The sequence below is a fragment of the Heteronotia binoei genome, chromosome 19, assembly GCF_032191835.1.
Source record: "Heteronotia binoei isolate CCM8104 ecotype False Entrance Well chromosome 19, APGP_CSIRO_Hbin_v1, whole genome shotgun sequence".
Classification (NCBI taxonomy): domain Eukaryota; kingdom Metazoa; phylum Chordata; class Lepidosauria; order Squamata; family Gekkonidae; genus Heteronotia; species Heteronotia binoei.
The window spans coordinates 43,181,945-43,253,090 of record NC_083241.1 but is presented as its reverse complement, the minus strand read 5'-3'; the positions used below and the strand labels follow the sequence as shown (position 1 = coordinate 43,253,090).

The following is a 71,146-nucleotide window of genomic DNA, read 5'->3' as shown; positions in this document are numbered from 1 at the left end:
ACAAATGGAAACATGGGAGCACCTCTGGAAGAACTCAATGAAGATATCAACTTGTCAAAGCATTAAGGAGAACTGTTTTAAAATGATGTATAGGTGGTATATGACTCCGAAAAAATTGGCTAAGATAAGTAAGAAAATGTCGGATAGATGTTGGAAATGTAAAAAACATGAAGGTTCTTTCTTCCATATGTGGTGGACATGTGAAAGAGCGAAAGAATTCTGGAAGATGATACAACAAGAAATCACCAAAATTTTGGGCTATGATTTTAAGAAAATTGCAGAGACGTTTTTACTTGGATTACAATTAGAAAAATACCCAAAAGAAGACAGGACTTTAATTTGGTACCTGTTATCAGCTGCTAGGACTTTGTACGCGCAGCTTTGGAAGCAAGAAAAAATACCAGAGAAATGGGAATGGACCATGAAAGTTTTATCGTGGTGTGAAATGGACAAATTAACCAGAACACTAAGAGACTATGATTTAGAGATATTCAAAAGGGAGTGGAGAAAATTTAAAGGATATATGGAGAAAACTTGGAAAGTAAAGAAATATTGGACATTTTTTTAGTTGTAAGAATATATATACGGAACTTTGAGCAATCAGAAGTGCCTTTAGTATGGATTTGAACTTATAACCTCGGGGAAGTCAACATTGGAGGGAGGGGGGATGGAAATGTCATATGGGTTAATGTGAAAAAAAAAGAAAAAATTAAGAAATAGATAAGCTTTGTAACCATATGCTACCAATAAATTGTTTAAAACACTGCCCCAGACAGAGGAACATAAGAGAAGCCATGCTGGATCAAGCCAATGGTCCACTCAGTCCAACACTCTGTGTCACACAATGGCCAAAAAACCCAGGTGCCATCAGGAGGTCCATCAGGGGGTCCAGGACACTAGAAGCCCTCCCACTGTTGGCTCCCCCCAAGCACCAAGAATACAGAGCATCACTGCCCCAGACAGAGGAACATGAGAGAAGCCATGTTGGGTCAGGCGAATGGCCCATCCAGTCCAACACTCTGTGTCACACAGTGGCCAAAAAACCCAGGTGCCATCAGGAGGTCCATCAGGGGGTCCAGGACACTAAAAGCCCTCCCACTGTTGCCCCTCCCAAGCACCAAGAATACAGAGCATCACTGCCCCAGACAGAGAGTCCCAACAATACGCTGTGGCTAATAGACACTGATGGACCCCTGCTCCATATGCTCATCCAATCCCTTCTTGAAGCTGGCTATGCCTGTATGTGTGATATCATCGCGTTAGTCATGTTGCCACACAAGGAGGCTGTTTGGAATTCTGACACAGTGCAGTGGGCTACCAAAGGAAGTGAAGCTAGCCACAAAATGGCTGCCGCAGCTTACTTTCAGTTACACAATGCAGATCCTTGTGCTGGGGTGGCAGCTGCCGCTGAAGCAACTTTTAAAAAAAAATCTGTAAAGCCAATCAAATCTCCAGTAGCCAATCAGAAGTCTTGCTGAGCAAAAGACTCACTTGGCCCAGCCCACTTTTGAAAAATACTTAGTGGGTGGCAGAAAAAATGGTGGTGCCATGGCACCCACGGACACCAAGTTGGAGACCCCTGGGTTTAGACAGAGATGTTCTATTGATGGGGCCAACTTCAGGCATTCTTGGCAAAGAGGAGGAGGAGGAAGAGATTGGATTTATACCCCACCCTTCTCTTGGAGCCTCACTAGAGCATCTTACAATCTCCTTCCCCTTCCCCACAAAAGACATTCTGTGAGGCAGGTGGGGCTGAGAGAGCTCTGACAGAAACTGCTCTTGAGAGGAACAGCTCTGTGAGAACTTGTGACTGACCCAAGGTCACATCAGCAGGTGCATGTGGAGGAGTGGGGAATCAAACCCGGTTCTCCCAGATAAGAGAGCTCTAGCTGACCCAAGGCCATTCCAGCAGGTGCAGGTGGAGGAGTGGGGAATCAAACCCGGTTCTCCCAGATAAGAGTCTGCACACTTAGAGCACTGGCTGACCCAAGGCCATTCCAGCAGCTGCAAGTGGAGGAGTGGGGAATCAAACCCGGTTCTCCCAGATAAGAGAGCTCTGGCAGACCCAAGGCCATTCCAGCAGCTGTAAGTGGAGGAGTGGGGAATCAAACCCGGTTCTCCCAGATAAGAGTCTGCACACTTAGAGCACTGGCTGACCCAAGGCCATCCCAGCAGCTGCAAGTGGAGGAGAGGGGAATCAAACCCGGTTCTCCCAGATAAGAGAGCTCTGGCTGACCCAAGGCCATTCCAGCAGCTGCAAGTGGAGGAGTGGGGAATCCAACCCGGTTCTCCCAGCTAAGAGAGCTATGGCTGACCCAAGGCCACTCCAGCAGCTGCAAGTGGAGGAGTGGGGAATCCAACCCGGTTCTCCCAGATAAGAGAGCTCTGGCTGACCCAAGGCCATTCCAGCAGCTGCAAGTGGAGGAGTGGGGAATCCAACCCGGTTCTCCCAGATAAGAGACCACACACTTAACCACTACACCAAACTGGCTCTCGGAGGGGAAGGGGCACTCTTCGGAGGGTGCAAGGGCCCTTCTGGTTGCTTTGCAAGGGATTCTGCAGACTTCGGGGATCGGAGGAAGTGCGCTGTGATGGGGGCCACACAAAGGCTTTGAAAACAAAGATGGCTCATTATGCCGGAACATGCTTGGGACAAAGTTCCTGGCCAGCGGGCTCTTTGGAAAGAAGGACTATCAGGGGATAAGAAGGAGTGCCTTTCATGGATCAGCAAGTAGCCAAATGGGAAAAGAGGTGGGGATAATTGCCTGACACAATGGAGGCTGGAGGGGAATGGGGCAGGTTGCCGAAGGCCAGCCATGGGGCAGGTTTACTTAACCTCTTAATTAATTGCTTTAGGGAAGAGGGAATGTAGGAGGGAAGCCAAGAGGGAAGAACAGCAGCAGCAAATTATGCCGTAAGACTCCCCCTCCAAATGCGTTATGAGAACTCGGCTAACTAAAGAAAAGAGGCACATGGAGGCAAGATTTTGCCCTGTGCTCCTGCCAGCGCCTCCGTGAGCGGCTGCAACAAGCAGGCAGGGGAAGGCAGCTGGACAGAGCCTGGCCTTGGGGTGAGCTATAGTTGCCAACCTCTCCTGGAAGAACAACGGAGCTCCAGATGACAGAGTTAAGAACACAAAAGAAGCCATGTTGGATCAGGCCAGTGGCCCATCCAGTCCAACACTCTGTGTCGCACAGTGGCCAAAAAAACCCCCAAGTGCCATCAGTGGGACCAGGACAGTAGAAAACCTCACACTGTTGCCCCCCCTACCCCAAGAGCTAAGAATACAGAGCATCACTTGCCCCAGAGAGAGTTCCATCAATTTTTGTTGTTCAGTCGCACAGTCGAGTCTGACTCTTTGCGACCCCATGGACCAAGTCACGCCAGGCCCTCCTGTCTTCCACCATCCTCCGAAGTCTGCTCAAATTGTTACATCCACTGATGGACCTCTGCTCCATGTTTATCTAATCTTGAAGCTGTCTATAAATTGTACGGAAGGTATAAGCTACCTACCTATCATCCATCTATCCGTCTACCTACCTACCTACTGTGTGTCCATCTATCCACCCAACATCCTCATTCCACCCCCCTCTCTCCCCAGAGCAACATCTATGACCACCCCCTCCTCTGTTTTCACAGCAACCATATGGGGCGGGTTAGCGTCCCGAGCTTCATGACTCATTCTCTTCTATGCTGCACCAGCTCTCAGATTAATGATGAGACCTCTGCACATTTTTAAACTTCACAAAGAGAACAGAGAATTGAACCCTTTTGTGCCGAGGAATACCTCTGGCCGCACGCTTCCGCTCCACGACTCTGCTCTTCCCCACACCCTTCTTACAGTGTAAAACCATTCAGCCCCTCAGAACATCCACCCGCACCCAGAGGCACACAAAACACCGTTCTTGATGTTTCAGTGGGATTCCTGACATACCCACTTCTCTTGCGGTGTTGAAGCTTACCCCAGAAAAAGAAATGTTGAGCATCCCTGCTGGGAAATGAAACATTGCTTAAGAGTAACCACAAGAACAGAAAAAAACCCAAAAAACAATGTCTTTCCCCTTTTCTGCAGCTGGTAAGCTTTTCCCATAACGCTGGCCTCTCCGAATTACAATAATATGACTTTTTAAAAAATGAGAGAGCAAGAGAACCCCAAAGCCTACCTCACGGGTTAGCACACATCCAACCAGGCCTTTTGTTTTCGTAGCAGGGGCTCCTTTGCATGTGAGGCCACACACCCCTGATGTAGCCAGTCCTCCAGAAGCTTACTGGGCTCTTCGTAAAGGGCTTACTGTAAGATCCAGGGGGATTGGCTACATCAGAGGGGTGTGGCCTAATATGCAAAGAAGTTCCTGCTACAAAAAAAGCCCTGCCTCCAGCCAAAGGCACCCTGACCACTGAGGCTTCACTGAAGCCTCACCAAAACACCATGCTGGTAGCAGCAGTTGCCCTCCTCTGCAGGTCTCTGTGCTTGCCTGCTTCCTCACAGAAATGGGGCTGTTCCCCGTACAAAGTGGCTTCATGTCCTGCGTGGGGGCTAGGCAGCCCGGCTGCAACAAGGTGCTGAGCGAATGCAAAAGCCCTCAGGAAACTGAGAAAGAAGCGAGGCTGGAGACAAACCCCACTACATCTGCTCGCTTTCGGGCAAGAGCCAAGAGAGAGGCACACGGGAAGAAGAAGATATTGGATTTATATCCCGCCCTCCACTCCGAAGAGTCTCAGAGGGGCTCCCAATCTCCGTTCCCTTCCTCCCCCACAACAGACACCCTGTGAGGTAGATGAAGATATTGGATTTATATCCCGCCCTCCACTCCGAAGAGTCTCAGAGCAGCTCCCAATCTCCTTTCCCTTCCTCCCCCACAACAGACACCCTGTGAGGTAGATGAAGATATTGGATTTATATCCCGCCCTCCACTCCGAAGAGTCTCAGAGGGGCTCCCAATCTCCGTTCCCTTCCTCCCCCACAACAGACACCCTGTGAGGTAGATGAAGATATTGGATTTATATCCCACCCTCCACTCCGAAGAGTCTCAGAGCAGCTCCCAATCTCCTTTCCCTTCCTCCCCCACAACAGACACCCTGTGAGGTAGATGAAGATATTGGATTTATATCCCGCCCTCCACTCCGAAGAGTCTCAGAGCGGCTCCCAATCTCCTTTCCCTTCCTCCCCCACAACAGATACCCTGTGAGGTAGATGAAGATATTGGATTTATATCCCGCCCTCCACTCCGAAAAGTCTCAGAGGGGCTCCCAATCTCCTTTCCCTTCCTCCCCCACAACAGACACCCTGTGAGGTAGATGAAGATATTGGATTTATATCCCGCCCTCCACTCCGGAGAGTCTCAGAGCGGCTCAAAATCTCCTTTCCCTTCCTCCCCCACAACAGATACCCTGTGAGGTAGATGAAGATATTGGATTTATATCCCGCCCTCCACTCCGAAGAGTCTCAGAGCGGCTCCCAATCTCCTTTCCCTTCCTCCCCCACAACAGACACCCTGTGAGGTAGATGAAGATATTGGATTTATATCCCGCCCTCCACTCCGGAGAGTCTCAGAGCGGCTCAAAATCTCCTTTCCCTTCCTCCCCCACAACAGTCACCCTGTGAGATAGATGAAGATATTGGATTTATATCCCGCCCTCCACTCCGAAGAGTCTCAGAGCGGCTCCCAATCTCCTTTCCCTTCCTCCCCCACAACAGACACCCTGTGAGGTAGATGAAGATATTGGATTTATATCCCGCCCTCCACTCCGAAGAGTCTCAGAGGGGCTCCCAATCTTTCCCTTCCTCCCCCACAACAGACACCCTGTGAGGTAGATGGAGATATTGGATTTATATCCTGCCCTCCACTCCGAAGAGTCTCAGAGCGGCTTCCAATCTCCTTTCCCTTCCTCCCCCACAAAAGACACTTTGTGAGGTAGATGAAGATATTGGATTTATATCCCGCCCTCCACTCCGAAGAGTCTCAGAATGGCTCATAATCTCCTTTCCCTTCCTCCCCCACAACAGACACCCTGTGAGGTAGATGAAGATATTGGATTTACATCTCGCCCTCCACTCCAAAGAGTTTCAGAGCGGCTCCCAATCTGCTTTCCCTTCCTCCCCCACAACAGACACCCTGTGAGGTAGATGAAGATATTGGATTTATATCCCGCCGTCCACTCCGAGGAGTCTCAGAGAGGCTCAGAATCTCCTTTCCCTTCCTCCCCCACAACTGACACCCTGTGAGGTGGGTGGGGCTGGAGAGGGCTCTCACAGCAGCTGCCCTTTCAAAGGCAACCCCTATGAGAGCTATGGCTGACCCAAGGCCATTCCAGCAGCTGCAAGTGGAGGAGTGAGGAATCAAACCTGGTTCTCCCAGATAAGAGTCCATGCACTTAACCACTACACCAAACTGGCCCTTTCAAGGACAACTCCTGCGAGAGCTATGGCTGACCCAAGGCCATTCCAGCAGGTGCAAGTGGAGGAGTGGGGAATCAAACCCGGTTCTCCCAGATAAGAGTCCGCACACTTAACCATCACACCAAAGTGGTGGACTGCGTCTAAAAATATTGGTTGCCAGGAGACAAAGGGGGCCCACCCACAACTATAAAGGCTATCGTTTAAATTTGATAAGAAATAAATAAAATTTTCAAAAAATACGTAAGTGGGAAAAAAAAGGTACAATTAAAACTTTTGCAAAATAAATTACAATGTACATGTACATTTTACTGGCAGTATGCAGCAGATATTAAATGTCAATACAGATTGCATTTTCTCCAGGGCAGCTGATCTCTGATAGCTGGAAATCAGTTGGAAAAACAGGAGATCCCCAGACCCCACCTGGAGGCTGGCAACCCTAAATATGATGTTAATTTTAGTTGCACTACTACTGGAACTTCTGTTATATTTTCAAGCTACTAAAAGGACATTAACATTTTAACATATTGTCTAATGTTTAAGGGGGCCCCACTTCGTCAGGGCCCCACTTGCTATCGGGCAAGATGACAGGCTGGCCAGTCCGCCACTGCAGGAGAGTGGGCAGCCAAAGAATCACAGACTCATAGAGTTGGAAGGGACCTCCAGGGTCATCTAGTCCAACCACCTACACCATGCAGGAAACCCACATATACCTCCCCCTAAATTCACAGGATCTTCATCACCGTCAGATGGCCATCTAGCCTCTGTTTAAATACCTCCAAGGAAGGAGAGCCCACCACCTCCCGAGGAAGCCTGTTCCACTGAGGAACCGCTCTTAACAGTCATAGAATCATAGAATTGGAAGAGACCTCCAGGGTCATCTAGTCCACCCCCTGCACAATGCAGGAAACTCACAAACACCTCCCCCTAAATTCACAAGATCTTCATTGCTGTCAGGTGGCCATCTAGCCTCTGTTCAAGAACCTCCAAGGAAGGAGAGCCCACCACCTCCAAAGGAGGAAGCCTGTTCCACTGAGGAACCGCTCTAACGGCCAGGAAGTTCTTCCTAATGTCGAGCCGGAAACTCTTTTGATTTAATTTCAACCCGTTGGTTCTGGTCTTACCTTCTGGGGCCACAGAAAACAATTCCACACTTTCCGGGGCCACAGAAAACAATTCAACACAAGAAATGCAAACGGTCTGGCCGAAGCCACTTCTGTTGTCTGCACAGAGGGCAAAAAGGGTGAAAGAGCCCCTAGCCTCTGCCCCCCAAAGCCTCTGTCAGCAGGCGTCACCAAGCTGCGGCCCTTCCGCCCCCTTCTTATTGCAAAACTCTATCCCCTCTTAACAGGCCACGGGCTTACTCAAGGAAGCACAAGGCAGCTTTTATGCTTTAAGACTTTAACAAGGGTGGAGACACCAAGAGACCCGGAAAGGAAAAGAGGGGCTTTCAGCATTCTTCAGAAACCCGCTATCTGTTCTGTGGCGAGACTAAAAACGCCGGCTTCCAGTCTGTGGCGAGCGAGTCTTGTCTTATCACAACTGTGCAACTTCCTTCTCGGGGCGGTAGCTGAGGGATAGAGTGCAGGCCTTCCATGCGAAAGCCCCCAGGTTTGAATCTGCCCATCAGGGTGCATGGACACTACTCCCCGCCCCCCCCCCCCCAAAATTAAAAGTTTTATTTAATTTCAGATACAGGAAAAGGGGAAAGCAAAGAATATACAGGGAGATATGGGGAAATCAGGGCTGGACACTACTGATTAGGGTGTCAGGTATGTTAGTCTGCAACGGCAGAATAACACTCAAGTCCAGCAGTGCCTTAACTACTTGAACATGTCGTTGCTTTAAGGCGCTTCTGGGCTCTAATTCTGGTCTACTCAGAACCAGTTTGGTGTAGTGGTTAAGTGTGCGGACTCTAATCTGGGAGAACCGGGTTTGATTCCACACTCCTCCACTTGCACCTGCTGGAATGGCCTTGGGTCAGCCATAGCTCTCTTAGCTGGGAGAACCAGATTTGATTCCCCACTCCTCCACTTGCAGCTGCTGGAATGGCCTTGAGTCAGCCATAGCTCTCTTAGCTGGGAGAACTGGGTTTGCCTTAAATACTTGAACATGTCGTTGCTTTAAGGCGCTTCTGGGCTCTAATTTGCCAGAGTCAAAACCACTGGTGTTTGCATAGGGGACCTTTCCTTTCCTTCTCTCTGGATCAGAGACTCAGAGCGGCTTACAATCTCCTATATCTCCTCCCCCCACAACAGACACCCTGTGAGGTGGGTGGGGCTGAGAGAGCTCTCCCAGAAGCTGCCCTTTCAAGGACAACTCCTGCCATAGCTATGGCTAACTAAAGGCCATTCCAGCAGGTGCAAATGGAGGAGTGGGGAATCAAACCCGGTTCTCCCAGATAAGAGTCCACACGCTTAACCACTACACCAAACTGGCTCTCAGGACAACTCCTGAGAGAGCTATGGCTGACCCAAGGCCATTCCAGCAGCTGCAAGTGGAGGAGTGGGGAATCAAATCTGGTTCTGCCAGACAGGAGTCCACACACTTAACCACTACACCAAACGGGCTCTCAAACAAAGAAAAGCAAGCAAGCTAACAAACTCTGAATGATTCTTCCAGATAAGCGCAAGACTCTTGAATTAGCTTCAAGTGGGTCTTTGGAGCCTGCCCCTCACGCCTGTGAAAAGCGAGTCAGGCGGCGGGCCGTGGGAGAGCGCTTGGTAAAAATAGATGTGCCACCTCGCTGCACACATGTGCTTCTCTCTGTGGCAGGAAACACCAGGAGGGGGCCAAAATAAGAGCCAAGCTGCCCTCACACATTCACAGTATCCCTGCTGAGGAAGACAAGGAGCTGTGGTTATTACCTTCCTTGGTGAGATCAGCTTCAAGAAGCCTGTTTGGTCTGAAACGATGAGAAGCCCTCATTAGGGGAGTGTCGGAGTCCAGTGGCACCTTTAAGACCAACAGAGTTTAATTCTAAGTATAAGTTTTCATGTGCATGTATGCTTTTTCAGATACACTGAAAGAGACTCTGCCAACCATGACATATAGGTAGAGTCGGGGGTGGGTTAGTTGCCAGGAAGAGGTAATTTAAGAGTCAAGATGCATAAATAACTGAGCGATAAGTACATTAACGTTCAAAATAAAGTAGCTGGCAAGAGCTGTAAATAGCAGCAAATTTGCACACGGATAATAGAGGAGTTAACAAACTGATGTGAGAACTGAGTGACTTAGGATGTGTATGAGATAAGAACCCAATATCTCTGTTAAGCCCTGGGGGTTCCATTGTCCTGAGTGCTGTAACAACCCATGAAGGTATGAGCTGAGTTGGATCCGCCTTGTTGCCCCTCCTCTCCTGCTCCTGGTGGAATCTGCTTGATGGAACTTGGCTTCTTCCCAGGTACAGAGTCAGTCTTAGCTATGGGACATCCAAGGGCAGCTATCCTGAGCCCCATGATGGGCAGGGCCCCAACACACATGGCTCTGTCCCCTGGGTGGAGGGGGAAAGAACAGAGCAAAGAGGATCACACCACTGCACACATCTGCCCCTCCACAGATCGGACAGCCAGCCTGGCCATAGCACTGCGCACATGCCCCTTTGCTTGAGGGCTGCCTCTTGCTTGAGTCTGGGGTGACCCCGGCATCGGATGCAATAACTCTGAGGCCCAATCCTAGACTTTTGCCAGGGCCCCAGAATCACCAGGTAGAGACCAACCACTGCATACAAAAGGGTGTAGTCAGCTCTAGGGTTGCCAAGCCCAACTCAGGAAATATCTGGGGACTTTGGGGGTGGAGCCTGGAGATTTTCCCATTCCCTAAAATAAATAAATATACAGCAGTGCAGTTCCTCTGAACATAGTCTTCATTTCCTTGTCCTCTATTTTGCCTTCAAAGGGTTTCCCAGTGGCTGCACTTCCACTAAATGAAACTGTAATCTGTCATATCCCTTGTAACATTTCCAAGCATGGCTTTATTAAGAGATACACATACAGTCACAAAGCAGCCCAAATAAACACAGTTTGTAAATCCACACTTTTGTGATCTCATTGGGGCAAATTACTTCCAGGAGTTGCTGAATGTTACAATCTGTTTTATTTCAATCACAAGCTTCTTCAGACTGACACAGGGAAATGAAAGTAAGGAAGAAAGCAGTCTACGAGTGGAGTTTTCCTGCATCCCATAATCAGGTTCTAGTTTACTCTGTACTATCCATTCTACTGTACTCACGACTTCTGAAACAAATGAAAAACAAACAGAGGGACTTTGCTCTCTTCCTTTCTCACATGCTCACTGGGAAGAGCCATGTAGCTTGTGCCTGCTCCCCCACCCACGCAGCTTTCATCCTGCTGAGATTTAAAGGCATGCACGCATTCCCAAACACAGTTTGCAAGCTTCTACTAAAGAGTCCTGCTGAGAATTAAAGGGACAAGATGGCTGTTAGGGTTGGGGCTTCCTCCCATTGGCCAACTGGCAAGCAGGGGGAAGGAGCCTGCAAAATTGAGGGATTCCCCCACCAAGACCTGGGGGCTGGCAAGCCTAGTCAGCTCTCAGGAGAGACAAGGCCTTCTCAGATCATGAAGGCACTATAGAGCCAGTTTAGTGTAGTGGTTAAGTGTGTGGACTCTTATCTGGGAGAACCGGGTTTGATTCCCCACTCCTCCACTTGCACCCTCTGGAATGGCCTTCGGTCAGCCAAAGCTATCACAGGAGTTGTCCTTGAAAGGGCCAGTTTGGTGTGGTGGTTAAGTGTGTGGACTCTTATTTGGGAGAACCGGGTTTGATTCCCCACTTGCAGCTGCTGGAATGGCCTTGGGTCAGCCATAGCTCTGACAGAGGTCCTTGAAAGGGCAGCTGCTGGGAGAGCCCTCTCAGCCCCACCCACCTCACAGGGTGTCCGTTATGGGGGGAGAAGACATAGGACATTGAAGGCCGCTCCGAGTCTCTGATTCAGGGAGAAAGGCAGGGTATAAATCTGCAATTCTTCTTCTTATACTGCTGCAGTGGCAGCTAGACCGCTGCCTTACTGGGATATCTATAAAACCAGCAGCAGCAGAAAGACCAGAGGACAAGGGGGTGCAATTTGGCCTTTAATTCAGGGGTGTCAAACATGTGGCCCGAGGGCCTAATTAGGTCCCCAAGTGACTAGCTGTCATCTGCTTCCTCCTCCCTCTCCCTTGCTTCCTTCTGCATCTCAGCTTGCGTTGCAAGGCTTGCTCATTGCACAGGAGCTGCGGAGCAAAGTCTCTATTTTCTCCATTGGCTGAGGCTCCTCCCTTGGGGAGGAAGGGGAGAGGGAGAGCTTACTTTGCCAGGCACTCTCAACTGCAAAGTAGATCTTCTGGGTCAAATCTCTCTTCCTTCTATTGGCTGAGGCTCCTCCCCCTCCTGGTCCCCTGGGGAAGGAAGGAAAATGTCAGAGCTTCCTTGGCCCAGTTCCCTGGGTCCTATCGGAGAGATATAAAGACCTTTAAGACCAATGAGTGCTAATGTTTTAAGCATGTTTTATGTTTTTTTTAATTAACATATGAACATATGAAGCTGCCTTCTACTGAATCAGACCCTCGGTCCATCAAAGTCAGTCTTGTCTTCTCAGACTGGCAGCGGCTCTCCAGGGTCTCAAGCTGAGGCTTTTCACACCTATTTGCCTGGACCCTTTTTTGGAGATGCCGGGGATTGAACCGGGGACCTTCTGCTTCCCAAGCAGATGCTCCACCACTGAGCCACCGTCCCTCCCCAAAATTGTGTTTGTGTCTTTTATAAAGTTTATATCTCTGCTGCCTAATCTTAAATTGGAAGACACACAGCCCGGCCCAGCCCAATAAGGACTCATTTATGTCAGTTTCGGCCCTCATAACAAAATGAGTTTGACACCCCTCCTTTGATGCCCGAGTATCGTCCTTGCTGACTTCTAGGGCTTAGCGCAGCCTTGAAAGACATTAACAGGTTCTTTGCGTCCTACACAGGAAGCTCTTCTCTGTTTCCTACAAAACTCTAGTGGGACGGAGCAGGTGTCAGCAGCGTTGCAACGGACTGCCAGGTCAGCCTGTCCGTTGGCTGGAGGTGCTTTCTGGCCAGCAGCACACAGCAGACACGTACTTCGACAAAAGGGACGGGTCATACGTGTGGATGTGCGTGCGTGTGTTTGTGTCTCTGGCAAACCTGCCTGTGAAATCCCACCTGCCAAAGAATTTGTTGATGTTGGGTCCGGGAAGAGCAAACAAGAGCATGTGCTAGAAAGCCAGCTCGTGGAAAAAATTCCAGCACGCGAGAAAGCCCGACTTGTCCTGCAGATTTGCATTTCAGCCAAGAGTAAATTTCAAAACGAAAGGGGAAGACTTATGAATTGCTAACTGGGTGGAATCAAGCCAAGGCCTACAATAATTGCCTCTATTCAGTCTCTCTCTCTCTCTCTCTGCTTCAGGAACAAGAGATCAGCTCAGACAATGGCCTGGGTGTGTTAATGCCTCCAAGTTGTAAAGGCGTAGGCTAAAAATGCTGTTTGCTAGCAGTGGCATTTGAGAATTCAGTTTCCTGCTCAAGCAGAACATCGTACCTTTCCTGCTAGAACCATAAGAACAGAATGGAAGCCATGTTGGATCAGGCCAATGGCCCATCCAGTCCAACAGTCTTGCGTCACACAGTGGCCAAAATCCAGGTGCCATCAGGAGGTCCACCAGTGGGGCCAGGACACTAGAAGCCTTCCCACTGTGCCCCTCCCAAGCACCAAGAATACAGAGCATCACTTCCCCAGACAGAAGAACATAAGAGAAGTCATGTTGGATCAGGCCAATGGCCCATCCAGTCCAACACTCTGTGTCACACAGTAGCCAAAATCCAGGTGCCATCAGGAGGTCCACCTGGTCCAGGAGACTAGAAGCCTTCCCACTGTGCCCCTCCCAAGCATCGAGAATACAGAGCATCACTTCCCCAGACAGAAGAACATAAGAGAAGTCATGTTGGATCAGGCCAATGGTCCATCCAGTCCAACAGTCTTGCGTCACACAGTGGCCAAAATCCAGGTGCCATCAGGAGGTCCACTAGCAGGGCCAGGACTCCAGAAGACCACCCACTCTTGCCCCCCAAACACCAAAAATTCAGAGCATCCCTCCCCTAGACAGAGAGTTCCATCCATACCTTGTGGCTAATAGCTACTCATGAACCTCTGCTCCATATGTTTATCCAATCCCCTCTTGAAGTTGTCTATGCTTGTATCTGCCACCAATTCCTGCAGCAGTGAATTCCACGTGTTCATGACTATGTGGGTGAAGGACGTCCTTTTAGCTGTTCTAACCTACTGTTCATTAGCTTTGTCTCTGCTTACCATGATATTTTATGTGAGTTTTGATATTGTTTTTAACACATCAAAGTACATAAATAGAACTGAACCAAACGAGGCGGACGGAGAAGCTTGGTTCTTTGTCCAAGCTGAAAAACGAAAACAAACACCTAAAAATCCCCGCCAGATGTGGCAGAAAACGGGGTGTCGTGAGCCCTGACGAAGAGGAGCTGGAAGGGTTAACAGACCTGGAAGAGTTGCCAGCCAGTTCCTCAGCTGAACAAACAGCAGCTGGCCAATCAATCACTCTCCAGGCACCAGTGTCACCTGTTGACGATCAATCTCCTCTAAGCTCTCCTCCTCCCATCTCAAGAGTTCAAAGCAGGCTCTGGAAAGAACTTTCAGAGCGAAGACATGAGGCACGCCATTGCTTCAGGTCTCTCAGCCCTGAGTTCTAGCAGAGTCACTGCCACCCAGGGAGCAGGCTGATTGAGACTCCCATATAGCTCCCACCCAGGACCTGGTAACGTTGTGGAAGCAACAAGTCTATTCTCTGGCTTGCATCCATGCTCCTTCCTGATTCCTGATCGCGACCTGCTTGATTTCCTTGACACCCTGACCTTTTGGCTTTTGGACATTGACTTCTGATCCCGGTTTGTGATTCTGCATTGGTGACTTGGCTTCTGCTTGACTTCCTGGACTTTGACCTTGGACTGGCTTTGGACTCCCACCTGCCTGCACCCTGAGAACGTGACATGGGGGAACGGACAGTGAGACTTCACAGTCTCCTGAAATACTTTAATAAGTGGACTCCCGCTCTTTTCAAGATGTGGGAGAGAGCCCCGCTTTGATGTGTGATGTGGGCGTAATTGTCCTATTGAATCGCCACAGTACATTAAGTCTGCTGAAATATCCATAGGTACTGCTTGCATGTGGAACACAATGGGGACTTTGTATGTCAGAGTGTATACTATGCAGATGGCTGCAGGGGAGTGTCTGGTAGAAGGAGGGGAGAGGCGGAGGGTGCATTGAACAGCCTGTGTCTTCTTTGCGTCCCAATCCACAGTAGCCATGAAGAAGTTCTGAAACTCCTTGTGGAAGCGGCTCTAAGGCCACACACTTCTGATGGCCTGCATTAGCTGAGTCTAGGGATTTAGCTGCAAATACCTATATGATTCACATGTTGCCTCCCATCAAAAAGGATGTGGACAGAATGGAGTGGGTGCAGAGAAGAGCAACAAGAATTATCAGAGGTCTGGAGACCAAGATCCTGTACTGAGCAGGGGGTTGGACAGTTTGGTGTAGTGGTGAAGTGTGTGGACTCTTTTCTGTGAGAACCAGGTTTGATTCCCCACTCCTCCATTTGCAGCTGCTGGAATGGCCTTGGGTCAGGCATAGCTCTGGCAGAGTTGTCCTTGAAAGGGCAGCTCCTGCAAGAGTTCTCTCAGCCCCACCTACCTCACAGGGGGTGTGAGATAAAGGGGCTGTTGTGGGGGAAGGAGATAAAGGACTCTGAGACTCTGATTCAGAGAGAAGGGCGGGGTATAAATCTGCAGACTTCTTCTTCTTCTTCAATAACCCTGCAAGAAGTTTCCAAACCTTATTGTGTGAGCTCCGGAACAGGGCAACACCTGGGGCACATTCGCTGCGCTCTTAACTCTTATTTCCTCCCATGTCCTCAATAAAACATTTCCATGTAGCATTAAACATTATAGGGTTCTAATCTAAGCCGTCACTTTAAGAGAGCTACTGAGAGCGGTATCCCACCCATAACCGCCACGGAGCCAGACGACCCGAGCTGCGAGCTATTAGGGCCTACAAAATTCGGTCAAATTATACAATGTGATTTTATGAAATCCCGGCCGATGGCTTCCCGCTGCGACAGAAGCATACTAACTAGAACCGTAAGAAGTGATTAAAACCTCCCTCTGCGGACCCCGACACAATATCCTTATTATGAACTCCAAGCCCTCATGCCTGATCAGGCCAGAACATAAAGCGAAACACGCTTCCTAGGGGGAGACAAATAAGAAGGAGGGGAATAACGTGTATTAATGAGAGTCGGGTACATATGGCGCTTCACTATAGATGCCAACTTGGCTTGCTGTAACAGTAACGCAGTCGTGAGATCAGCACTTCGGCCGCACCGAGAAGGGAAAAGATCCTGTTTTCTCTTGATCCCCCTGAAACAATATTTACATTTTGGTATTTTTTTTTTAAGTAACTAATAATCCACGGCACGGTGTTATGACTCGTTTAAGAGGCTTTGCTCTACATGGGTACAGCACAGAATAATTAAAAAGTGTTCCTCTTGGAGCGTTGCCCTTGGGCGTTCCCCATTCCCGTTGCGGGAACAATGGCCCCATTGTTTCTCGAGGACTGTTGGCCGACGCTGGGGGTTCAGATGAACTTTCGGGGGTCTGTCTCAGCCGGACTTTCGGGCCACGCGGCAGCTGCCAAATGAACACATGCAATTAGCCGGCACCTGCTGAACTCTGCGCCACCAGCTCAGCTCGTTCCCGGTCAATTATTCTTTTTGCGGAGCAAAAAGGGGAGGAAATGGGTGGAGGCGGGTCAACATAGTGCAGCCAGAGCGTGAAACAATATTTTCACAAAGCCAACCGATATGGAAGTCCAAGCTGCCTTCGACGGGAGGCGGGATCAAAATTATTTCCGCAGAACTTTGAGTCTCAGAGTCCAGTAGCTGGACGTAAGTTTAGAAAGGAGTTCCCTTCCATTCTTGCAATAATTGATCGCTATGATTCTTCATATGCTTATTTATGAGATTTTTTTTAGTCACCGCTTACCCAAAGGGCCTCACGGCGACTGACAACATTAACACCAATAAGGTAAAACCAAATGACAGATATAAAAATTAACATTAAAATGGTAAACTATTAAAATATGTGGCTATCACTGTGCCACAAATAAAAACAGCCCAAATATGTGGTTACACTTCAAAGGCCAACCTAAACAATTCAGCCTTTCATGCCCTGTGAAAACTAAGCAAGTCCAGCAGGGCACGGATATAATAGAATCATAGTTGGAAGGGACCCCCAGGGTCATCTAGTCCAACCCCCTGCACAGTGCAGGAACTTCACAAATATCTCCCCCCACACACACACACATCCCCAGTGACCCCTGCTCCGTGCTCAGAAGATGGCAAAAAACCTCCAGGATCCCTTGCCAGAGTGTGTTCCATTGGGACAGGGGCCACAACTGAGAAGGCCCTGGTGCTGGCTAACTGAGCCATCCTGGAGGCATCTATAAGAGGCTCCTAGAGAATGCCCTAAGGAAGCACGGGAGAAAATAACAGGATAGGCATTATGATCCCAGACTGTTAAAAGGTTTTTAAAGGGCTTTAATATCTGGAGCTTCACAGAGCTGTATACGCAAAGGAAGGTTCCTGCCCCGGAGTGCCTACAAACCAAACAGCAGGCCACAGGACCAGGAATCCCTGCATCCCTTTTTCGTCTTCAGGAATCCCAGGGAGCAGGTTCAGTATATCAGAGGAGAAGAGCTTGAAGGAGAAAGGCTGGGGTCTTCTTGGTGTCCAACAGGGTCCCTGCAGCAGGCAAGATCATGTATGAGAGAGCTCTCACAGCAGCTGCCGTTTCAAGGACAGCTCTGCCAGAGCTCTGGCTGACCCAAGGCCATTCCAGCAGCTGCAAGTGGAGGAGTGGGGAATCAAACCCGGTTCTCCCAGATAAGAGTCCGCACACTTAACCGCTACACCAAACTGGCTCTCCAATGACGACATCTGCGCTTTCGCACACACTAAATAACACACTTTCAACCCAGTTTCATATTTTAATGTGTGTGTGCTCCTGGAAGTCATAGTGACCTCTGGCGACTGACCCCTATTGGTGGCTGAATAAAGCCTGCCCCGGCCTCTGGTATTCCAAGGAGGTCTCCCACCCAAGCTCTTGCCAGAGTCAACCCAGCTTAGCTTCCGAGAGCTGACAAAATCAGGCTTGCCTGGGCTATCCAGCCCAGGACTACTTTCAATCCACTTTCGACGCACTTTGGAACTGGATTTTACCAGTGTGAAATGGCAGGATCCAGTTGCCACTGGTTGCTGAAGTAGATTGAAACGGCATGATTGAGCGTGTGTGAAAGCGCCTAGAACTGCAGCCCCTGAATCTGCTCAAATGCCTCTCGAGAGCGATTCATTGCAGCCTGTGGCTCGGCGGCAGAGCATCTGCTGTTCTTGCAGAAGGACGCAGGTCCAATCCCCGGCTTCTCCGTTTTTAAAGATGATCAAGTAATAAGCAGCATGAGAAAATCTCCACCTGGAAAGCAGCTGCCTGTCAGAGAAGCCGAGAATCACAGAATCCTAGAGTTGGAAGGGACCTCCAGGGTCATCCAGTCCAACCCCCTGCACCATGCAGGAAACTCACAAACACCTCCCCCTAAATTCACAGGATCTGCATTGCTGTCAGATGGCCATCTAGCCTCTGTTGAAAAACCTCCAAGGAAGGAGAGCCCAAAGCCTCCATAGGAAGCCTGTTCCACTGAAAAATCGCTCTGACGGTCAGGAAGTTCTTCTTAATGTTGAGCCGGAAACTCTTTGGTTTTAATTTCAACTCATTGGTTTTGCTCCTACCTTCTGGGGCCACAGAAAACAATTCCACACCATCCTCTATATGACAGCTCTTCAAGTACTTGAAGATGGTGATCATATCACTTCTCTGCCGCCTCCTCTCCAGGCTGAACATGCCCAGCTCCCTCAACCTTTCTTCATAGGACTTGGTCTCCAGACCCCTCACCATCTTCGTCACCCTCCTCTGGACCCGCTCCAGCTTGTCTATATCCTTCTTAAAATGTGGTGCCCAAAACTGAACACAATACTCTAGGTGAGGTCTTGCCAGAGCAGAGTAAAGCGATACCATCACATCATGTGATCTGGACACTATACTTCTGTTGATACAGCCCAAATTTGCTTTTTTTAGCCACCACATCACACTGTTGACTCATGTTCAGCATATGATCCACTAAGAGTCCCAGATCCTTTCTGCACATACTACTGCTAAGACAAGTCTCCCGAGAATGACCTTGACCGACCAGAGTCTGTTTCAGTGTAAGGCAGCTTCAAGTTTAGGATTTTATAATATGCCACTGCCATTTAGAAAGCACCAGCTACCTGCTACAGAGTGGTACAAAGATGATACGGCAACCAGTAACCCTCTAAGCCACCTCCTCTCCGCTTTGTTTAACGTGCTCCTTTGTTTCCAAGAAAGCTGCATGTATTTGCTAGAGCGGGGGGGCTAATCTTGATATCCCAAGGGTATTATGCACACGGGAGACTAGTTACCAAACAAGCCCTTCCAAGGAAGTCAGTGGCCCAAGCATTTAGCATCCAAGTCATCTTTTGGAAGCCATACTGAAGACCACTGCTGGAGTTCTCGCCCATGTGTTGGAGTGACTCCTGATACCATCTGACCAGCTTATGGGGGGAGGGGGGGATTCTGAATTCTTGTATCTATTTTGCCAGCTTTTAATCAATTGTTTTATCTGTTTTAATGATTATGTATCAAGTGGTGTTTTAAATGTCTAAGCAACCTGATGCTACCCACTCTGAGCCCACTTTGGGAAGGGTGGGATATAAATTTGATAGACAGCTCGACAGATGATAGACAGGTGATATTTAGAGAGATAGACAGACAGATAGATGATAGACAGACAGACAGACAGACAGATGATAGATAGATGATGGATAGACAGGTAGACAGATAGACAGAGAGAGAGAGAGAGGTAGATAGAGAGACGATGATGGATGGATGAAGGGATGGATAGAGATAAATAGATGATAGATAGATGACACACAGACATACAGACAGACAATAGATGAGATAGACAGACAGATGATAGATAGATAGATAGATAGATAGATAGATAGATAGATAGATAGATGATAGATAGATAGATGATAGATAGATAGATAGATGATAGATAGATAGATAGATAGATAGATAGATAGATAGATAGATAGATAGATAGATAGATAGATAGATAGATAGATAGATAGATAGATAGATAGATAGCTGATCAATAGATGATAGATAGGTGATAGATATTTAGACAGACAGACAGACAGATAGATAGAGAAGTGTGGCCTAGTGGTTAGAATGTCAGGCTAGGTAGGATCTGAGTCCAGGAGCAGCTTAAAGGTTAACACAATTTGTGGCAGGGTCCGAGGTTTCATGACAGGCCGATGAGGGGAGGGAGGGCGGGAGGGAGGGCTGGGGCTGAGAACGCAGGAGGAAGTGGTTTGTCTGAGGCTGAGGTGAGATTTGAATGAGCCACTTCCCAGCTCATCCTCTCAACTGCCGCAGCTGTTTGCTCTCACAAGTTCCCCCCTTCTGGAGGACAGGAGGGTTTTTTCCCCCCAGCTCAGGTCCTTTCAGTAGGCCCTCCAGTTCCCAGAATGCTCATCTCCAGGGAGGGCCATCAGTTCAAGGTGGGCTATGAGTTCAAGTCCTAACAAGGCTAGACAAAGTTGTTTCAGGGGACAGATGCCAATTCCAAACAAGGCACAGGCTCATTCTTTGTATAATACTTTGTATAATACTGAAGGTTCTTCGTTTGAGAGAAATCTTGGGACTGAAAAAAAAACAACCTGAAGACTGTAGTCAATGCTCCCTCTAAGCTGCAGAGTCTTATGAGCGAAAATTCTACTTTGTGAGCTGCCGGCATTAAAGTTGTGAGCTGCTGCATCAATTAGTGCGCTCCGGGGTCATCCTTCCTTAGCTAAGATGAAAATGTGTGAGCTGACGGCTAAAAACCTGTGAGCGAGCTCACACTAACTCAGCTTAGAGGGAACTCTGACTGTAGTCTTAGGTCTTCCACTATGGTGTGAAATCTAGAATGGTATGCATGCATGTATGTATGTGTGTGTGTGTGTGTATGTATGTATGTACCTCCTTCCTTGGAGGTTTTGAAACAGAGGCTAGATGGCCACCTGACAGCAATGAAGATCCTGTGACTTTAGAGGGAGGTGTTTGTGAATTTCCTGCATTGTGCAGGGGGTTGGACTAGATGACCCTGGAGGTCCCTTCCAACTCAGGAGGTGGTGGGCTCTCCTTCCTTGGAGGTTTTTAAACAGAGGCTAGATGGCCATCTGACAGCAATGAAGATCCTGTGAATTTAGGGGGAGGGGTTTGTGAGTTTCCTGCATTGTGCAGGGGGTTGGACTAGATGACCCTGGAGGTCTCTTCCAATTCTATGATTCTATGACTGTTAAGAGCGGTTCCTCAGTGGAACAGGCTTCCTTGGGAGGTGGTGGGCTCTCCTTCCTTGGAGGTTTTGAAACAGAGGCTAGATGGCCACCTGACAGCAATGAGGATCCTGTGACTTTAGGGGGAGGTGTTTGTGAATTTCCTGCATTGTGCAGGGGGTTGGACTAGATGACCCTGGAGGTCCCTTCCAACTCAGGAGGTGGTGGGCTCTCCTTCCTTGGAGGTTTTTAAACAGAGGCTAGATGGCCATCTGACAGCAATGAAGATCCTGTGAATTTAGGGGGAGGGGTTTGTGAGTTTCCTGCATTGTGCAGGGGGTTGGACTAGATGACCCTGGAGGTCTCTTCCAATTCTATGATTCTATGACTGTTAAGAGCGGTTCCTCAGTGGAACAGGCTTCCTTGGGAGGTGGTGGGCTCTCCTTCCTTGGAGGTTTTGAAACAGAGGCTAGATGGCCACCTGACAGCAATGAGGATCCTGTGACTTTAGGGGGAGGTGTTTGTGAATTTCCTGCATTGTGCAGGGGGTTGGACTAGATGATCCTGGAGGTCCCTTCCAACTCTACTTCTATGTATGTATTATGTTAAAACCACAGAAAATCCTAGAGTATCCTTGCCGATGGCGTGATGTGGCTTTTGGGTTTGCTGTGGAAATCATAGCACACCATCAATGCCATGTGCCGCATCCCCAGTTTCCCCACTGAGTATCAGCCACGAGCTGGTAATCCGACCTTAAATCCTCTGAGGGGGGTAAACAGGGCTGTAGTGAGCTTGGGAGACAGACAGCAACTCCTGTGAACTTCAGGATGGGAAGCCAAGTTAGTCCGACTGCAGGAGTAGAAAAAAACAAGAGTCTAGGACAGGAATGGGCAAACTGCGGCTCGGGAGTCACATATCTTGTGGATCTTGAAGTCCCCACCCTCCACCCTGTCAGCCAACTTGGAGAAAGGGTTTCTTTCTTTAAATCACTTCTCCAAGCCAAGTAAGCCAGTGACTTGCTGAATGCACTTAAAATTAAAGTTGCTTTCTTTCCACCTCTCCTTCCTTCCTTGCCATCTTGCAGATTTCAAACATCTGACGTTCATGCCTTGTGGCTCTCAAACATCTGTCATTTATTCTATGTGAGCTCATATGTTAAGCAAGTTTGGCCACCCCTGGTCCGGGAGCACCTTAAAGACCAGGGGTGGCCAAACTGTGGCTCAGGAGCCGCTGTTGGCTCTTTCACACATGGAGAACTCCCAGCTTCATGCAGACCCTGGCTGGAGGTTCAGGAACTGTGCTCCTGTGAGCTCCTGCTGAATTCAAGCTCTGTTCCTTCCTTCCTTCCTTCCTTCCTCCCTCCCTTCCTTCCTTCCTTCCTTCCTTCCTTCCTTCCTCCATAGTGGAAGACCTAAGACTACAGTCAGTGTTCCCTCTAAGCTGAGTTAGCATGAGAGAGCCAGTTTGGTGTAGTGGTTAAATGTGCGGACTCTTATCTGGGAGAACTGGGTTTGATTCCCCCACTCCTTCACTTGCAGCTGCTGGAATGGCCTCGGGTCAGCCAGAGCTCTGGCAGAGGTTGTCCTTTAAAGGGCAGCTGCTGTGAGAGCCCTCTCAGCCCCACCCACCTCACAGGGCGTCTGTTGTTGGGGAGGAAGGGAAAGGAGATTGTGAGCCACTCTGAGACTCTTTGGAGTGGAGGGCGGGATATAAATCCAATATCTTCATCTACCTCACAGGGTGTCTGTTGTGGGCGAGGAAGGGAAAGGAGATTGTGAGCCGCTCTGAGACTCTTCGGAGTGGAGGGCGGGATATAAATCCAATATCTTCATCTACCTCACAGGGTGTCTGTTGTGGAGGAGGAAGGGAAAGGAGATTGTGAGCCGCTCTGAGACTCTTTGGAGTGGAGGGCGGGATATAAATCCAATATCTTCTTCTTCCATTTTGCAGCTCTCAGACATCTGACATTCATGTCTTGTGGCTCTCAGACATCTGACATGTATTCTATGTGGCTCTTATATTAAGCAAGTTTGGCCACCCCTGTTAAAAACTCACAAAATTGGTGGCAGAAGAGGAGGAGAGCTTTCAGGAGTCACCGCTAGTTTCTGAAGAACGTTCTTTCCCTGCCCCAAATTTTGTATGTCTTGAAGGTGCTGCTGGACTTCTAACTTTCTTTCTACTGAGAAGGTCAGAGCTCCACAACTTAGCTTTCTTTCATCCTTTAGGGGAACTGATCTAGCAGGGCTGTGAGCTCTGGGTGTTCACATATCTTTCTACAAAACATATTTTGAGCCAAAGTAGGCAGGAAGTGGGTACTTGAAATACTGGAATTCTTTATTTAAGCAGTCGAAGGGAGTTCCCTGGCAGGATAAGAGCTCTGGAGTAATCGCCTCCAACTGTTAATTGTTTAATTGAGTCCTAGGGCAGACATGGGTATATTACAGACATGGGAACAGTCCTCTTTTTCCTGGAAACAGAAATCGAAATCCCTGCTTCCCAAGCACTGCTATTAGCATTAGTAGCAACCTTTCAGGAACACTCCTTAGTCAAAAGCAATAATGTAAGACATGGCTCCAGAGGTCTGCCCTTTGGATCATACATTGGATGGAAGGGTATGGTATAGATCAGGGGTGTCAAACATGCGTCCCGGGGACCGAATTAAGCCCCCAGAGGGCTTCCTTCTCCCTCTCTCTTGCTTCCTTCTGCATCACAGCTTGCTTTACCAAGCTTGCTCAATTGCATAAGAGAACATAATAAGAGAAGCCATGTTGGATCAGGCCAGTGGCCCACCCAGTCCAACACTCTGTGTCACACAGTGGCCAAAAAACCCAAGTGCCATCAAGAGGTCCACCAGTGGGGCCAGAACACTAGAAGTCCTCCCACTGTGCCCCCCCCCCAAGCACCAAGAATACAGAGCATCCCTGCCCCAGACAGAGAGTTCCAACAATAAGCTGTGGCTAATAGCCACTGATGGACCTCTGCTCCATATGCTTATCCATCCCCCTCTTGAAGCTGGCTATGCTTGTAGCTGCCACCACCTCCTCCTGTGGCAGTGAATTCCACATGTTAAGCACCCTTTGAGTGAAGAAGTACTTCCTTTTATCAGTTCTAACCCGACTGCTCAGCAATTTCATTTAATGCCCACGATTTCTTGTACTGTGAGAAAGCGAGAAAAGTACTTATTTCTCTGCCTTCTCTATCCCATGCATAATCTTGTAAACATCAAAAGCATAGGAGCTACAGAGCAAAGACTCTATTTTCTCCATTGACTGAGGCTCCTCGCTTGGGAAGAAGAAGAAGAAGACATTGGATTTATATCCCGCCCTCCACTCAAGAGTCTCAGAGTGGCTCACAATCTCCTTTACAATCCTCCCCCACAACAGACACCCTGTGAGGTGGCTGGGGCTGGAGAGGGCTCTCACAGCAGCTGCCCTTTCAAGGACAACCTCTGCCAGGGCTATGGCTGATCCAAGGCCATGCCAGCAGGTGCAAGTGGAGGAGTGGGGAACCAATCCCGGTTCTCCCAGATAAGAGTCCGCACACTACACCGGGGTGGAGGGACAGCTTGCTTTTCACTGCTAAACTAGTGAGCAAAGCCTCTTTTCCTTCTCTTGGCTGAGGCTCCTCCCTCTCCTGGTCCCCTGAGGAAGGAAGGAAAGAGCCAGAGCTTCCTTTGCCCAATTCCCTGGATCCCGTGGGAGAAATACAAAGAAAGCACCTTTAAGGCCAATGAGTGTATGTTTTCTTTTACATGACATACATATGTTGGTACATTTAACTTACTGTGAACAGGTCAAAAAGGTTAATTTACTACAGCTCCAAGCCCAGGTAAGAGAGAAGAAGAGGTCCCATATAAGCCGAAGTAGGAGGCAAGCAACAGTCAGAGACGCAGCATCTAACTGATGAGAGAGTGGGGCCAACCATCCAGAGTCCCCGAGAAAGATCATTTCCTTAACCCTTTCCTTCCCAGATCTTCTTGCAAGCGGAATTGCAATATCCAACACCTATAGCAATCAGAAACTGTACTAGCCCTATAGCAATCAGAAACTTCCAAATCCAAATTTAAAAAAGAATCTCATGTTAGGTGACATTCAGGAGCATGCAGAATCTTCAGAACTGTTCCCTTGAAAATTCTTCCCAGATTTTGCCAGAGTGGAACATTTGAAAATTCACTTCGGCCGAAATTCGGCAGCACATCTAATGTGAATTTTCCAGGGAATGGTTCGCTTCATACTTTTATCGTTTACACTCAGTTCGGACCACGAGTTCACAGCATTATTCTGCTCCCTAAAATTGTCTGGAGAAATCCCAGAATTCTTCTGGGTTCTGCTTCCTACGGTGCAGTAGCCACACTCTCCTGGGAAACCAGTGTTACTTTGCGAAACAGGAAGGGCAGGTTACACATTCTCTTAGCACAGCACAAATGCCAGTTGAGTTTAAGGCCCTCTTAAAAGGGCAGCCTATCCTTCCGTTCCTGTCTCATTTTTCACTCCTCTGGCAAGATAAACAGAACAGCAGTTAAAGGGCAATAACTTTTAAAATGCACTTGCTGATGTGAAGCGGCTAACTGTGTGAACACGGTCTGAAGAGTCCAAATCTGTCATTCTTTCCTTCTAGTGGCAGAGACGGGGCCATTCTATGAAACTATGTTCACAGGCAGTCAACCTCTGAATCCCATGAGGCAACATCAGAGGAAATCCTTTGGCCTTTGTGCCCATTGTTGTCCCTCCAGAGGAACTGGTTGGTCACTGTGTGAGACAGGAGGCTGGACTAGATGGACCCTCACTGGTCTCATCCAGCAGGGCTCTTCTGATGGTCTTCTCAGGGGAAGGCCTCAGCCTCTCTGCCCTGTTGTTGCCCCTCCAGAGGAACTGGTTGGCCACTGTGTGAGACAGAAGGCTGGACTAGATGGACCCTCCCTGGCCTCATCCAGCAGGGCTCTTCTGATGTTCTTCTCAGGGGAAGGCCTCAGACTCTCTGCCCTGTTGTTGGACCTTCAGAGGAACTGGCTGGCCCCTGTGTGAGACAGAAGGCTGGACTAGATGGACCTTCATTGGTCTGATCCAGCAGGGCTCTTCTGATGTTCTTCTAAGGGGAAGGCCTCAGCCTCTATACCGTTGTTGGCCCTCCAGAGGAACTGGCCGGCCACTGTGTGAGACAGGAGGCTGGACTAGATGGACCCTCCCTGGTCTGACCCAGCAGGGCTCTTCTGATGTTCTTCTCAGGGGAAGGCCTCAGCCTCTCTACCCTGTGGTTGGCCCTCCAGAGGAACTGGCTGGCCACTGTGTGAGACAGGAGGCTGGACTAGATGGACCCTCACTGGTCTGACCCAGCAGGGCTCTTCTGATGTTCTTCTCAGGGGAAGGCCTCAGCCTCTCTACCCTGTGGTTGGCCCTCCAGAGGAACTGGTTGGCCACTGTGTGAGACAGAAGGCTGGACTAGATGGACCCTCCCTGGCCTCATCCAGCAGGGCTCTTCTGATGTTCTTCTCAGGGGAAGGCCTCAGACTCTCTGCCCTGTTGTTGGACCTTCAGAGGAACTGGCTGGCCCCTGTGTGAGACAGAAGGCTGGACTAGATGGACCTTCATTGGTCTGATCCAGCAGGGCTCTTCTGATGTTCTTCTAAGGGGAAGGCCTCAGCCTCTACACCGTTGTTGGCCCTCCAGAGGAACTGGCCGGCCACTGTGTGAGACAGGAGGCTGGACTAGATGGACCCTCCCTGGTCTGACCCAGCAGGGCTCTTCTGATGTTCTTCTCAGGAGAAAGCCTTGGCCTCTCTGCCGTGTTTGTGGCCCTCCAGAGCAACTGGTTGGCCACTGTGTGAGGCAGGATGCTGTACTAGATGGACCAACGGCCTCACCCAGCAGGGCTCTTCTGAGGTTCTTAAGTGCCAGTCAATGGCAAGCACTAGCTAAAAACATTCTGCTGAATTGTACAGGTACATATAAATTCTCTGTTAAAAAAAAAAAAAGTATGCTCCCATCCAGTGTGTCATGTGCTGATTGCTTGTGGTGGTGGACTGGACAGCAATTCTTGCGTATGGCATTTCAGCAGGCCGACAACGGAACTTGGTAGCACACAACAGTTTGTGAGCATGGAATGTGCCGTCAAGTCACAGCTGACAAGTTAACCCCGTTGGGTAATCAAAGCAAGAGAAGACCAGAGGTGGTTTGCCATTGCCTGCCTCTGCATAGCAACCCTGGATTTCCTTGGTGGTTGCCCATCCAAATACTGACCCTGCTTAGCTTTTGAGATCTGATAAGGTCAGAATAGCCTGGCCTAACCAGTTCAGGGCACACGGCAGACTACTGAGTGGCTTTTGAGAAATTTGGAAAGATTTGGTGAAGAGAGCAAAGTAGTTCAAGCAAGTCTTCTGTGCCCCATATCAGAGAAGCCATTTTTTTTTTTTGCAGTGGGTTCGTTGGTATGCCATAACTGCATCAAGCATTCGTGGTCTGGCATTAAGGGAGCATTTCAAATAATGTTAGGCTCTGAGGGCTCCAGGACTGTTAAATTCCTCCATTCTAGTAAACAGCTTACTGTATTGTGCCCCGGAGTGCTTGAGGCGCTGCCCAAGGAATGCATCTGAAAACAAACAAGAGTTTAACAGTTTAACGATTGCACCTTAAGTTGTGCCATAATTCATTCCAGTCATGGTGACGGATGCGTGCATCAAGAGTGCTTTTCGGTTGCACGTCTGCTGCGCTGGCGTTCGCAGGGGAAAGGAAGCCGTCTTTCTCTAAGGATATATATTTTTGTTTCGCGTTATTAAAAAAAAAAAAGGGAGTCAAAGACTTATCTTGAACGTCTTGCCTTCTGTTGGGTCATGCAGGGAGAGAAAAAAAGAAAGAAATTCATTAGTGCATAGAAATTTGCAAGTGCAGCTCTTTCTGCTTTGATTGGCCCGGGCCGGACCAATCGGTTCCTTCCTTTCATTTAACTTACTCATACTCTTGCCAAGCTCGGTCTCCCGGCCACATTGCCGTCTGCATAATCCTCCGTGCTGCTGCTCTCCTTGCTGCCTGTCTCCTTCGGTGGCAGCAGAAGCAGCAGCAGCTGAACTCTCCGTCTGTCGCTTAACCTGATCAACCCAGGATGCGGCTGCTCCGTGACATCACAGCCAGATGTTTGGCAGAGCCACGCACACGCATGCCCGCCCCACGCAGTGGGGTCTGAAATCATCCGAGGAGCAATAACGGACGAGCTGGGTTATGCCGTTGGTATGCGATGGGAAGGCTGGAAGGGCTGCTAGCTTGTCGTCGTAGACGATTGCCATCAATTCTGTTCCAAGAGACAAGCTGTTCCGGATGGGGTTTTGCGTTGCTTTATCTTTTCTCTGGCTGCCTTTCCTCTTGAGAAAGAGAGAAACTGGGTGTGACCCTTGCTAACAAAGTACTTCTCTGGGCGCTGTGAAACTTAGAAGCTCGGTACGGGGAGATCTACAGGTGTTTGTGCGTGTGTGGTTTTTTTTTTTTAAGTGAGCACCGAAGGAAAGGTTGCGGTTGACTGCTACGCCAGCAGAGGTGTGAAAAAGATGGCAACTGCTGCCTACATTGCGGCTGAGTGCCTTGTCTCCATGTCCAATCGGGCGATCATCCACGGCTCCGCGGGAGAGCCGACCCTTCAACCGACTGTGATGGCTTCGTCTCTCACCATCGCAACCCGGGACAAGAAATGCAAAGGGAAAGACTCTGGAAAAGAGAATCCAGGTGGAGCCTCCGTCTATGCGGTGGCCAGCATTCTAGCTGACCTAAACCAGCATGTTCCAAAACCTTCATCCCCCAAGTTAGAGAAAGCAGAGAGCGCCGACAGAGGGGAGAGAGAAAACCCTTCGCTTCTCTGTGAAAAGTTTGGGGAAGAAAGTCTCCTGCCGGCCGGCAAACGTGGAGGAGGGAAAGCGGCCACACCTACCAGCTTGGCAGCGACGAAAACACCGAGCCCTAAACAAAGGAGCAGAAGAGGGCGATGCCGGCCTGACCCTGAATTACCTCAGAAAAAGCATAAATGCCACTATGAGGGGTGTGAAAAGGTTTACGGCAAGTCTTCCCACCTGAAAGCTCACCTGAGGACTCACACAGGTTAGTTATGGGCTGGCCTGAGGGCTGACCTCTAATGGGCAGGGGGGGGGGGACAAACTGACCAGTGTTAAGACATCATACTTAACGAACTGAGATGTAGTGGAACTTACAGTAGCGACTGTAAATGTGCTAGATTTGTGCCCAGTAGCGGCTGATAAACCGACACAATTTCGAGAGCTTTAACTCTCGAAAGTTCGTAACCCTGAAAATTTCGTTGCTCTCAAGGGAACTACCAGAATTGAATTTAGCTCTTCTGCTGCAGACCAGTATGGCTACCCTTTGAAACTGTAAACGTGAAAGCTATCCTCATAACTTATTTTGCAGCTGGAGCAGGTAATTCAGCCAAGCACATCCACAACAGGCACAGCAATTGCTACAGGTCCCGCTCCCTCTTCACCGTCTCTGTTACTGCTGCTTTCTAGCCCAGTCCTCTATTTCCAGGCGCTGACTCTGCTTCCGGCACTGCCTTAAAGTCAGCAGACCTGCCCCCATTCAGTGCCAAGTTCGTTTCTTTGAAATGATCTTGGGGTTTATTGAATCTCGTGGCAACGTTTGCATCTCTTGGTGTTGCCTGCTGTGTTTGTGGGATATTTGAAGGACACGGCATGATTTGCTTTGTTCTTGCTAAGCCGCCCTGAGGTCAGCTTCGGTAGAAAGGTGGTCTAGAAATAAAATAAAGGGGAAAGAAGAGAGATGCGTTTGTTAGTGGTCTGCTGATTTGCAGTAAAAAAGCTGGAGTCGAGTTGAGGAACACATTAGAGACCCACAAGGTTTCCAGGGCGTAATCTTTTGAGAATCAAAGCTACCTTCATCGGATAACAATGGATTTCCAATCAACGGGGCTGAATGTAGTGCCTTCCCTGAAGACAGTTTTAGAGGGTAGCTGTGTTGGCAGAAGGCTTAGATTCGAGTCCAGCCGCACCTTAGCGACCCACAATATGTTTCCCTTCGTTGTATCTGACTCGAATCTAGCTCATTTACAAGTGGGAGGGACTTGAGGTGGGGAGCGACTGCTGTCGAAAACAAAGTGTATACTGAGATTTCCTGAGACACTGGCAAATCATCTCTCCGTTTCTCTTCTTCTGTCAACGGAGAGAGGCAGAATCTTGGAAATGTGTTAACCGCACTAAATGAATGCTAATGTGAGAAAGTATAAACAATGTGGATACCTTTTAACACCGATCAGGGCTGTGGCTCATATCTGTATTTGCTGTTATCAAGGAAAATATGGGTCAGGGTGCCAGGAGGACTCTAGCAACAAAACCCCTTGAGGCTGCTTTTCAGTTCAACGAGTGGTAACTGGATTTGTTCAGGTAGAGTATTTTGTCCTGAATGACTGTAAGGCTGTCTGACTGCAAGGTATTTTGGCACACTCTCTCTCAACAAATTGACGCTGGTCACGATCTGTGTAGAGCGTGTGGGAGTATGCTCTTGTTCTGCTTCGAGTCATTTTGGTGGGAGTTGCGCCGGACAATTCCAGGGATCCTGGGTATTCTGTTGGTCACTCGCTCTGCCATCTTTCATTGCCCCCCAGATCTAATGCCCTTCACCTTGCCCTAGACTGCTCCTGGTTGACTCCTCCAGGCGCCCACCCTGGCTGCAGTAATCCAATGAATTAGGGTTGACGCGGGTGAGAAATGTCAAGAGAGTTCAAGTAACATTGTACACAGGACATACAATACTCCTTTGGGATGGTGCCTTCAACAACTCTAACATTTTTATTGAGAAGTACTGTAATTCCCTTTGGGTGGAAAGGGCGTCACTTCCAAACAAGCATTCTTTGAATCGCAGCTTTCGCCCCCCCCTCCCTTCTTTGCCGTAGCTTTCATGTCTCGTGGAGGATATTTATTCCCTCCCTCGCAATTCGAACTTGGCACGGCATCCGTGATTCACTCCCTGCGTAGCTCTTGCCCAAACTTCTCCTTTGCTTCCTTTTAAAACACAGAGACAAAAGGATTTTAAGCTCATAAAACCAACTGGAAATTTAAGCAGAGGAGGCAGCTGGGAGGGAGAGACTCCTCTCTTTGATGCCGAAAAGCTGGGCTGGGCGGCTCAGCCTCTGGGGAGAGGGAGGGAAGGAACAGAGGCTGCCAACGTCATTCTGGAGTGGGCCGGAGAGTAGGAGTCGTTCGGGGACACTGGCTCTCAGCCATGCTCTCTTTGTTATTAGTATTTCAAAAATCTTAACCCTACGCTTCCCTCCTTCCGCCTGGACTGCAGGCTTTCGTCAGGCTGTTGGCATAGTGAGTGGAGGCGGGCGAGGTGGGAAGCAGAGGTGGTCATGGGTCTCTTCTGCAAGCCTGGCAGGATCCCCAGGGTTTTGGGCTTCTTTGTTTCACCGTTTCCCCTTAGGCGAGGCTCGGAACGACGATGAGAAGAAAACACGCCTTCCACGGTAGCGAGAAGAGGAAAGCGCTCTTTGTACAGTGCTCAGATGCAAGTCCCCTTGGCCTCAGGCCTGGGAAATTCCTAGACAGTTGGGATTTGGGAGCAGCGCCTATGGAAGGGGTGAGGAATTCCACCCAGAATCGATGGTATACTATAGAGCAGGGGTGGCCAACAGTAGCACGGCCAATGGCTGGGGCTGATGGGAGTTGTAGGCAAAAAACATCTGGAGAGCTACCGTTGGCCACCCCTGCTATAGAGTTTGTCCTCCGAAGCTACCATTTTCTCCAGGTGTGTGGACCTCTGTTGTCTAGAGATTGACTGTAATTCTGGGAGAAGTCCAGGTTGGAAACTTTACAAAATGCATTTCACCAGACCTTCCGTGACAAAGTGTTTACAGCAATGTCCAAATGGCAGGTGTGGATGTTCCTCCTCTCGAGTCTCCCGGGAGGCCTATACAAACCACAGCAAGCTCTTGCCAATATTCAGTAAAGGAAGGCGGGAATATTCTTGGTAGCTGCAAAGGTTATTAATATTCTTGGAAGGGAAGGGATGGGAAGGGATGACCTTGCCTTCTGGGCTTTTCCCATGAGAAGAAACGTCTCCGATTCAGTGTTAGTGATATGAAGGACAATCAGACAGAAACAAACGTTGGGTGAAGCCTGAAGGGTTTTTTCCAAGGACCAGTTTACTTTGTTTGTATATTTATTGAGAGCCAGCCTTGAGCAAGTGATTAAAACAGTCTTCCCTGCTCCATGAAAAAGACCATACAATTATAACTTCTTTGGAAATTTCCCCAGTCCTTTCGCGATATAACCCCTGTCGTACGAAGGCCAACCCACACCCGAGAGATCCAAGTAGTCAGATGTGTTGGTCTGAAGTAGTAGAACAAAACAGAAGACAAGTCGCACCTTGAAGACCAACTTAGTTTTGTTCAAAATGTAAGCACACGAAAGCTTACATTCTGAATAAAACTAAGTTGGTCTTAAAAGTGCCACTTGACTCCTATTTTGTTCCACACCGAGGGAGGCTTTACGCTGCTTCCAAAGAACATAAGAACATCAGAGAAGCCATGTTGGAAGGGGGGAGGGGGAATCTCAGCAAGGCATAATGTAGGGTTGCCAAGTTCCAGGTGGGACCTGGAGATTTCATGCAATTATAGATGATCTCCAGAGATCAGTTCTCTAAGAGAAAATGGCTCCTTTCATGGGTGAATTTTATGGCCTTTGATCCTGCTGAGCTCTTGTCTCCCAAAACCCTGTTGGATATTGTACCTTCATATGCAAGAGGAGCTCAGAGAGAAAAGCTTAAGAGAATTCATTCTCTCTCTCTTTCACATACACACATACACACACACACTTTTGACCCCTTCCTCTCATCAGTTAAACGTAGACGGAGTGTTGGACTCATTCGTTATGAGGGCCGGATCTGATATAAATGAGACTTCGTCGGGCTGAGCCTGGCCATGTCGCTTCGGGCCACGTGTGTACCTATTTAAGATTAGGTAGCAGAGATATAAACCTTTTAAAGGACACAAACATGACCAAAAAAAACCCCACACCTTAAAATAAAACATGCTGAAAACATTAGCATGTGTTGGCCTTAAAGCTGCTTTCTTTGTATTTCTCCCAGGGGATCCAGGGAACTGGGCAAAGGAAGCCCTGGCTCTTTCCCTCCCTCCCTCCCTCCCCAGGGAACCAGGAGGGCGAGGAGCCTCAACCAATGGAGGAAATAGAGGTTTTGCTCTGTATCTCCTGTGTGATTGAGCAAGCCTTACAAAGCAAGCTGTGATGCAGAAGAAAGCAAGAGAGAGGGAGAAGGAAGCAGACAAGAACCAGTTGCTCAGGGGCCAGATAGGAGCTCTTTGGGGGCCTGATGTGGCCCCTGGGACACCCCTGTTCCACAGAGTGCCAGTATTCCTTAGACAGTTCTTAATTGCCTTCATGAGTTTCCAGTTTGCTCACATTTACACTGCATCATGGGATTTGAAGTCTATTCCTGCCTTATTATTCTACTGGTATGCACAGGGAGTGATTTAAAAGTGGGATTCACATTTGATGATGTAGTGATGGCCACAGGAACGCACAGCTTGAAAAGAGGATTAGACAGCAGTGAGAAAATGAGACTACAAAGCGTACCCAAATATATCCACAATGTGTAATGTGAAAGACAGAGGGAATGACTGCATGAAAAAACCCAGCTCGATTCCCGCTCACAGGCTGCCGGTCTGAGTTCTGTGTCTCCTGGAAAACCGCCACCAGACCCATCCAAGCAAAAGTTTGAAACCAAGCCGAAGTTCTACTTTTGGGAAGAATTCGGTGGCGGCTCTAAATCTTATTTAAAGAGGAACCCGTGAAAGAGTTTTATTGGGACTTTGCGAGGGTAACAGGGAATTCAGAGACGGAAAGAAAAGAGTCCATTGCGTAGGAGTCGGCTTGCATTTCGGGAAAGACATCTGTTCACGACACAGATGGAGGCTGTTTTACAGCTACGGTTCCAAAGTTCTGCACGGAGCTTCTGGCTCCTAGAATTCCTTTTTTTTTTTTTACAGTAAATTCAGCACTAATTTGTGGGAATCTAGAGCACGTGCCCTAATTTGTTTAGCCGTAACAAAGCCGGCTGCCGACCCCGAAACGTTGACTGTTTTAGTTTTCCTGAAATCCGCTGTTTGTTCTGAGAACTACAGAGGCCAGGAATGGCAAACTTTGGCCCTGATACCGCCCACCTCTGCCGCCCCGGCGTGTCTCCGTTCCCGCACGAGCAAAGTTGTGAAGGAAAAGGATCACTCTCATGTTCTGCTTGACTGGAATAGCTTGTATGGTGTTCTGAAACCAGTTGGAAGGTAAGAGCAGCCCTGCAGGCGAAAAGCAGAGCATCACGTAGTGATTGATTACAACTAGACCCAGACAGAAGGTACATCTTGTACTTGTTAGACATTCGTGCACATCTCCCTCCCTCCCTCCCTCCCTCTCTTTTTCTCCTCTTGAAAAACAATCAAAGATGCCTAGGCTCATGTACAAAGAAAAGGAAGACGCTTCAGAACTGAGATTTGTGGAGGAGTAAAACATGAGTAGTGCTTGGTTACTTACCTCCAAACAGGATCTGGAGATATGAAGGAGTGGTCTATCCGTGGCTACTAGCCACGCTGGTGAAAAGGAACTTCCACATTCAGAGGCAGTCAGTCTCTGAAACCCAGTGTCAGGAGGCAACATCTGGGAAAAGCCTCACACTCTATTGCCCTGTTGTTGGACCTCCAGAGGAGCTGGTTGGCCCCTGTGTGAGACAGGAGGCTGGACTAGATGGACCCGCACTGGTCTGATCCAGCAGGGCTCTTGTGTTCTTCTCAGGGGATGCCTCAACCTCTGTGCCATGTTGTTGGACTTTCAGAGGAGCTGGTTGGCTACTGTGAGAGACAGGAGGCTGGACTGCATGGACCCGCACTGGTCTGATCCAGCAGGGCTCTTCTGATGTTCTTCTCAGGGGGATGCCTCAACCTCTGTGCCATGTTGTTGGACTTTCAGAGGAGCTGGTTGGCTACTGTGTGAGACAGGAGGTTGGACTAGATGGATCTTCACTGGTCTGATCCAGCAGGGCTCTTCTGATGTTCTTATCAGGGGTTGCCTCGACCTCTGTGCCCTGTTGTTGGCCCTCCAGAGAAAGAAGTTGGCCACTGTGTGAGACAGGAGGCTGGACTAGATGGACCTTCCCTGGTCTGATCCAGCAGGGCTCTTCTGATGTTCTTCTCAGGGGAAGGCCTCGGCCTCTCTGCCCTGTTGTTGGCCCTCCAGAGGAACTGGCTGGCCACTGTGTGAGACAGGAGGCTGGACTAGATGGACCCTCACTGGTCTGACCCAGCAGGGCTCTTCTGATCTTCTACTCAGGGGATGCCTCAACCTCTGTGCCCTGTTGTTGGACTTTCAGAGGGGCTGGTTGGCCATTGTGAGAGACAGGAGGCTGGACTAGATGGATCTTCACTGGTCTGATCCAGCAGGGCTCTTCTGATGTTCTTCTCAGGGGAAGGCCTCGACCTCGGTGCCCTGTTGTTGGACCTCCAGAGGAACTGGTTGGCCACTGTGTGAGACAGGATGCTGGACTAGATAGACCCTCCCTGGTCTAACATAGCAGGGCTCTCCTTATGCTTTTAAGAAGGCCTCAGTTTCTGTGCCCTGTTGCTGGCCCTCCAGAAGAACTGCTTGACCACTCTCTGAGACAGGATGTTGGACTTGATGGACCTTCACTAGACTAATGCAGCAACTGCTCCCTAGTCTCCACCACTCCATTCCAAATTTCCAGAAATTTCCCAGCCTGGAGTTGGCACCCTTCATTGCAAGGAACGTACTCTGAGGCACTTTAGACCCAGAAGGAAATGACAGCCTTGCTGAACTGCAGCCTTTGAATCCCACACTCAATCCAAACTGTGAAATTCTAAAAGCATGCTGGTTTTGAACTTCACCAAGTGCTTTCTGCTGCTACCCTGCCTCTTGCAATGGCAGGTCAGGGGCCCCCACCTTGGGTGTTCTTGCAGCCCTTTTGCTGGCCAGCTTCAAAAAGGGTTGGATCCAACTCTTTCCCACATAGCCATGTGCAACATTCCCTGCCCATAGGCTTCTGGGATGGGCTAAACATTAGCTTGATCTGCGAAACAACCTCCCCCCCCCCAAAAAAAGCTCCCACTGCCTAAACACACCTACTGACCACCTTTACGGCTATGGAACCCATCTATTCAGGTGGGCAGGTGTGTTGGTCTGAAGTAGCAGAATAAAGTGTGAGTCTGGTGGCAACTTTAGGACCAACGAAGTTTAATTAAAGGAATTCACTGCCACAGGAGGTGGTGGCAGCTGCAAGCACAGACAGCTTCAAGAGGGGATTGGAGAAGCATATGGAGCAGAGGTCCATCAATGGCTATTAGCCTCAAGGTATAGATGGAACTCTCTGTCTGGGGCAGTGATGCTCTGTATTCTGGGTGCTTGGGGGGGGGGGACACAGCGGAAGGGCTTCTAGCCCCACTGGTGGACCTCCTGATGGCACCTGGGTTTTTTTGGCCTCTGTGTGACACAGAGTGTTGGACTGGATGGGCCATTGGCATGATCCAACATGGCTTCTCTTATGTGACACAGAGTGTTGGACTGGATGGGCCATTGGCCTGATCCAACAGGGCTTCTCTTATATTCTTATGTGAGAGAGTTGGACTGGATGGGCCATTGGCCTGACCCAACATGGCTTCTCTTATGTTCTTATGTGACATAGAGTGTTGGACTGGATGGGCCACTGGCCTGATCCAACATGGCTTCTCTTATGTTCTTATGTGACACAGAGTGTTGGACTGGAGGGGCCACTGGCCTGATCCAACAGGGCTTCTCTTATGTGACACAGAGTGTTGGACTGGATGGGCCATTGGCATGATCCAACATGGCTTCTCTTATGTGACACAGAGTGTTGGACTGGATGGGCCATTGGCCTGATCCAACAGGGCTTCTCTTATGTCCTTATGTGACCCAGAGTGTTGGACTGGAGGGCCATTGGCCTGATCCAACAGGGCTTCTCTTATGTGACACAGAGTGTTGGACTGGATGGGCCATTGGCATGATCCAACATGGCTTCTCTTATGTGACACAGAGTGTTGGACTGGATGGGCCACTGGCCTGATCCAACAGGGCTTCTCTTATGTCCTTATGTGACCCAGAGTGTTGGACTGGAGGGCCATTGGCCTGATCCAACAGGGCTTCTCTTATGTTCTTCTGTGACACAGAGTGTTGGACTGGAGGGGCCACTGGCCTGATCCAACAGGGCTTCTCTTATGTTCTTCTGTGACACAGAGTGTTGGACTGGATGAACCATTGGCGTGATCCAACATGGCTTCTCTTATGTTCTTCTGTGACACAGAGTGTTGGACTGGAGGGGCCACTGGCCTGATCCAACATGGCTTCTCTTATGTTCTTATAAAGGATGAGCCTTTATGTGCACATGTGCTTCCTCAGGAGACGAAATAAACAAATATTCTGTTTCCAGACGATAGATGGGTTCGAAATTTAAGTCCAGTGGCACCTTTTTAAGACTTGGGAAGCGCGCATGCACGCGAAAGCTCATACCTTGAATAAAACTTTGTTGGTCTTAAAGGTGCCACTGGCTGCAGATTTCGAACCCATGTATTGTCTAGGATGAGCGCAGGTGACTGGGGAAGGCAACGGCAAACCACCCCGTCAAAAGTCTGCCATGAAAACCTTGCGATGGGACGTCACCCCGGAGTCGGAAACGACTGGTGCTTGCGCAGGGGACTACCCTTACCATTTTTTATTGTCTAGGTAGAGAACAGTTGTTTATTTTGTGTTATGTATTGCATCCAAGCCTTCGGGTACAACACAGCGAACGCCACAGAGGCGACCAGGGGAAACCCACTGGTCCCCGGATGTAGCTCGCTGATACGCTCCGCCTATCAAGATCTGTGGCGGGAAGTTTAACTGGCCAGGATTGGACCTGGCCAGATGGAGGGTTGTTCCGGGGCATGTATATATTTGGGACCCGGACCACGTTTCGCCCTCTTGTGATCTACCAGCTAATAAAGTATGTTGCCTTCAACACGTCTTGTCATTGAGCACATTACATTTTGTTTCCTTTTCAAAGGCGACCAGGGACTCTGGAGCGCAGCCGCCAGTCCGCACAAGGCCGGTCACAAGAAATCCGGCTGTGGGCTGTGCCCCACGTTAATGAATGTTGGTGCGCATGGATTCTCACCCTCCTGGCCTCTGAGTGCCTTTGTGTGGACCCCGAGAGCAACTAGAGCCATTAACCTTTCTGGGACCCTGCGTGCCCTGCAGAAGGGCGCTGGGGAGGGGAGAAGTTCACTGCTAATTGTTTTAATTTTGTTCTTCCATGCACTGCTGCATTCGCTGGACCTCATTGGCTTTTTTTTTTTTTAAACTCGGGTGGAAAATTGCATGATCCAACTCTTTAAGATTCAGAAATGTTGATTTTGGTAAATGCTTCTTCCCAGGGAAGCATTAGCACTTCCTGAAATAGAAAGTGGCCGCTTGGTGCCCTTGAGCTGCCAGACGAGTTTAAGAAGTCTCGCACTGCCTTTCTTAAGAGTGCCAGACTCGTATGTAGAAGAGCTTGGTTCGAATCTCTGCTTCGAGCCAGTTTGGTGTAGTGGTGAAGTGTGCGGACTCTTATCTGGAAGAACTGGGTTTGATTCCTCGCTCCTCCACTTGCACCTGCTGGAATGGCCTTGGGTCAGCCATAGCTCTCTTATCTGGGAGAACCGGGTTTGATTCCTCACTCCTCCACTTGCACCTGCTGGGATGGCCTTGGGTCAGCCAGAGCTCTCTTATCTGGGAGAACCGGGTTTGATTCCCCACTCCTCCACTTGCAGCTGCTGGAATGGCCTTGGGTCAGCCAGAGCTCTCTTATCTGGGAGAACCGGGTTTGATTCCCCACTCCTCCACTTGCAGCTGCTGGAATGGCCTTGAGTTAGCCAGGGGTTTTCAAAACCTTTATCGTGCAGGCGTGTTCGTTAGAGATCTTTGATCAGTTGCGGCTCCCCATTCTCGCAGCGGTTCACCAGGTTTTCTTGTTGCTTAATGTGTGAAACAGATCGAGGATTTCACTGTGGGCCTGTGTTTTGATGGTAGACGATGGACTGCACTACAGTTGTTAGGATGACGGCTAAACCATTTTAGGCAGCAATAAGGGGTGAAATAAGCAGGTTTAGCAAGTTGTGAATCCTGTCAGATCTACATGTTCTGGGTAACTCTGTGTTCCATTTTGTGGAGTCCTTTCTTTCTTTCTTTCTTTCTTTCTTTCTTTCTTTCTTTCTTTCTTTCTTTCTTTCTTTCTTTCTTTCCTTCCTTCCTTCTTCCAATTTGGTGTAGTGGTTAAGTGTGCAGACTCTTATCTGGGAGAACCAGGTTTGATTCCCCACTCCTCCACTTGCACCTGCTGGAATGGCCTTGGGTCAGCCATAGCTCTTGTAGGAGTTGTCCTTGGAAGGGCAGCTGCTGTGAGAGCCCTCTCAGCCCCACCCACCTCACAGGGTGTCTGTTGTGTGTGGGGCGGGAGATAAAGGAGATTGTAAGCCGCTCTGAGTCTCTGATTCAGAGAGAAGGGCGGGGTATAAATCTGCAGTCTTCTTCTTCTTTGTGCCACAGAAGCTGTCTGGGTGAACATGGGCCAGCCACACACTCACTGCTTAACCTACCTCAGAGGGTTGTTGTGAGGATGAAAAGGAGAGGAGAATGATGTAAGCTGCCTGGGGTCTCCAACGGGGAGGAAGGTGAGGTAGGAATGAAGTCAGTAAAAGAAAAGAAAAGAAAATTACCGTTGTTCTACCTGCTTTCCTGCTGAAAATCACCAGCCTCAAACCACATTGACTCCATTTCCCCATCAAAAACCAACTCTCCCAAGCAGCCTTCTCCCATTAAGGGTAAAAGCAGTTTGGGGTGGCCAAATTTAGGAGAAAGGGAGAAATCTCCTTCGCATTGGAATCTCATATAGAATCTGGGAAGGAAGGAAGGAATTAAAGGGAGCTCCACAAAATGGAATACAGAGTTAGAGAACATGTAGATCTGACAGAATTCACAACTTGCTAAACCTGCTTATTTCATCCTTTCTTGCTGCCTAAAATGGCTTAGCTGCCATCCTAACAACTGAAGTGCAGCCCATAATCTACCATCAAAACACAAGCCCACAGTGAAATCCTCGATCTGCTTCATACATCGAGCAACAAAAAAACTTGGCCAACCGCTGCGAGAATAGGCAGCCGCAGCTGATCAAAGATCTCCAATCAACACGCCTGCACGATAAATGTTGTGAAAACCCCTGGCTAGCACATTTATCCTTTTATGTCTACAATGTTAGTTGTATACCTACAAGGTAAAGCCTGAAATATTATCGTAGAACACCTTAGATGAATCTTAGAACATCTTAGTAGTGTGTACCATTTCTCATTTCAGGCACACTGGTTTACATTGTCATTTCAATAAATTAGCCCTTGGACAAGAGAATAGTTAATTGATGCTTTCCTGTCTCCGGGCCTCTTATTTATCCACCTTCGCTCCAACCCCGATCATGAGCCAAAGGGCTACATATCAGTTCCTTGGCAACCCTAGTCAGAGATAATGGAAAGCCAAGTGCCAAGTGACTAATTAGTCCTTTAGTCCTGTTAACGCATCGAGCTCTCTGTCTTTGTTTTCCACTTTCCGACAGGATATAAAGGACCATGTTTCAATATTTAGCGTGTGTGTGGCGGGGGGGTGGGTGGGCTCCCCCCAGCCAACAATATCCATTTATCGAAAGGTGAAGACAATGCGGCCTTAACAAGGTTAACCAAACGTGCTGGGATAAAGACCCATGAAATCTGATGTGGCTAATTTGAGGAAAGCTGCCTTGCAGAGATCAGACGGTTCTCTCCCCCCCCCCCCCCCCGCGTCTGTTCATAGAAATCACAAAGCACACCGTTGCAAGTAAAGCTGTGGAGAATTATTATTATTTATTATTATTATTAGTTTATTTCTATTCCGCCCATTCCCCCATTTGGGGTCTCAGAGCGGAGTACAACACAAATAGTAATAAAATCACAACAAAATTACAATCATAACAAGAACCAGTGACAATATTTCCCAGTTCCCCAGAGAGCACTGAGATCTAGTTCTCAAAACCTTTTAAAAGTCCCCGGGCCAAGAGAGGCTAGATTGAAAACAACGAGGGAGCAAGCCTTTTCAGCAATGGCCCCCCCGATGGTGGAATCGACTTCCAGAGATGGTGCGAGCCCTGCGGGACCTGAATCAGTTCCGCAGGGCTTGCAAAACCATCCTCTTTCAGCTTGCTTTTAAGATAGAACCCGGCTAAATCGACTTGTAGCCACCTAGCCATCTTATATACGACTGTGAACTGTAGCACCTTAACTATTAATTTTAATTTATAATAGCTGTTTTACCTATTTTAACGAAGTCATAACGGTGACTTAATTATATTTTAATCTGCTTTTGTCTTGATTGTATTTTATTGAATCATGGTTGCCCCATGTCTGTGAGCCGCCCTGAGCCTGCCTTTGGTGGGGGAGGGCGGGATACAAAAACAAATTTACCTTACCTTACCTTACAATATTTAGTAAAGTACAACAGGATGGTCCAGCAGGATGACACAACAGAATGGTACTACAAAATAGCACAGAAGAATAGTACAGCCGTACAGGAGTACAGTACAGTAGGGGAGGCCGACCGATCTAACAGATAGATGCCCACCACCTCATCCGAAAACCTGGCGGAACGGCTCCACTTTACAGGCCTTACGAAAGGCCAACAAGCCAGGTAGGGCCCGGATCTCCATAGGGAGCTGATTCCACCAGGTCGGGGCCAGGACCGAAAAAGCCCTGATCCTGGTAGAGGCAAGATGGGCATCTCTTGGGCTGGGGACTATCAGAAGATCCAGGGAGGCCCTCCGGGGCATGTATGGGAAGAGAAGATCCTTCGGGTATGTTGGTTCCAGGCTGCGCAAGGCTTTGAAAGTCAAAATTAATACCTTGAACTGGACCCGGTAATGACCCCAAAATGTTCACAGTCACTGTTCCAGGCTGTTGTGAGTCACAAACAAACATTAAAAATAATATTGCAAAAAACATAAAGACCAACAATAAAAATTTCTTCAAATATATTAGAAGTAGGAAACCAGCCAGGGAAGCAGTGGGGCCCTTGGATGACCATGGGGTAAAAGGATTACTGAAGGAGGATGGGGAAATGGCTGAGAAGCTGAATGCATTTTTTGCCTCCGTCTTCACCGTGGAAGATGAGAAGTGTTTGCCCGCCCCAGAACCACTAATATTGGAAGGGGTGTTGAAAGACCTGAGTCAGATTGAGGTGACAAAAGAGGAGGTCCTACAACTGATAGACAAATTAAAAACTAATAAGTCACCGGGTCCGGATGGCATACATCCGAGAGTTCTGAAAGAACTCAAAGTTGAACTTGTGGATCTTCTAACAAAAATCTGTAATCTTTCATTGAAATCTGCCTCCGTTCCTGAGGACTGGAAGGTAGCAAATGTCACCCCCATCTTTAAAAAGGGTTCCAGAGGAGATCCGGGAAATTACAGGCCAGTCAGTCTGACTTCAATACCGGGAAAGTTGGTAGAAACCATTATCAAGGACAGAATGAGTAGGCACATTGATGAACACGGGTTATTGAGGAAGACTCAGCATGGGTTCTGCAAGGGAAGATCTTGCCTCACTAACCTGTTACATTTCTTTGAGGGGGTGAACAAACATGTGGACAAAGGAGACCCGATAGATGTTGTTTACCTTGACTTCCAGAAAGCTTTTGATAAAGTTCCTCATCAAAGGCTCCTTAGAAAGCTTGAGAGTCATGGAGTAAAAGGACAGGTCCTCTTGTGGATCAAAAACTGGCTGAGTAATAGGAAGCAGAGAGTGAGTATAAATGGGCAGTCTTCGCAGTGGAGGACGGTAAGCAGTGGGGTGCCGCAGGGCTCGGTACTGGGTCCCATCCTCTTTAACTTGTTCATAAATGATTTAGAGTTGGGAGTGAGCAGTGAAGTGGCCAAATTTGCGGATGACACTAAATTGTTCAGGGTGGTGAGAACCAGAGAGGATTGTGAGGAACTCCAAAGGGATCTGTTGAGGCTGGGTGAGTGGGCGTCAACGTGGCAGATGCGGTTCAATGTGGCCAAGTGCAAAGTAATGCACATTGGGGCCAAGAATCCCAGCTACAAATACAAGTTGATGGGGTGTGAACTGGCAGAGACAGACCAAGAGAGAGATCTTGGGGTCATGGTAGATAATTCACTGAAAATGTCAAGACAGTGTGCGTTTGCAATAAAAAAGGCCAACGCCATGCTGGGAATTATTAGGAAGGGAATTGAAAACAAATCAGCCAGTATCATAATGCCTCTGTATAAATCGATGGTGCGGTCTCATTTGGAGTACTGTGTGCAGTTCTGGTCGCCGCACCTCAAAAAGGATATTATAGCATTGGAGAAAGTTCAGAAAAGGGCAACTAAAATGATTAACGGGCTGGAACACCTTCCCTATGAAGAAAGGTTGAAACGCTTAGGGCTCTTTAGCTTGGAGAAACGTCGACTGAGGGGTGACATGATAGAAGTTTACAAGATAATGCATGGGATGGAGAAAGTAGAGAAAGAAGTACTTTTCTCCCTTTCTCACAATACAAGAACTCGTGGGCATTCGATGAAATTGCTGAGCAGACAGGTTAAAACGGATAAAAGGAAGTACTTTTTCACCCAAAGGGTGATTAACATGTGGAATTCACTGCCACAGGAGGTGGTGGCGTCCACAAGCATAGCCACCTTCAAGAAGGGGTTAGATAAAAATATGGAGCAGAGGTCCATCAGTGGCTATTAGCCACAGTGTGTGTGTGTGTTTGTGTATATATATATATATATATATATATATATATATATATATATATATATATATATATATATATATATATATATATATATATATATATATATATATATATATATATATATATATTTGGCCGCTGTGTGACACAGAATGTTGGACTGGATGGGCCATTGGCCTGATCTAACATGGCTTCTCTTATGTTCTTATGTTCTTAATTCTGAGATGTCAAAGCTGGAATATATCATCGAAACAGGCTTTGCTACCCTGGCTAAGCCCCCTTATAGGCTTTCGGAAAGGGCTTCTATTCTGTCCCCATGGAAAGGAAAGGTCCCCTGTGCAAGCACCAGTCGTTTCTGACTCTGGAGTGACATTGCTTTCCCCATACTTGGGCTCTAGATGCTGGAAGAAGACAGAATCCTTCCTGCAAGGAGAGAGCTCCCCAGCATGGTGCCCCTGAGCCCCACAACGCCTGCCAGCCCCTTTTTCTGGTGTCCACTAAGTGTTTTTAGAAAGTGGGTGGCACCAGGGAGGGCTCTGGCCTAGCAAAACTTCTGAGTGGCTACTGGAGATCTGACTGGTGGTGTTGTGGGTCAGCCAGGACTCCTCAGGAGAAGAAGAGTCTCAGGAAATCAGATCTGAACCAGCAGAAACCAGCAAGCCAGAAGATGAGCTGCAGGCTTGTCAGAGTTCACAGCCAGCAGTTGATGCAGAGCCACCAGCACCAGGTCATTACCAGCCCACCAGTTTTGCCCACACCCTTTGAGCACCGGAGATGAAGACTCAGAATGGAGCTCCAGGAGAGAAGGCAAAGGGCACGTCTCCTGGCCTGACGCCAGCTGCTTGCTGGTGATGATTGAGTGCAGGGTTACTCTCAAGCAGCTGGCTGCAAGAAGGACTTTCTAGCAGAGGCTTGGAGGGGGGACAATAGGAGGGCCTTTAGTGTCCTGGCCCCCCCTGGAGGTCCTCCTGATGGCACCTTTTTTTGCCTCTCGCCTGATCCAACATGGCTTTTCTTATGTTCTTACATTCTCGGGCAGTGATGTTCTGTCTTCCTGATGCTTGGGGGGCAAGAGTGGGGTGGCTTCTGGAGTTCTGGCCCCACTGGTGGACCTCCTGATGGTGCCTAGGTTTTGGCCACTGTGTGACATAGAGGGCTGGATGGGCCATTGCCTGATCCAACATGGCTTCTCTGTTCTTACATCTGGTGCAGCGATGCTCTGTCTTCTTGATGATTGGGGGGCAGCGGTGGGAGGGTTTCTAGTGTCCTGGCCCCCCTGGAGGATCTCCTGATAACACCTGGGGTTTTTTTGGCCACTGTGTGACACAGAGTGTTGGACTGGATGGGCCACTGGCCTGATCCAACATGGCTTCTCTTATGTTCTTCTTTCCGGGGCAGTGATGCTCTGTATTCTTGGTGTGAGAGCCAGTTTGGTGTAGTGGTTAAGTGTGCGGACTCTTATCTGGGAGAACCAGGTTTGATTCCCCACTCCTCCACTTGCACCTGCTGGAATGGCCTTGGGTCAGCCATAGCTCTGGCAGAGGTTGTCCTTGAAAGGGCAGCTGCTGTGAGAGACCTCTCCAGCCCCACCCACCTCACAGGGTGTCTGTTGTGAGGGGAGAAGACATAGGAGATTGTAAGCCGCTCTGAGTCTCTGATTCAGGGAGAAGGGCGGGATATAAATCTGCAATTCTTCTTCTTCTTGGAGTGGGGGGGGGGCAACACTGGGAGGACTTCTGGAGTTCTGGCCCTACTGGTAGACCACCTGAGTGCATCTGGGGCTTGGTCACTGTGAACTGGATGAGCCACTGGCCTGATCCAACATGGCTTCTCTGATGTTCTTAAGGCCATCCAGCTAAGAGCTATGGAAAAATGGCAGCCCTGGACTCTAACTCCAGCAAAACTTGAATCAGCAAAGAAGTTTTCATCCAAGACTGCACCAGCACACTGTCAGAAAACACTGCTGGCTATTGGGGTTGCCAATGCCCAGGTGGGGTCTTTTGATCTCCAGGAATTACAACTGATCTCCAGTTGGCAAAGATCTGTTCCCCTGGAGAAAATGGCTGCTTTGGAGGAGAAAATTCTGTGGCATTAGACCCTGCTGAGGCCCCTCCTGTCCCCAAGCCCCACCCGCCCCAGGCTCCACCTCCAAAGTCTCCAGGTATTTCACAACCTCAGAGCTGGAAAGAGGCACCGGAATTGAAAGCAAAAGGTTTCAGTGGAAAATTCTGGCGCTAGAATAGTTTTGGCTGCAACAAGCTGGGCAAGAGCACTTCTTTCTAAGGCATGGTGTGTGTGTGTGTGTGTGTGTGTGTCATGTGCGGTACGTTTTTCTCTGGCGGGGGGAGGAATAATCAGACACCAACTCGGCATCCCCAAACACAAATAGAAAACAGCAATGCCTGCAAAGAGAAAGGCGGCTCGAACATTTCCAAGTGCAAAAGTTGTATTCTTCCTTTGTCTGGCTGCTCACGGTCGTGGCGTGTCCAAACCTGGAAACCTGGAATGAGTCCATTTTGGCCCACGTGGTCGGGAACTGTTTTATAACTTGGAGTGGGCCTCTACTCTGTCAGGTTCCCCCCACCCCCTCTTTCCACTCCAAATTATCCTGGATCAGCTGTTTGGACATCAGATATTGCTGACGGAGCCAAAAGAGAGAGAGAGAGAGAGAAACCGCAACCCAAACGGAGGTCAACCATTTTCAGAAGCAATTTCTTGAAAGGTCTTCTTCTTGGTGTATGTGTTTCTATTTTCTGTCTCTCGCTCCCACCCTCTCGGCTTGTGCCAGCAAAGGCGGGCGAGGAGGCTCACGTGTCGGGTGAGATCACTATCTTCCTGTATATTGCGAGACAACTGGCAGACAATGAAGGTTATTTAAGAGCAGCCTCCCGGGCCAGACAAGTGTATCCTGTGTTTTGCCAACTCTGCCATTTCAGCAGTTTGTCTTGAACAACCACTTGGGATGGGAGAGGGGGGGGGAAGGTTAGAAACTTTAACTGTGGGATTCCGTAGAGCAGTAGCTCCCAACCTTTTTGGCACCAGGGACCGGTTTCATGGAAGACGATTTTTTTCCACGGACCGGTGGGATGGTGGTGCTGGGGTTTTTGCAGCCCCGGGCTGCCTCCACCTGCCCACGCCCTGTCCCTGTCCCCCCATGGGGGTCTTTAAATGAGGGGTAGGCAAAGGTTGATGCTGCACTGCCTTTTCTGCCCGCTGAGGATGGTGGCAAAGGGAGGCAGCTTCGAAGCGAGGCTGCGCTGCTTCTTTCATCCACCCGGGTAGCGGGGATGCTCTGCCTCACTCCGTGGCTCGGTTGCTAACAGGCCACAAACCAGTACTGGTCCACAGTCCAGGGGACTCCTGCTGTATTAATATTCAATAACCTTTACTGGCATGATATCGAACCTAACAGGGAACCAATCCATCCATCCAATGGCAATTTGCAGATAGCAAATTTGCAAATAGCAGCTCTCCAGCAGCCCCGGCCCCACTCAATGCACAGCAGCCAAGAAGGTCTGAGCGCCTGCTCCGGCTGCAACGCCACTGAGGATGTTCTCCGCAGCTGAGAACGAAACGTCTGGAAGGAAAATTTTCTCCAGTAGAACACGGCACTTGATCCCGAAAGATTCTACAAACCCTAATGATGTTACCAGCCGTGAAAACCTGAAATCTTTGATAATTTGCAGATACGTTAAGCACCTCCTAGACGCTAGATAAACCAAAAAAAAAAAAAAAAATTGCAACGGTTTCAATTACCAATTGCTTCTGAGTTGACAACAAGAAGACAATTTTATATTTGTCGGGCTTCGCTGTCTGCTCACTCAAACGGGTCGATGAGTATGGAGCGCAGGTCAGAGTAAAAAGCACAGTTGAAGAACACACGTTTATTTATTTTATTTTATTTATTTACGATTTATATCCCACCCTTCCCACCAAGGTGGCTCAGGGCGGCTCACAGCACATAAAATCTAACATAAAAATATTAAATTTAAACATTTTACACAGTTAAAAACATTAAAACCTAGCAGAAATCTAATAGAACTACACTCATTTTCCTATGCCGGTTAGTTATAAGCCTGCCAGAAGAGGGTTGTCTTACAGGCCCTGCGGAACTGAGCAAGGTCCCGCAGGGCCCTCACCTCCTCCGGCAGCTGGTTCCACCAGGAAGGGGCCATTACAGAGAAAGCCCTGTCCCTGGTAGATTTCAGGCGGGCTTCCTTTGGCCCGGGGACAACGAGAAGATTTTGGGTTCCCGATTTCAGTACTCTCTGGGGAACATGTGGGGAGAGGCGGTCCCTCAGGTAGGCAGGTCCTAGGCCATATAGGGCTTTAAAGGTAATGACCAGCACCTTGTACCGGACTCGGTATATTATTGGCAGCCAGTGCAGAACCCGGAGCCCCGGCCGAATGTGCTCCCATCTTGGGAGCCCCAATAACAACCGGGCAGCGGCATTCTGCACTAACTGCAACTTCCGGGTTCGGCACAAGGGCAGCCCCATGCAGAGGCTGAAGTTTCTATCTCTGGACATGCCCAAGTGCACAGTCTGTTAGCATAGGGAGTTTTATGGAATCTTCCAAGAAGCATCGCAGGTGGTAGCACATTGAACCTAGCTCGTGAATAGGCTCTGTGTTGCCAAGGGGCGGTTAGGCAGGTGAGATATTCAGCCCTATACCCAGGGCGTAAAAACCCCAAACTCAAGGGTAAACATCTGCCTTTAGCAAGGCTTTTGAGAACCTGCAATTCAATATCAACCAATCTTTGTCTAATCAAATAAGAAAGCTGATTTTTCGGTATATAGAAACAGATCTCCAGTATTAATCCCAATTGAATTGATATTGATCCCAATTGAATCAGGTTTGATTCCCCACTCCTCCACTTGCACCTGCTGGAATGGCCTAGGGTCAGCCATAGTTCTCGCAGAGTTGTCTTTGAAAGGGCAGCTGCTGTGAGAGCCCTCTCAGCCCCACTTACCTCACAGGGTGTCTGTTGTGGGGGGGAGAAGATATAGGAGATGGTAAGCCGCTTTGAGTCTCTGATTCAGAGAGAAGGGCAGGGTATAAATCTGCAGTCTTCTTCTTCTTCCTTTCCCAGCCAGAATAGGTGGACATTCGGAATGTATTTTGGCTGAGCAAATCACAACCGTCTTCTTTTTGATAGTGGCATGAATCAAAGGGCCAGTGCGCACTTCGACAAGCTCAATGCATGTGCCTCCCTCTCTCCTTTGAAACAAACCCCGGGGCTGTAAGAGTGGGGGAAGTTGAGGGCCTCAAGCGCTCTGAATTTATGTTCTGGCCATTAACAATCTCCTTCCTGCTGACTGTATATTTAGCACTGGCCTGCTGATCGGGGCAACCGTCACAACACACAACACACCGGCTGCTCCTGGAACATAGAGGCTCTCTTTAGGAGAGGCTGCCTTTCCACGGCATATATCAACATGCCAAGAGCTTTTTACGGTGCTTTTACAGAAAACGAAGCCTTCCTGCAGCATTTAGGTTTGATTTCCCATTCATTCCATTATTTGCTTAAATCCTAATGATACGCTGGGGGCGCGTTCGTTTCTTAACGTTTATAGCCATTTCTCGAGCTAATATTCCCCACCCCCCCTCAAAAAAAAGTGCAATAAATTGGATTGTCAGGTCTGAGTTGAGAAATATCTGGAGTTATTTTTTTTGGGGGGGGGGAGCAGGGACCTCAGTAGGGTATAATGCCATAGAGACCACCTTCCAAAAGCAGCCATTTTCTACAGGACAACTGATTTCAGTTGCCTGGTGATTGGTTCAGTTTGGTATAGCGGTGAAGAGCACAGACTTTCATCTGGGAGAACTGGGTTTGATTCTCCACTCCTCCACATGCAACCAGCTGGGTGACCTTGGGTCAGTCGCAGTTCTCTCAGGAGCAGTTTCTGTCAGAGCTCTCTCAGCCCCACCTACCTCACAGGGTGTCTGTTGTGGGGAGGGGAAGGGAAAGGAGATTTTAAGCTATTCTGAGACTTCCAGTGAAGTGCAAGATAGAAATCCAATGTTCTGCCCAGCAAGTGTTACTGATTGGTCTCAGTCTATACAGCCCTTATCATCTTCAAGGCCAGAGCTGGAGAAATGGTAATTAGCTTCTAATGAGAACCTGCGGCCCACAGGATGGGTGGAAAGAGGTCAGGAGTGGTGAGGTAATTTTCTAGAGGGTTCCAGCAAGACTGTGTACCTACTGGAGATGATCATCTCCTGATGCCATCTGGCCAAAAAAACTAGAATTGAGTTAAGAACCTGGAAAAGAAGGCTAGCTGACGATTCTGATGGACTGAAGGCCTGAGCTATGCTGTGCTTCTATTGCAACAGACTGCAATGTAGACAAGAGCTGTGGCCTTTGACTTTTGGACATAAGGTTTGCGCTACCCAACAGAAGTCTTGAAAATGAGTTATATAGAATCACAGAGTTGGAAGAGACCTCCGGGCTCATCTAGTCCAACCCCCCTGCATGATGCAGGAAATTCACAAGCAACTCACCCTAAGTTCACAGGATCTTCATTGCTGTCAGGTGGCCATCCAGCCTCTGTTGAAAAACCTCCAAGGAAGGAGAGCCCACCACCTCCCGAGGAGGAAGCCTGTTCCACTGAGGAACCGCTCTAACTCTCGAACCCAGCTCTTGCACCGCAGATCAACATAGCTGCCCTTTGAAACCACATCCAAGTAGGGCAGGTTATCTTGGTTCCGACCTCTTAGTGTGGCTTTTCAGTCACAGGAACATGTATCTAAAATTAATAGCTTAAAAGCCAGAGAAGAAATCAGCTTTTAAAAAAAAAAATCCATTGACAGTTCTCCGTAGGATGCAAACAACCTTTGTGGAATAGCGCTCCTGTAAGGACGCTTTCTACCACAAGACAATGCATTGGTTCCCGAGCACATAATCGATTTTAAGACAGAACTTTTATAAAGTGAACGTGACAGCTTTATATACCCTGCCAATGACAACTGCGCTCTGTCAAACCACTCAGGACAGCTGGCATTGGCCTAGCCGGCCAATCAGACGGCAAGCTCCCCCCCCTCACCTACAATTCACAGCTGCTGGGTGCTGTGTTCCGATTGGCTGAAACTTCCATAAACGGCTCAGGCTCCCCTCGCCCTGCTCTCTTGTGCAACGATGTTTTTCTATAAATCACTGGGGTGGAGGGAGAGAAAAGGAAATGCCCCCTTTCCTCTCTGCCTCCTAGTGTGGTTGTGAGTGAGCTCATGGCCTCAGGTCTCTCTGCTTTCATGCTGCTCTGGATACGGAGGGAACTGGTTAGGCTAGGTGGCTGGAAGCTATGAAGGTGGCTGCAGACAGCATTGCCAACTTCTGATTAAGAAATTACTGGAGATTCCAGGATTGAGTTTGGGCAGGGCGGGGTTTGGAGAAAGGAAGGACCACAGTGGGGTACAACGCCACAGAATCCACCCTCCAAAGCAGCCATTTTCTCCAGGAGAACTGATCTCTGTAGTCTGGAGGTCAATCGAAATTCCAGGAGGCCCTCTCTGAAGCTTGACGACCCCGGGGAGCTCTAAATTGGGAAATCCCAGGAGATTTGGGGGTGGAGGGCGGAGTTTGGGGGGAGGAGCTCAGCAGGGCACAATACCATGGACGCCGCTCTCCAAAGCAGCCATTTTCTCCAAGGGAACCAATCTCTGTTGTCTGGAGATAGCGCTGCCAGTTTGGTGTAGTGGTGAAGTGTGCAGACTCTTATCTGGGAGAACGGGGTTTGATTCCCCACTCCTCCACTTGCAGCTGCTGGAATGGCCTTGGGTCAGCCAGAGCTCTCTTATCTGGGAGAACCGGGTTGGATTCCCCACTCCTCCACTTGCAGCTGCTGGAATGGCCTTGGGTCAGCCAGAGCTCTCTTATCTGGGAGAACCGGATTTGATTCCCCACTCCTCCACTTGCAGCTGCTGGAATGGCCTTGGGTCAGCCAGAGCTCTCTTATCTGGGAGAACCGGGTTGGATTCCCCACTCCTCCACTTGCAGCTGCTGGAATGGCCTTGGGTCAGCCAGAGCTCTGACAGGAGTTGTCCTTGAAAGGGCCAGTTTGGTGTAGTGGTTAAGTGCGCGGACTCTTATCTGGGAGAACTGGGTTTGATTCCCTACTCCTCCACTTGCACCTGCTAGCATGGCCTTGGGTCAGCCATAGATCTAGCAGGAGTTCTTGTTGAAAGGGCAGCGGCTGTGAGAGCCCTCTCAGCCCCACCCACCTCACAGGGTGTCTGTTGTTGGGGAGGAAGATAAAGGAGATTGTGAGCCGCTCTGAGACTCTGATTCAAGAGACAAGGGCAGGGTATAAATCTGCAGTCTTCTTCTTCTTCTTCTGGGAAAGCCAGTTTGGTGTAGTGGTTAAGTGCACAGACTCTTATCTAGGAGAATGGGGTCTGGTTCCCCACTCCTCCACTTGCAGCTGTTGGAATGGCCTTGGGTCAGCCATAGCTCTCATAGGAGTTGTCCTTGAAAGGGCAGCTGTGGTGAGAGCCCTCTCAGCCCCACCCACCTCACAGGGTGTCTGTCGTGGGGGGAGAAGATAGGAGATAGTAAGCTGCTCCGAGTCTCTGATTCAGAAAGAAGGGCGGGGTATAAATCTGCAATTCTTCTTCTTACCAGGTCCCCCGACTATTGGTGGGTATGGGTTGGTGTTTTTTTTTGCCAGATTGGGAAACTCTTGGAGATTTGGAGGTAAAGCCTGTGGAAAACAGGAATCTCGTTGGGGCGCAATACCCCAGAGTCAGCCCTCCAGAGGATCCCTTTTCTCCAGGGGGACTGATGGGAGTCTGGAAACGAGCTGCAATTCCAGGGGGTCCCCAGGCGCTGCCTGGAGGCTGGCATCCATATCTGATGGTGAGTTACATCGCCTGGAGATCTCCAGGCCCCACTCTTGTTGTAGGGCCACCAGCTCTCCCCCTGTAGGGCCACCAGAAAGTTCGCTATCCTAGCTAGGAGCTGGGGATGTTTAGCCTGGAGAGGAGGCGGCTGAGAGGTGATAGGATCCCCATCTTCAAGGCCTTGAAGGGCTGTCCCCTCCGAGAGAAAGGCAGAGGAGAAAATACCCACAGGAGCTGAAGAAAAGGGTTCCGGGCCCCGCCTTCTGCTTGACAGACCAGCTTTCTACGCAAGGGAGAAGATGCAGTCATGCGTGCCTGACGTGTTTCAGGCCCTGGGCGGGTTTGCCCTCTCATTTTGCAGTTTGCGAAAAGTCATGAACAACTTAATTCGGAGCCATAGGGAGTGTTTGCTGGCACCTAAAGTCCTGGCACCTCAGGAGCGCAGCTGGCTTCCCGTGCAGGGTTCAGGGTGGTGCTGAGTCATCCGGATTGCTTTGCTACACCATACGTCGCCTGTGGGGACGCCTGGCCCGGCATCCCCTGTTCGTTCTGGCACTCACGGTTGCTATTGTCAGGGCTGGCAACGGGGAGGCAGACAAAGGGGAGAAGAAGAAGAAGATATTGGATTTATATCCCGCCCTCCACTCCCAAGAGTCTCAGAGCGGCTCACAATCTCCTTTCCCTTCCTCCCCCACAACAGACACCCTATGAGGTGGGTGGGGCTGAGAGAGCTCTCGCAGCAGCTGCCCTTTCAAGGACAACCTCTGCCAGAGCTCTGGCTGACCCAAGGCCATGCTAGCAGGTGCAAGTGGAGGAGTGGGGAATCAAACCCGGTTCTCCCAGATAAGAGTCCGCACACTTAACCACTACACCAAACTGGCTCTCCACAAAGGGAGCACAAAGGGTGCAATTTGCCCCATTTTGTTTTTTGCGCTGAAGCCTCCATGGGGAGGGGCCCTGACCCAGATGGCCTGAGCTATCCTTTTCTGGTCAGACCTCAGAAGTTAAGCAGGGTCAGCCCCGGTGAGTACTTGAATGGGAGACCAAGCGGGAAGTCCAGGGTTGTTATGTAGAGGCAGGGGTGGAATTCTAGCAGGAGCTCCTTTGCATATTAGGCCACACAACCCTGATGTAGCCAAGCCTCCAAGAACTTACAGGGCTCTTCTTACAGGACATACTGTAAGCTCCAGGAGGATTGGCTACATCAGGGGTGTGTGGCCTAATATGCAAAGGAGCTCCTGCTAGAATTCTACCCCTGTGTAGAGGCAGCCAATGGCAAACCGCTTCTGTTTGTCTGTTCTGTTCCGGATGGCCCAGGCTAGATCAGATCTTGAAAGCTAAGCAGGATCGGCCCTAGTTACTGGTTGGACAGGAGGCCATGAAGAAGAAGGAGAAGGAGGAGAGCCAGTTTGGTGTGGAGAGCCAGTTTAGTGTAGTGGTGAAGTGTGTGGACTCTTATCTGGGAGGACCAGGTTTGATTCCCCACTCCTCCACTTGCAGCTGCTGGAATGGCCTTGGGTCAGTCATAGCTCTCACAGGAGTTGTCCTTGGAAGGGCAGCTGCTGTGAGAACCCTCTCAGCCCTACCCACCTCACAGGGTGTCTGTTATGGGGGGAGAAGATATAGGAGATTGGAAGCCACTTTGAGTCTCTGATTCAGAGAGAAGGGTGGGGTATAAATCTGCAGTCTTCTTCTTCTTCTTCTTCATACCCGTCCCTTCACTACCTGAAGGAGTCTTAAGAGTGCCTCACAATCTCCTTTCCCTTCCCCTCCCCATAACAGGCACCCTGTGAGGCAGATGGAGCCGAGAGAGCTCTTTCGAAAACAGTGACTGACCCAAGGTCACCCAGCAGCTACAAGTGGAGGAGTGGGGAATCAAACCCAGTTCTCCCAGATTAGAATCCGTGCACTTAACCACTACACCAAACCGGCTCTCCAAGGAAGTCCAGTGTTGCTACGCAGAGGCAGGCAACAGCAAACCATCTCTGATCATCTCTTGCCTTACAAACTCTAGGGGGTTGCTGTAAATCGGCTGCAATTTGATGGAACTTTCCACTGCCATCACCATCCATGGGGAGAAAGGCCCCCATATGAGCATATGAAGCTGCCTTATACTGAATCAGACCCTTGGTCCATCAAAGTCAGTATTCTCTTCTCAGACTGGCAGTGGCTCTCCAGGGTCTCAAGCGGAGGTTTTTCACACCTATTTGCCTGGACCCTTTTTTGGAGATGCCAGGGATTGAACCATCTTCCCAAGCAGATGCTCTACCACTGAGCCACTGTCCTCCCCCCCTGATTTTGGTAAGAACCGGGGTGGGGGGTGTTGTATCAGGAACTCCTTTGCATATTAGGCCACACATCCCTGATGTAGCCAGTCCTCTAAGAGCTTACAGGGCTCTTAGTACAGGGACCGGCTACATCAGGGTTGTGTGGCCTAATATGCAAAGGAGTTCCTGATACAAAAAAACCCCAAACCCTGGTCAGGACAGCAATGCTACCAAAGAATGCGGTTTGCCCCTTTCCTCTGTCGATGGCCCAACAACCTCTTTGTGGTTCCTCTTTGCCACGTCCAGCTGCAACACAAACACACACACACACACATGAAGCTGCCCCACAGTAAATCTGACAGCCAATCAAATCTCTAGTGGCCGATCACAAAAGCCCTCTGTCCCCGCCCTTACTAAAAACACTGGGCAGCCGCCAGGAAAGGGGTCCCCCAGTACCCTCCGCCACAGTGTTGGGGACCCTGGTGTGCCACACCTAGGCTGAAGTGCGGCTTTTCTCGACGCTGAAATGTGGACGTTGCATGGCTTGGGAAGGGGACTCCCCGTGAGGGGCTGTAAAGACTGATTTGGCTGTGTATGTTTTTTTTGGTTCGCAGCAGTTTGTTGGCAAACAACGCCCTGTGATGAAAACCTTATTTTTGCATGAGTAGGATGTCTACCCACGTGGGCGTGGGATGAGTCACATGCAGGTGTGCTGGTGGAGAGCCAGTTTGGTGTAGTAGTTAAGTGTGAGGACTATTATCTGGGAGAACCGGGTTTGATTCCCCACTCCTCCACTTGCACCTGCTGGAATGGCCTTGGGGCAGCCATAGTTTTCCTAGGAGTTGTCATTGGAAGGGCAGCTGCTGAGAGAGCCCTCTCAGCCCCACCCACCTCACTGGGTGCCTGTTGTGGGGGGAGAAGATGTAGGAGATTGTGAGCCACTCTGAGTCTCAGAGAGAAGGGCGGGGTATAAATCTGCAGTCTTCTTCTTCAGAGCTCTCTCAGCCCCACCCACCTCACTGGGTGCCTGTTGTGGGGGGAGAAGATGTAGGAGAGTGTAAGCCGCTCTGAGTCTCAGAGAGAAGGGCGGGGTATAAATCTGCAGTCTTCTTCTTCAGAGCTCTCTCAGCCCCACCCACCTCACAGGGTGTCTGTCATGGGGGGAGAAGATGTAGGAGATTGTGAGCCGCTCTGAGTCTCAGAGAGAAGGGCGGGGTATAAATCTGCAGTCTTCTTCTTCAGAGCTCTCTCAGCCCCACCCACCTCACAGGGTGTCTGTCATGGGGGGAGAAGATGTAGGAGAGTGTAAGCCGCTCTGAGTCTCAGAGAGAAGGGCGGGGTATAAATCTGCAGTCTTCTTCTTCAGAGCTCTCTCAGCCCCACCCACCTCACTGGGTGCCTGTTGTGGGGGGAGAAGATGTAGGAGATTGTAAGCCGCTCTGAGTCTCAGAGAGAAGGGCGGGGTATAAATCTGCAGTCTTCTTCTTCAGAGCTCTCTCAGCCCCACCCACCTCACAGGGTGTCTGTTGTGGGGGAGAAAATATAGGAGATTGTGAGCCGCTCTGAGTCTCTGATTCAGAGAGAAGGGCGGGGTATAAATCTGCAGTCTTCTTCTTCAGAGCCCTCTCAGCCCCACCCACCTCACAGGGTGCCTGTTGTGCGGGGATAAGATTGTGAGCCACTCTGAGCCTCTGATTCAGAAAGAAGGGCGGGGTATAAATCTGCAGTCTTCTTTTTCTTCCCTGAATTATGGGTTGGTGTAACCTTGCAAAATGCCAGTAAACACAAGCCGACGTACAAATCTATCTTAATGTTGTGCCCTTCGCTCCAGAACATCTTACAGAGCGGGGTGGGGGTGGGGGAAGAGATGACTGAAGAAAGCCTTGGGGGTTAATCCACCACAACGTTTTTTTGCACAGACACCGACAAAACAAGAAGCTTCCGGGGTTTGCCCAGGAAACCATGGAAGGCATTGTGTTAACAGAAACTGTGTGTTTTGCTGGCTACAGGACTCCCGCAGAAGTGTTCTGTTTGCATCATCCTTGTAAGCTTTCCTCCCTTCTGATGGGCATGTGTGAAAAGGGAACAGGGGACACCCTTTTGGCTTCAGGCACCTGCCTGCGTAATTTTTCCATTAACCGACTTATTTATACTTCAAGCCTGCGATCGCGAGATGCCAGGAACACCCTCGCAAGCTTCAGTTAGCAGCCTCGTTGAAAGCGTCTCCTAAAGCTACTGGCTACACTATGCGTTCCCAACGCGGTGCCCATGGGCATTGTGGTGCCCACCAAGGCCTTTCCTGGTGCCTGCCAAGTGCTTTTAGAAAGTGGGCATGGCTAGGTGGGTTTTTCGCAAGGCAGGGCTTCTGATTGGCTGTGCAGGTTAAAAGACAAACAGAGCGTCTGCGTGAAATATTTCCCCTCTCTCTCTTTCGGACATTTTGTGATTGGCACCACCTCACGTGGCAGCCATTTTTGGGATTGCTCCCCACTGCCTTGTGTCAGAATTCAAAAGATGCCCACCAAGCCCCAAAAAGGCTGAGGACCCCTGAGCTATATGTTAAGGTTCCCGAGTCAAGTCCCAGTCTCTGCTGGATACAGTAACCTTCAGTGTGCTCCTCCATTTCAAAAACACTTCCTTTCTCTAATTTCTTATTTTCAGTTTCTGCCATTCCCTTTTCCTGCTGAACTGTTTGCACACAACTTTCTCCTGCTCTATAGAATGTAATTATTTTAAAAGAGTTGCTTGAATTATCCACAAGGCACAAGATGCGCCTTTTGATTCATTTCACCAACAATACTGTACGCCTTAAAGCCTGGGACTACTAGCTTCTCTGTGGCTGTTTATTGAGATTTTATGGGCCTTGATTTTTCCAGAAAAAGTACTTTTTTCTCATTCATTTTCAGCACCTTAAATTATCCTCTCCAAGGCTTTAATACTTGCTCTGTGCTTCAGTTCACTGCTCAGTTTAAAAAGCAGCACCATATTGGAAATGGTTGTAGAACTGTTCATTTCAAGCTATTCCTCAATTTTGAAAAGGGGGCTGTGACTTGGAATTTCCAGAGAAGCAGTTCCTCTTAGATCATTTATTTGGAGCAGGAAAAGTGAAAATTCAGGAGTCACCCAATACGTAACAATATTCCTTTGGAAGAAAACCCACTGATGTCAAGATGACTTTTGCGAATATTTGCTGAGGAGGTGGGAGCCAGAACAGCCAGAGAAAATGAGTAATTCGGGCGGGGGCTGGAAGAGAAGCATGAGGTTTCGTTTTCAGATTTTTTTTTCATGGAAAAAAGCAAAAGATGAATTTCGTGCCATCTTTCCAGTACCAGAGGTGGCACAGACGTGGGAGTGAAAAAATAGTGTCACCAGTTCCTCAATTTAAAAATGAGATCAGGCTGGCACAAAACAAATGTTGGAAGTCGTGCATGCTAGAGACTCTCATACCCTTAACAACTTTTGGGTGGGGTGTGGGGGGGAAACCACTTCAAGATAAATGAAAACATTACAAGGAATAAATAAATTCTGGAACTTAAAATACCATCACTTTCTGCTCTAAGGAAACGGGAGACCACGAGTTCTGATTTCATTTTGTTGACTCACATGGCAAAGAAGAAAGCACCTTTTATGTAGCATGCAGAAGAGACAGCTTTAATGCTTGGGTCGCCTTGCGGATGGATAGAGGCTTGGTTTTGGGGTCAGCTGGAAGTGCCTGTATGAAATGGTGGGAGCGGAAACATTTTCCCCAACCGCGCCAAGCGTTATTTAAGGACACTTTGTTTAAAAATATTCTTTCGTTCACTCGGCCAGATGGAAGCCATTGCCCCAGCCAGAGAAATCACGTACCCTTGATCTATCTTTGGAAGAGTCCCTTCCCCCGCTTCTTGCTCTCATCTTATATGAATATATGGAGCTGCCTTATACTGAAACAGACCCTTGGTCCATCAAAGTCAGTATTGTCTACTCAGACTGGCAGTGCTCTCCAGGGTCTCAAGCTGAGGTTTTTCACGCCTAGTTGCCTGGGTCCTTTTTAGATGGAGATACCAGGGATTGAACCTGGGACCTTCTGCTTACCAAGCAGATGCTCTACCACTGAGCCACCATCCCTCCCAAGGATAATTCTGTGTGGTCATCAGATATACACATGGACACATACATCATACTTAATTGGGCTGCAGGTCCATCAAAATCACTTTACTCTGACTGGCAGTTGCTCTCCAGGATCCCAGGCAGAGGTCTTTCATGTCACCTACTTCCTGGTTCTTTTCAACTAGAGATACTGGGGATTGAACCTGGGACCTTCTGCGTCCCAAGCAAATGCTCTGCCACTGAGCCACGGCTCCTCCCCTACAATACATGAACACATGAAGCTGCCTTCTACTGAATCAGACCTCTGATCCATCAAGGTTGGTATTGTCTGCTTAGACTGGCAGCCGTTCTCTAGGGTCTCAGACAGAGAATGGTCTTTCCCATCACCTCCTGCCTGGTGTTTTTCAACTGGAGATGCTAGGGATTAACCCTGGGACCTTCTGCATGCCAAGCAGAGGCTCTTCCACTGACCCATGGATCCTTCTATAATACACAAACACAAGAAGCTGCCTGATACTGAATCTTTGTCCATCAAGATCAGTCTTGCCTACTCAGACTGGCAGTGGCTCTCCAGGGTCTCAGGCAGAGGTCTTTCACATCACCTCCTGCCTGGTCCTTTCAACAGGAGATGCCAGGGATTGAACCTGGGACTTTCCACATGCCAGGAAAAGGGTCCACCACTGAGCCTGGGTCTGGGACAAGTGATGCTCTGTATTCTTGGTGCTTGGGGGGGGGGGGCGCAACAGTGTGAGGATTTATAGTGTCCTGGCCCCACTGATGGACCTCCTGATGGCACCTGGGTTATTTGGTCACTGTGTGACACAGAGTGTTGGACTGGATGGGCCACTGGCCAGATCCAACATGGCTTCTCTTATATTCTTATGAGCCATGGACCCTCTCTAAAAGAAACTGCCTTACACTGAGTCAAACCCCTCGGTCTATCAAGGTCAGTCTTGTCTACTCAGGCTGGCAGTTGCTCTCCAGGGCTTTAGGCAGAGAGGTCTTTCACGTCATCCCCTGCCTGGTCCTTTCAACCAGAGATGGAACCTGAGACCTTCTGCATACCAAATAGGTGTTCCACCACTAAGCCATGACCCTCCCCTAAGCAAGGCTCAGAGATTCACACAATGCAGCCCAAATGCCTATCCCTCACCCATGCCCTGGGAGCCAGTTTGGTGTAGTGGTTAAGTGTGCGGACTCCTATCTGGGAGAACCGGGTTTGATTCCCCACTCCTCCACTTGCACCTGCTGGAATGGCCTCGGGTCAGCCAGAGCTCTGGCAGAGGTTGTCCTTGAAAGGGCAGCTGCTGTGAGAGCCCTCTCCAGCCCCACCCACCTCACAGGGTGTCTGTTGTGGGGGAGGAAGGGAAAGGAGATTGTGAGCCGCTCTGAGACTGTTCAGAGTGGAAGGCAGGATATAAATCCAGTATCTTCATCTACCTCACAGGGTGTCTGTTGTGAGGGAGGAAGGGAAAGGAGATTGTGAGCCGCTCTGAGACTGTTCAGAGTGGAAGGCAGGATATAAATCCAGTATCTTCATCTACCTCACAGGGTGTCTGTTGTGAGGGAGGAAGGGAAAGGAGATTGTGAGCCGCTTTGAGACTCTTCGGAGTGGAGGGCGGGATATAAATCCAATATCTTCATCTACCTCACAGGGTGTCTGTTGTGGGGGAGGAAGGGAAAGGAGATTGTGAGCCGCTCTGAGACTCTTCGGAGTGGAGGGCGGGATATAAATCCAATATCTTCATCTACCTCACAGGGTGTCTGTTGTGGGGGAGGAAGGGAAAGGAGATTGTGAGCCGCTCTGAGACTCTTCGGAGTGGAGGGCGGGATATAAATCCAATATCTTCATCTACCTCACAGGGTTTCTGTGGTGGGGGGAAGGTAAAGGAGATTGTGAGCCACTCTGAGACTCTTCGGAGTGGAGGGCGGGATATAAATCCAATATCTTCATCTACCTCTCAGGGTGTGTTGTGGGGGAGGAAGGGAAAGAAGATTGTGAGCCGCTCTGAGACTCTTCGGAGTGGAGGGCGGGATATAAATCCAATATCTTCATCTACCTCACAGGGTGTCTGTTGTGGGGGAGGAAGGGAAAGGAGATTGTGAGCCGCTCTGAGACTCTTCGGAGTGGAGGGCGGGATATAAATCCAATATCTCCATCAACCTCACAGGGTTTCTGTGGTGGGGGGAAGGTAAAGGAGATTGTGAGCCGCTCTGAGACTCTTCGGAGTGGAGGGCGGGATATAAATCCAATATCTTCATCTACCTCTCAGGGTGTGTTGTGGGGGAGGAAGGGAAAGAAGATTGTGAGCCACTCTGAGACTCTTCGGAGTGGAGGACGGGATATAAATCCAATATCTTCATCTACCTCACAGGATGTCTGTTGTGGGGGAGGAAGGGAAAGGAGATTGTGAGCCGCTCTGAGACTCTTCGGAGTGGAGGGCGGGATATAAATCCAATATCTTCATCTACCTCTCAGGGTGTGTTGTGGGGGAGGAAGGGAAAGAAGATTGTGAGGCACTCTGAGACTCTTCGCAGTGGAGGACGGGATATAAATCCAATATCTTCATCTACCTCACAGGATGTCTGTTGTGGGGGAGGAAGGGAAAGGAGATTGTAGGCCGCTCTGAGACTCTTCAGAGTGGAGGGCGGGATATAAATCCAATATCTTCATCTACCTCACAGGATGTCTGTTGTGGGGGAGGAAGGGAAAGGAGATTGTGAGCTGCTCTGAGACTCTTCGGAGTGGAGGGCGGGATATAAATCCAATATCTTTTTCTTCTTCTTCTGAAATCCATCTGGGAGGCAGAGACGCTATGGGGCTCTTATGGTTGGCCTTGTTGGGTCTTTCTTCCTTGGTAAAGAGTAAGAAAGACTGTATGAAATCTGGCTAGGGTTTCTCAGACAACACGCTGGGGAACCCTGATCTGGGGAATATCAAACACTTCGTGAGGAGACCACAACTAGAAACAGGGCCAAACTCCAAGTGGACAGCAGTCTTAAATTATGAGAAGGGCTTTTTTTTTTTTTTTTTAGCAGGAAAGCACGGGAAGGCAGTTCTGGCTGGCTGGGTATCAGGGGGTGTAGCCTAATATGCAAATGAGTTCCGGCTGGCCTTCTACAAAAAAAGCCGCATGAAACAATGGTAACATCAGGGGGTGTGACCTAATATGCAAACGATCTCCTGCTGGCCTTTTTCTAAAAAAAAAAAAAGCCCTAATTATGGGCAATATCAAGACAACTCCTGTTTCAGTGACAAAGAGCCTTCTTTTCTCCGCCTCCCCCCCTCTCTCACTCCGAGGAGGCAGGATTCTTGCCGCTTCCCCAGTTTTGGAAGAAACTCCTTTTGCCTCTAAGCGATGGCAGCAGCTACCAAGAGTTCTTAGCCATCCAACACAAACATAATATGTCGGTAGAGTTTGAGCTCCATGTTATTTATGCTCTGTGGATAGGAATAAAATCCGCCACAGAGATTTGTGCAAGAAATTATTTTACTAATTTTTAAAAATGATGTTATGACTCTGGTTTTTGACATCTGTTGCACTTATGCCAATGCCTTGAGGGGTATGTGTGTAATTAAAACATGTTGAATAAAAGCTAATGTGCAGCGGAAGGGAAACAACCAGCGCTAGCAGAAGATGTGAGTCACAACCAAGCCAATCCTGCTTGTATGCAAATGCAGATTTCCCTCCACTACAATGCACATTGCAGAATATAAAATTATATACAAGTTAAGACTGACTAGCAAACCAGAAGTGTTGAGCTCATACAAAGGGCCGGAAGGGACTGGGGGGGGGGGAAGTCGCTACAGCTCGTTTCTGCTGTAGTAACCCCCTTCAACCTTGATTCCCTTGCAGCTGCCAAGAGGTCTGATGGAGAATTACATACCCAAGTTGGGGAAGCAGCCATGGTTCAGTGGTAGAGCATCTGCTCGGCATGCATAAGGTCCCAGGTTCAATCCCCAGCTTCTCCAACAAAAAGGACCAGGTAGGAGGTGATGGGAAAGACCTCAGCCTGAGACCCTGGAGAGCCATGAAGTGGGGCTGTAGCTCAGTGGTAGAGCATCTGCTCAGCATGCATAAGGTCCCAGCTTCAATCCCCGGCTTCTCCAACGAAAAGGACCAGGCAGAAGGTGATGGGAAAGACCTCAGCCTGAGACCCTGGAGAGCCACTGCCAGTCTGAGCAGACAATACTTACCTTGCTGGACCAAGGGTCTGATCCAGTATAAGGCAGCTTCTTGTGTCCATGGATTATAGGAGGGTCCATGGCACAGTGGAAGAGCCCTGCTCGGCATGCCAAAGGTCTCAGGTTCAGTCCCTGGCATCTCCTGTTGAAAAGGACCAGGCAGGAGGTGATGGGAAAGACCTCAGCCTGAGATCCTGGAGAGCCATGAAGTGGGGCTGTAGCTCAGTGGCAGAGCATCTGCTCAGCATGCATACGGTCCCAGGTTCAATCCCTGGCTTCTCCAACAAAAAGGACCAGGCAGGAGGTGATGGGAAAGACCTCAGCCTGAGACCCTGGAGAGCCATGAAGTGGGGCTGTAGCTCAGTGGTAGAGCATGTGCTCAGCATGAATACGGTCCCAGGTTCAATTCCTGGCTTCTCCAACAAAAAGGACCAGGTAGGAGGTGATGGGAAAGACCTCAGCCTGAGACCCTGGAGAGCCACTGCCAGTCTGAGCAGACAATACTTACCTTGCTGGACCAAGGGTCTGATCCAGTATAAGGCAGCTTCTTGTGTCCATAGATTATAGGAGGGTCCATGGCTCAGCGGAAGAGCCCTGCTCGGCATGCCAAAGGTCTCAGGTTCAGTCCCTGGCATTTCCAGTTGAAAAGAACCAGGCAGGAGGTGATGGGAAAGACCTCTGCGGCAAGGGAAGGGGGAGGCGGCAGGTTGGCAGCCTACCTGGAGGGCCACACATGCACCCTCGGGCCGGTGCTGGGCTGAGGTGTCAAACTCATTTGTTATGAGGATCAGATCTGACATAAATGAGATCTTGTTGGGTCGGGCCAGGCTATGTCGGGCTAGGCCATCTATGTACCTATTTAAGATTTAGTAGCAAAGAGATAAACTTTTAAAAGGACACAGACAAACGCAACTGAAAATTTAAAAAACCCCTTAAAACATGCTTGCAACATTAACACTTGTTGGTCGTAAAGATGCTTTCTTTGTATTTCTCCCATGGGATTCAGGGAACTGGGCAAAGGAAGTTCTGGCTCTTTCATTTCTTCCCCAGGGGACCTGCCTCCCAGGGTGTCTGTCGTGGGGAGAGGAAGGGAAGGAGATTGTAAGCTGTCCTGAGACTCTGAGAGAAGAGCGGGGTATGAATCTCCTCCTCCTCCTCCTTCCCCCCCCCCCACCTCCGAAACGATCCATATAAGTTCTGGATTGCAAACTCTGCTCCACAGCGCAGCTACTTTGCACCACAGAACTTCTGCAGAATTCAGGCTGCTCCCGCATATCGCTGGCCTGGTTCCCAAATAAATAGGACACAAAGCGTTGTTATGATCTCCGTTCCTCTCCATCGGTCTCTTTCCTGCCAGCCACAGGGCCCTTCGGTCAACTCACCTGCACAGAAAAACACATCCCCTCCCCGCCCCGGTTCAAGAGACAGCGAGTGCGTCTTCCTGCCTGGTGTGGCACTGAAAAGACCCCTCCTAATTAAGACTCTCTCCAGTAAGTTCGTCCCCGGGTTGCTTGTGCCCAGTTGGACGTGGCCAGGTTGGCAGGATGCTGAGAGGCGCCTAAAGGTCACGTTCCATTTGTCTACAAGGGCGTGGTCTCATGCACATTATGCGCGTTCAAGTGTCCAGGCTTCCAGAAATAAGGTAAAGGTAGTCCCCTGTGCAAGAGCCCCGTGGCGCAGAGTGGTAATGCTGCAGTGCTGCCGTCTGAGCTTTCTGCTCACGACCTGAGTTCAATCCCAGCGGAAGCTGGGTTCAGGTAGCCGGCTCAAGGTTGACTCAGCCTTCCATCCTTCCGAGGTCGGTCAAAGGAGTCCCCAGGAGTCGCTGGGGGGAAAGTGGAGATGACTGGGGAAGGCAATGGCAAACCACCCCGTAGGAACTAAAAAGAAATGGTGCTTGCACAGGGGACCACCTTTACCTTTTTAGTCCCCTGTGCAAGTACTGGGCTGTTGCTGACCCATGGGGTGACGTCACATCATGACGTTTTCTTGCCAGACTTTCTGCTATGGAGTGGTTTGCCATTGCCTTCCCCAGTCATCTATGCTTTACCCCCAGGAAGTTGGGGACTCGTTTTACCGGCCTCGGAAGCATGGAAGGCTGAGCCAACCTTGAGCCGGCTACCTGAACCCAGCTTGGACTGCAGTACTGCAGCTGACCACTGTTTTCTGGGGTGGGGAAGCCTGAGTGTCAGCAAGCCCCCGCCCCCAAAACAAAGCACTGGCTGCAAAACAGCCATCTGACTACAGGGAGGAATTTGCAAAGATTCACGACAGAGAATTTCTGCCTGCCTCCCCTTTGAGGGTTGCCAGCTTCCAGGTGACACCTGGAGAGCTCCCAGAATTATAACTGATCTCCAGACTGCAAAGATTGGTTCCTCTGGAGAAAATGGCTGCTTCGGTGGGTGGAGTCTATGGCATCACGGTCCCTGTGAGCCCCTGCCTCTTCCCAAGCTCTAGCCTCAAATTCACAGGAATTCGCAACTTTAACACCATAGAATCCTAGAGTTGGAAGGGACCTCAAGGGTCATTCAGTCCAACCCTGTGCACAATGCAGGAATCTCACAAACACCTCCCCCTAAATTCACAGGATCTTCATCGCTGTCAGATGGCCACTTAGCCTCTGTTGAAAAACCTCCAAGGAAGGAGAGCCCACCACCTCCCGAGGAAGCCTGTTCCACTGAGGAATCTCTCTAACGGTCAGGAAGTTCTTCCTAATGTTAAGCCGGAAAGTCTTTTGATTTAATTCCAACCCGTTGGTTCTGGCCCTGCCGTCTGAGGCCACAGAAAACAATTCCACACCAACAGGGGTGGGATTCTAGCAGGAGCTCCTTTGCATATTAGGCCATACCCCCCTGATAGCCGCCCTGAGCCACTTGTGGGAAGGGCGGGATATAAATTCTAAATAAATAAATATAGCCAATCTTCCAAGAGCTTACAAGAGCTTGTAAGCTCTTGGAGGATTGGCTACATCCGGGATGTGTGGCCTAATATGCAAAGAAGCCCCTGCTAGAATTCCATCCCTGCACACCATCCTCTATATGACAGCCCTTCAAGCCAGTTTGGCATAGTGGTTAAGTGCATGGACTCTTATCTGGGAGAACCGGGTTTGATTCTCCCCTTCTCCGCTTGCACCTGCTGGAATGGCCTTGGTCAGCCATAGCTCTGGCAGGAGTTGTCCCTGAAAGGGAAGCTTCTGTCAGAGCTCTCTCAGCCCCACCCACCTCACAGGGTGTCTGTTGTGGGGGAGGAAGGGAAAGGAAATTGTGAGCCACTCTGAGACTCTTCGGAGTGGAGGGCGGGATAGAAATCCAATATCTTCATCTACCTCACAGGGTGTTTGTTGTGGGGGAGGAAGGGAAAGGAGATTGCGAGCGACTCTGAGATTCGTAGTGGAAGGTGGGGTAGAAATCCAATATCTTCTGCTTGAAGATGGCGATTATCTCACCTCTCAGTTTTGGCTTTGGAAATACCTGGAGATTTTGGGGGCGGAGCCTGGGGGTTGGGAGGGAAGGGACCAATGGCTATAATGCCCTTGAGTCCACCTTTCAAAGTGGGCATTTTTTTGTGGGGGGGGTATATAAACTTCCCGGGGGTCCGAGCTTCCTTCGTCAGATACGAAAGGATTTCTGCTCCACACGGCTGAACGTGCTGCCTTCGAAGAAGGTAGTTTCAGTCAAAGCCCCCTTGTCTTGCTCCATGAGTGAGGAATTATTCAGTTTGTGGCGAGGAGGAGGAGGGAACGGCGCAACTGAACGCTCCGGCGGGGAAGGACGTGGGACGTCTGTGGCCACGTGGGAGCAGCTCCGGCTATTCATTAATTGAATCGTCTCTGCCTCGGCCGGGGTGGGAGAAGTCACCGGCGGCTTGACCGAGATGCTTGCCTCAGCCATTAAGTATTATTAAAGTTTGACGTGGGACCTCTGCTCCCACGGTGTGATTGGATTAAAACATCCAAAGTGCTTGTTGTATTAACAGGAGCCTGTGCGACATAATTCAGGGAGGGGGTGGCTGACAACCGTGCTGCGGCGCCTCATTTGTCTTTCTTCCCAAAGCTGCGCCCCTGCTTGGGATGCATGGATTGCATTTGTTGCGTTTGTTATCTGTTCTTTCCCTTCAGAGAAAGGCTGGGAGGGAGGGGGTTCCATGAACAGAGGTCCATCAGTGGCTATTAGTCGCAGGGTATGGATGCAATTCTCTGTCTGGGGCAGTGATGCTCTGTATCTTTGGTGCTTGGGGGGGCAACAGTGGGAGGGCTTCTAGTGTTCTGGCCCCACTGGTGGGCCTCCTGATAGCACTTGGGTTTTCTTGGTCACTGTGTGACACAGAGAGTTGGACTGGATGGGCCACTGGCCTGATCCAACATGGCTTCTCTTATGTTCTTATGTCTGTGGCAGTGATGCTCTGTATCCTTGGGGGGGGGCAACAGTGGGAGGGCTTCTAGCAGTGTTCCCTCTAAGCTGAGTTAGCAGGAGCTAGCTCACAGATTTTTAGACTCCACCTCACACAATTTTTGTCTTAGCTCAGGAAAATTGACCCCAGAGCACAATAATTTGTGCAGCAGCTCACCACTTTAATGTCAGTAACTCACAAAGGAGAATTTTTTATCACAAGACTCTGCAGCTTAGAGGGAACATTGGCTTCTAGTGTTCTGGTCCCACAGATGGACCTCCTGATGGCACCTGGGTTTTTTGGCCACTGTGTGACACATAGTGTTGGACTGGAGGGGTCATTGGCTTGATCCAACATGGCTTCTCTTACGTTCTTCTGTCTGGGGCAAGTAATGCTCTGTATTTCGTGGTGGGCACAGTGGGAGGGCTTCTAGTGTCCTGGCCCCACTGATGGACCCCCTGTTGGCACCTGGGGTATTTTTGGCCACTGTGTGACACAGTGTTGGACTGGATGGGCCATTGGCCTGATCCAACATGGCTTCTCTTATGTTCTTCTGTCTGGGGCAAGTGATGCTCTGTATTTCTTGGTGGGCACAGTGGGAGGGCTTCTAGTGTCCTGGCCCAACTGATGGACCTCCTGTTGGCACCTGGGTTTTTTTGGCCACTGTGTGACACAGAGTGTTGGACTGGATGGGCCACTGTCCTGATCCAACATGGCTTCTCTTATGTTCTTCTGTCTGGGGCAGTGATGCTCTGTATTCTTGGTGCTTGGGGGGGGGCACAGTGGGAGAGCTTCTAGTGTCCTGGCCCCACTGATGGACCTCCTGTTGGCACATGGGTTTTTTTGGCCACTGGATGGGCCACTGGCCTGATCCAACATGGCTTCTCTTATGTTCTTCTGTCTGGGGTAGTGATGCTCTGTATTCTTGGTGCTTGGGGGGGGGGGGGCACAGTGGTAGGGCTTCTAGTGTCCTGGCCCCACTGATGGACCTCCTGTTGGCACATGGGTTTTTTTGGCCACTGTGTGACACAGTGTGTTGGACTGGATGGGCCACTGGCCTGATCCAACAGGGGTTCTCTTATGTTCTTATGTGACACAGAATGTTGGACTGGATGGGCCACTGGCCTGATCCAACAGGGCTTCTCTTATGTTCTTATGTGACACAGAGTGTTGGACTGGATGGGCCACTGTCCTGATCCAACATGGCTTCTCTTATGTTCTTCTGTCTGGGGCAGTGATGCTCTGTATTCTTGGTGCTTGGGGGGGGGGAACAGTGGGAGAGCTTCTAGTGTCCTGGCCCCACTGATGGACCTCCTGTTGGCACATGGGTTTTTTTGGCCACTGGATGGGCCACTGGCCTGATCCAACATGGCTTCTCTTATGTTCTTCTGTCTGGGGCAGTGATGCTCTGTATTCTTGGTGCTTGGGGGGGAGCACAGTGGGAGAGCTTCTAGTGTCCTGGCCCCACTGATGGACCTCCTGTTGGCACATGGGGTTTTTTGGCCACTGGATGGGCCACTGGCCTGATCCAACATGGCTTCTCTTATGTTCTTCTGTCTGGGGTAGTGATGCTCTGTATTCTTGGTGCTTGGGGGGGGGGCACAGTGGGAGGGCTTCTAGTGTCCTGGCCCCACTGATGGACCTCCTGTTGGCACATGGGTTTTTTTGGCCACTGTGTGACACAGTGTGTTGGACTGGATGGGCCACTGGCCTGATCCAACAGGGGTTCTCTTATGTTCTTATGTGACACAGAATGTTGGACTGGATGGGCCACTGGCCTGATCCAACATGGTTTCTCTTATGTTCTTATGTGACACAGAGTGTTGGACTGGATGGGCCACTGTCCTGATCCAACATGGCTTCTCTTATGTTCTTCTGTCTGGGGCAGTGATGCTCTGTATTCTTGGTGCTTGGGGGGGGCACAGTGGGAGAGCTTCTAGTGTCCTGGCCCCACTGATGGACCTCCTGTTGGCACATGGGTTTTTTTGGCCACTGGATGGGCCACTGGCCTGATCCAACATGGCTTCTCTTATGTTCTTCTGTCTGGGGTAGTGATGCTCTGTATTCTTGGTGCTTGGGGGGGGCACAGTGGGAGGGCTTCTAGTGTCCTGGCCCAACTGATGGACCTCCTGTTGGCACATGGGGTTTTTTGGCCACTGTGTGACACAGAGTGTTGGACTGCATGGGCCATGGCTTCTCTTATGTTCTAACGTCCCTCTCTGTCCCCACAGGCGAGAAGCCTTTCGAATGCAGCTGGGAAGAGTGCAACAAGAAGTTCGCCCGCTCCGACGAGCTGGCGAGGCACTACCGCACTCACACCGGGGAGAAGAAGTTCGGCTGCCCTCTCTGCGAGAAGCGCTTCATGCGCAGCGACCACCTGACGAAGCACGCCCGTCGGCATGCTAACTTCCACCCGAGCATGCTCAAGAGGAGGAGCGGGAGCAGCTCCCGGACGGGCTCGGTCAGCGACTACAGCCGCTCCGACGCTTCGAGCCCCACCATCAGCCCCGCCAGCTCCCCGTAGACCTGCCTGCACTGGAAGCCGGCACTTTGGCCTTACGCTTTTATAAATACATGTGTGGCTGTGTGTATTTTGGAGTTTTTCATTTGCATTGCACACTGCTTTTTTTTTTCTTTTAATACTCCTTTGCTTCATTTCCCCCCCCTCGAAATATTGTGTATAGTCTGCCATTCTACAATTCCTTTGGCCAAGGAGACAAGTGGAACTAAATTCATACATCTTCTCCATCAGCAACTTCCGCTGGGTCAACTTTTTTTGGGGGGGGGGCATGGAGGATTTTGCCCTCCCCTCAAGCCTTAACAAGACACTCCTGTTGGTAAATTATAACTTAAAAAAAAAAAGACTTTTGCTTGGGTGTCAAAGCAATTTTTCTCAAAAGAGATTGCACAACAGAAATGCCTTCATGGTTCCATGCAACCGGGTCGGATTCTTCGCTCCTCCTCTCCTCTTTCTCAGGGATACATATTTATGTAAAAGCCTTAAGTACAATGAAGACACACCTGCCTACGGTCTCGCTCACTAAACCGATTTGCACTCAAAAAGAGTCTTTCCCCCCCAAAAAACACACCCCGAGGAGGAAAACTGTCCCGGACTTACTTCTGTGCTCATAAAAGTTTGGTTCCGAATTTGAGACAAATATATTTGTGGGAGGGCGGGGGGGAGAATCGGACCTTCCCAAGGCTGTTTCCCTCTCTGTTTCATTCCATGTTTCTGAATCGCTGAATGTCATTTTTCATACCAAGATGATTCTTATCATACCAGCTTCCTGTTGCAAGAGTCTGTCTACAAAGTTTGGGTTTTTTAAAACAAAACAAAACATGGGGGTAGGATGGTAAGTTTTTCTTAAAATATAACAAGATGCCTTAATCTTTTTTTTTTTTAATCGAGGAAAATGTATTTACACTGAAGAACGGTTTATTTAAAATACACAACAGTCGGACCAGGCTTTTGCGGCATTACAATTTCCCACCCTCCTGGAAGTTCCGCTGTGCCAGCCCCACCGAAATGGACGGGGCTTTTCCGGAAGACCTTCCCGGAGAATTGCTTCCCCACCTTTCCGAGTCTCCACACTGCTTGTCTATCTTGTGTAGAATGAAAAAGAGCAAGGTGTGCGGAACGTCATCAACTTGAA

At 49.5% G+C, this 71,146-nt stretch overlaps 1 protein-coding gene and 1 non-coding gene across 2 annotated transcripts; both read left to right on the top strand.

Moving 5' to 3' along the window:
• The first annotated feature begins 27,856 nt into the window (after positions 1–27,856).
• KLF13 (KLF transcription factor 13) lies at positions 27,857–70,135 on the top strand. The gene is made up of 2 exons (XM_060260289.1): positions 27,857–28,970; positions 69,725–70,135. Exons 1-2 carry the CDS (start codon positions 28,427–28,429, stop codon positions 70,015–70,017), a joined length of 837 nt encoding a protein of 278 aa, XP_060116272.1. The 5' UTR covers positions 27,857–28,426; the 3' UTR covers positions 70,018–70,135.
• TRNAA-AGC (transfer RNA alanine (anticodon AGC)) lies at positions 63,316–63,387 on the top strand. The gene has a single exon. It is a non-coding gene; the product is annotated as a tRNA-Ala (tRNA).
• Positions 70,136–71,146: the final 1,011 nt, after the last annotated feature.

Excerpts from the sequence above, each read along its gene's own strand:
- KLF13 (XM_060260289.1), top strand. The coding sequence starts at position 28,427 with ATGGCAACTGCTGCCTACATTGCGGCTGAGTGCCTTGTCTCCATGTCC. Across the intron at positions 28,971-69,724 it reads TCACCTGAGGACTCACACAG|GCGAGAAGCCTTTCGAATGC; the intron begins GTTAGTTATGGG and ends CTGTCCCCACAG.